At 33.0% G+C, this 72,089-nt stretch overlaps 5 protein-coding genes across 17 annotated transcripts; 2 read left to right on the top strand and 3 right to left on the bottom strand.

Annotated features, from left to right (window-relative positions):
• The first annotated feature begins 21,726 nt into the window (after positions 1-21,726).
• On the top strand, positions 21,727-26,113 carry LOC124535940. Of its 2 annotated transcripts, none has more exons than XM_047112354.1 (3): positions 21,727-22,964; positions 24,663-24,794; positions 25,318-26,113. In XM_047112354.1, the coding sequence occupies exons 1-3, from the start codon at positions 21,906-21,908 to the stop codon at positions 25,393-25,395; spliced, it is 1,269 nt and encodes a 422-aa protein (XP_046968310.1). In that variant the 5' UTR covers positions 21,727-21,905; the 3' UTR covers positions 25,396-26,113. The 2 variants fall into 2 exon arrangements, with proteins under 2 accessions (XP_046968310.1, XP_046968311.1); XM_047112355.1 differs by having other exon boundaries at positions 25,321-26,112.
• A 2,842-nt stretch (positions 26,114-28,955) lies between these two features.
• LOC124535720 (nuclear factor related to kappa-B-binding protein) lies at positions 28,956-50,756 on the bottom strand. Of its 3 annotated transcripts, none has more exons than XM_047112029.1 (23): positions 50,006-50,756; positions 49,585-49,878; positions 49,358-49,474; positions 48,490-48,863; positions 48,062-48,189; positions 47,309-47,563; positions 46,802-46,914; positions 42,475-42,590; positions 42,004-42,120; positions 41,030-41,212; positions 39,881-40,027; positions 39,723-39,807; positions 38,952-39,587; positions 38,132-38,233; positions 37,860-37,952; positions 37,234-37,333; positions 36,753-36,817; positions 35,799-36,680; positions 34,955-35,077; positions 33,728-33,806; positions 33,018-33,073; positions 32,520-32,570; positions 28,956-30,201 (listed from the first exon to the last, which is right to left on the bottom strand). In XM_047112029.1, exons 1-23 carry the CDS (start codon positions 50,438-50,440, stop codon positions 30,070-30,072), a joined length of 4,683 nt encoding a protein of 1,560 aa, XP_046967985.1. In that variant the 5' UTR covers positions 50,441-50,756; the 3' UTR covers positions 28,956-30,069. The 3 variants fall into 3 exon arrangements, with proteins under 3 accessions (XP_046967985.1, XP_046967986.1, XP_046967987.1); XM_047112030.1 differs by having other exon boundaries at positions 33,728-33,803; XM_047112031.1 differs by lacking the exon at positions 32,520-32,570.
• A 694-nt stretch (positions 50,757-51,450) lies between these two features.
• LOC124535721 (serine/threonine-protein phosphatase PP1-beta catalytic subunit) lies at positions 51,451-59,065 on the top strand. Of its 2 annotated transcripts, XM_047112032.1 has the most exons (8): positions 51,531-51,594; positions 52,002-52,067; positions 52,787-52,918; positions 54,542-54,757; positions 55,001-55,192; positions 56,976-57,127; positions 57,215-57,349; positions 57,451-59,065. In XM_047112032.1, the coding sequence occupies exons 1-8, from the start codon at positions 51,546-51,548 to the stop codon at positions 57,547-57,549; spliced, it is 1,041 nt and encodes a 346-aa protein (XP_046967988.1). In that variant the 5' UTR covers positions 51,531-51,545; the 3' UTR covers positions 57,550-59,065. The 2 variants fall into 2 exon arrangements, with proteins under 2 accessions (XP_046967989.1, XP_046967988.1); XM_047112033.1 differs by lacking the exon at positions 52,002-52,067 and having other exon boundaries at positions 51,451-51,594.
• Positions 59,059-60,720, bottom strand: LOC124535722. Its single transcript, XM_047112035.1, has 3 exons — positions 60,459-60,720; positions 60,152-60,361; positions 59,059-59,404 (listed from the first exon to the last, which is right to left on the bottom strand). Exons 1-3 carry the CDS (start codon positions 60,569-60,571, stop codon positions 59,083-59,085), a joined length of 645 nt encoding a protein of 214 aa, XP_046967991.1. The 5' UTR covers positions 60,572-60,720; the 3' UTR covers positions 59,059-59,082.
• Positions 60,721-62,740: 2,020 nt separating this feature from the next.
• LOC124535581 lies at positions 62,741-71,103 on the bottom strand. 9 transcript variants are annotated; one of them, XM_047111831.1, is made up of 8 exons: positions 70,896-71,103; positions 68,460-68,577; positions 68,082-68,318; positions 66,319-66,561; positions 65,028-65,192; positions 63,902-64,132; positions 63,655-63,752; positions 62,747-63,030 (listed from the first exon to the last, which is right to left on the bottom strand). In XM_047111831.1, the coding sequence occupies exons 2-7, from the start codon at positions 68,548-68,550 to the stop codon at positions 63,682-63,684; spliced, it is 1,038 nt and encodes a 345-aa protein (XP_046967787.1). In that variant the 5' UTR covers positions 68,551-68,577; positions 70,896-71,103; the 3' UTR covers positions 62,747-63,030; positions 63,655-63,681. The 9 variants fall into 9 exon arrangements, with proteins under 9 accessions (XP_046967792.1, XP_046967794.1, XP_046967795.1 ...); XM_047111832.1 differs by having other exon boundaries at positions 63,670-63,752; XM_047111833.1 differs by having other exon boundaries at positions 70,680-70,979.
• Positions 71,104-72,089: the final 986 nt, after the last annotated feature.

The following is a 72,089-nucleotide window of genomic DNA, read 5'->3' as shown; positions in this document are numbered from 1 at the left end:
TACAGATACATATTTGTTTAAAATTCGTATTTTTTTAGATGAATTTAATGAATAAATAATGTAATTTATTATTAATTAGAACGTAAACCAATTAAATAATTTCAAAAGATTACAAAACGAACGAAAGATCGAATCAAATAAACACGTAATAATAATGAATGACTCTTATTTTGTTTAACTAAATTTTAATATCGTGTTATAATGATGCAATCTATAAAATGTGGTCAAATATTTGTTGAATACAAATGGCGACAGTCACGCTATGCCCACGTTACATAAGAGACGTATTTAAGACCTATGAGTAACTATGCCACGAATACAACTTACCATTACGAATTAACTTGCGTAACGTAATTCTTTAAAGGTTATATTTAACTTATAACATAACATATAGCCTTAATGCAACGATTGGGAAAGATATGTTTCAAGATTACTTGCAGCTTATCATTTTTTAACTTAATCAGAGCTATTTGCTTAAGTGAGAACTTTCGCTTGATTTTCGTATTATAATACGAAGGTATAACTGTTCAATATATTATGTTTTTGTCTGATAAATAAGGTAAATATTGACTCTTGATTAAGAGCTTAGATTTATTCATATATCACAATAACTATACCTAATAAATTAAATAAAACGCATGCACCTATTTACGAAATGAAACTTCTTAAGTTAGGAACGTTGTAATGAACTTTGAAATCTTATTGTTACAGTGTGTGTGATAACTTAATTGTTTTACATTACTTCGTTCATAACACACTAACAGCTATAAATATAATATTATATCCATAAACTACGTTAATATACATATATAATTAATTATTATATTATATTAATGTTTTTATATATGTATACAAAATTATGAAAATTAAATACACAAAATTTATTTTATATATAGAGAAATAATAATTGTTACACAGCATTGCAATTTTTATATTTTTTTTCCTTATTTAACTTAAATTGCGCAATATTTGATACATGTTAAATACATAGCTATAAAAAGAAATACAATTATCATTGTGTTAATAATAATCTTTGTTCTTGTACTGTTGTCCTTTTTGTTGTTGATCCTAAGAGTAAACAAATAAATATGTAATACAATAATATAAATATTGGACAACATCACATACATTAGTCTGATCCCAATGTAAGTAGCTAAAGCACTTGTGTTGTGGAAAATCAGAAGTAACGACGGTACCACAAACACCCAAACCCAAGACAAGACAACATCCAAATTTAATGATATTTTTCTACATCGAACCCGGGACCTTGGAGGCCATGAAAACCAGTGTGCACACCACTCGACCACGGAGTGTAAGACAGACATCTGTCTGCAAGTATTCGATCGTAAAAAAGTCTAACCGATCCCGAGTTTGTATTACAGATCAAAACATGTGACGTCGAACTATTTTGCGACTATTATACAAATATTTATCTGGTATTTCTGGTGACCGGTACGCATTTAACGAATAAAAACATACGATGGGTTCGTTAAACTCTGTAAACAAACTTTATTACTGAATTCAGTGTCTGATACTATTGGTATTTAAATTGTAGACCATCATAACTCAACTCGTATCGATAAATGTATCATCATAATTATAATATTGGTTTACAACAACAAATAAATAAAAGGTACTAAAGCAAAAGTATAATTTCCAGTGCTGGGCTACGGTCTCCTCTCCCTTTGAGGGGAAGGTTCGGAACATATTCCACCATGCTGTTCCAATGCTGGTATGTGAAACACACGTGTGGCAGCTTCCTACGAAATTAGACACATGCAGGTTTCCTTCTCAATTTAGCCTAAATTAAGCACATGAATATTCAGTTGTGCTTGCCTGAGTTTGAACCCGCAATCATTAGTTAAGATGCACGCGTTCTAACCACTGGGTCAACTCGGATAATTTTGGTTGAATTTATTCATATTTAAAAATATACACTAAGAATATACATAATATTGCACTTAATATGAATCTTCTTCGGCAACTTTATTACCATTTCAAGGCTCAATACAAACGATCAAACACATTGCGACCATGCCCTAATTGAATCTGATTAAAAAACCGAAAGTATAACAATATTTAATTTCATTAAACTATTATAGCAATCTTCATATATTTTCTATTCATTTTAATAAATTATTTCTAAGTCTTCAATACTATATACACCTCTATAAGTTCATTTAAATATAACTTAATTATTAAAACTTCTACTGAATAGAGAACGTAAATAAAATAAAGCAGTTTCGTTCAATGTTGAAGATGTCCTCCCGTCCGTTTTCGGTCATGCCGGACGTATTCAATGGAAAACAGCCAACAACACGGGGAGGTGCTATAATAGTTGCATGTGTGCGTAAACACATGCACACCCATGTACACACATGTACACCCATGTGCGCAAACACATCTATAGCGTTCTTATAAGCCGATGAAAATAATTCAGACCAACGGCATGACGGGCTTTCTGAGTCTCGAGAATGTTTACTCTATTAATTATAAAATTTTGGACTACTATGAGAAAAAAACAAATTGGCCTAACACGGACTTTATACCCTGGAGATAAGTCTCATAAGCTAGCCACTAAACAAAAAAGAATCTCGTTAGAAATACTAGATCAATAGGTGCCGCTTATCCTAGAATATTACCTGCTAATATTTATAATAAGCATGCTTGTTCATCGAACGTGAACAGTTAGCCAATTTTACCCCATACTTACAACATTGTTGCATAGCAAATACAAAAAGCCCTGTCAATTAACGCGGTTTGCATATAATTTGGTCGATTAGTCCTCTAGGGAATCGTAAAAATATCTGCTCGACAGCTCGCCTTAGGCGCTATTATTTAAATTAAAGGCATATTAAAAACTGGTTTTCGCTTGCGGCTTTCTTTGATACGTCTTGGAGAAAAAAATGCGAGAATTGCAGGTACTTAAGACTATAAACATTTACATTTACAATTTGCCATATCCTTGAAAATGTTCGGTATAGTTCTATTTTATTCATCTTTTTCATTGTTATTTTTTATGGTTTATCGAAATACCAGATGAAGACTTTGGACGAACATCTTTTAATTGGATTCTACAGGCTATATATATTTATAGATGCTGTAGTGCATAAAGCTAAAATAATGTACAAAATTTTGATAATTTTGTAATCTTTAATATCTGAAAATTCTCAATTTAAAATACTTTTAATTCATTGGAAAATAAACTTTAATGCTATCTTTTGTAGGGTAAAAAATAAGTAGATAAAGATTATTATTTATTTCAAACATTTCCTCCTAGACATAATAGTACCTAGTGAAGCACTAGTTCTAAAAACTTTTTTATCTGTGTACGTTATAAACAAAAAAACACGTCTTATTTGGAATATGCGACTTAATTTATCTGATTTACGAAAATAGCCAAGACGTGCCAAATTTTCGCCAAAAACAAAGAACCGCTGTTCCGACGTCCCGCTCCTAAAGTTAATTGGTGCCTTGAGATTCCACGAACCGACTTATAAGTAGACACAAAGGACTTTTTCATAATTAATTGACTCAAATGTTATTACTTACACATTAACATGGACGAAACACTTGTCTCGTCCCAGTTCCTTGTTTATTGTCTCGTACCTAAATTATAAACTATAGCATGCTCATCGTGTATACACAGCTGCACGTAATATATAAAAGATGTACTGTAAAGTGTTATTATTAATTTTACATTTAATCGAACAGCGCTACCATTTCCTCGAATAGAACATTAATTCCATTAAGATCACTTCAGTCGAGGAACAAAATGTGTAGGATGGGTACAATGCCGTCTCCACATCTAGGCAGCTACACAAGCACTCTTCCTAAATTGAAAACCATATACGTCTTTAAGCACAAGAGCCCGTACTTTGATGTACGAAACACACAAAGGGGCCTTGTGAAGCACTGAAGGCCGACCGGCTTGCGACAACGAGTCTCTCGTACATGCAGCAGAGTACATCAACTCGCACACTCGTACCGCAGTTCACGGCTACTCTTATTTTTAAGCCAGATAAACTCGGATGAAGAAGGTCAAGGACTCTGTTTTTGGCGGATGTGAGTAGAGCGGCTGCCAACAAACTGATTTTAATATGCTTTCTTTGTTTGAGTTAAGTCAGGTGTTGTAAAAATATAGTAACCGCTCAGTGAATGAATAAAAATATATTTTCAATTCACCTATAGAATATTTGCCCATCGTATTTGTCTATAATAATTTCATGTAACGAAACATACATAGATATACGATACGGTAGTTTTTTTTAGTTCGCATAAGGTATTCACCGTGGCGCATGAATTAGCATTTGGCTGCTGATTTGCCGCCGCCTGTCCTTGGAATAAGGATGTGTCGAATGGGTGCCGCTCTTATCTATCCGTCGACTTTACAATATAACACGCAGAACTAGTGTAATAGTAACAATGAAGATTTCATCTCTTGTTTTATTACGTGAGAACTTCTAGTACGTAACATAAAGCATACATATAAAAAATAACAGCTTGTGTTCGTATGACATTTACTTAATTTTTTTCAGTCTCACTACATTTTAAATGTAATCATTCGTATCCGTATTATATATGTATTATATATTTAGCAAAATAGCGATGTGTTATATTACAAGTAATACTTTAGTTGTTTCATATTCTTAATTTTGTAAGATAAAAGACAAGAAATGATTACATGTTTTTTGCTTTAATAATAATTATAGTTACGATTGAAGTGTATGTTTGAAAATGTCACGGACGATTATTATATATATTTTTTAATATCCGAAAGTCATTTACTGTGTGGGATTTATGTGGGCAAATTAATATTTAAACGCCCGGTTTATGAACCTAAGGACGATAACGAAAAATATCATCTTAAGCAGATTAAGATTTTTTCATAGTAATCCTATTTAAGTTAACCTTACAATATCCGCTTCTGTGAAAAGCAAAGTATCCTCAATTTACGATTGTATTTTCAAATATACTTTATAGTAGGCTCTTGTGCGGACGATTGACACTTGATTTTTCTACATGAAATAATGTATAAAGTTATTTAATGTGAATCAAATGAAGTAAATCTATGTATTAAATACTTTTTTATGGTATAGGTGGACGAGCATATGGGCCACCTGATGGTAAGTGGTCACCATCACCCATAGACAATGACGCTGTAAGAAATATTAACTATTCCTTACTTCGTCAATGTGCCACCAACCTTGGGAACTAAGATCTTATGTTCCTTGTGCCTGTAGTTACACTGGCTCACTCGCCCTTCAAACTGGAACACAACAGTACTGATACTGTTATTTGGCGGTAAAATAACTGATGAGTGAGTGGTACCTACCCAGAGGGACTTGCACAAACCCCTACCACCAAGTAAACAATGTACATACCTCGGACACAAATCACATTCGTGGTAAAAATGGCATATTTATCGATTAATAATAAAAATAAAACATTTTATTTTTATAAATAAAACAATAAACCCTTGTTTCTATGTTATATATGGATTGAGAATAAATATACTTCTACCAAGCAACATTTAAAATAATAGTACAAAAATATTACCTTACAAGCAAAAAATCAAATAATGTTGAACAAGTAATTAAATCAAATTAAAAAATTACAATCTTGTTTCAAGACGATTTGTACCAGATACATAACATTTAAATCACTTATGACCTTTTGATAATTAATATTTTCTCACGGATATATACAATTTAAGATCAATGAGAAATAACGCCCGATTTAAATACAACTTGATGGCTATATAAATGTAATCATCTCTTATTTTAAATGACGTAACCCGGAAGAACCGTGACCTCGTGTCTAAACGCATGAGGAAGGTAAAATTAACTTTAAATAAGTCCGCTCTATAGTTTTCTTTGTTATCATTAACTAGCTTTATCGCACGACATCGTTCGCTTTACTTCCTTGATTCGTTCTTTATTAACACAATTTTAATTTGTGACCATCATATTTTGAAAAAATCGTGTCTTTATTACAACAACATGTTATTAAAAGAGTCGAGATGGCCCAGTGGTTAGAACGCGTGCATCTTAACCGATGATTGCGGGTTCAAACCCAGGCAAGCACCGCTGATTCATGTGCTTAATTTGTCTTTATAATTCATCTTGAGCTCAGCGGTGAAGGAAAACATCGTGAGGAAACCTGCATGTGACAAATTTCATAGAAATTCTGCCACATGTGTATTCCACCAACCATATAATGTATATAATGAATATGTTCCATACTTTCTCCTCAAAAAGGGAGAGGAGGCCTTTAGCCCAGCAGTGGGAATTTACAGGCTACACTTATTAATTTTATGAACAAACACTTCCTCTGTTCGATATACTATATATATATATATAAAAACTACATCGATAAAAAATATTATTTATGATGATTTAATATATTTCACAGATTCTTTTTTTAAACATAATTATTTATAATTTATTGCTAATAAAAAATCAGATGAAAAATTATATCGTAATAAATATTTTCGTCATATTCAAACTTAGGAGCTAATTTACTATAACAAATGACTTTAATAACTCCGCAACATCCGGGTCTCACTAATTAATCATTAATAATAAATATTGTGCTATTTATCTTAAGGGATAAACGCATCATCTTAACTTAAAATTAGTTAGTGACAAATATTAACACATATGTATTAAGTTTAACATTTTTCGTCGTCTGTAAAGTTCTTACTTAATTTTATACATAATTTAGTAAAAATCGCAACGATATTTTCAAGGCTTAATAAATGATATTTGTGTCATTGTACAACGAATATCCTATTGAATTTTGTAGATGTCTTATTGATGGAAAAAGCATAAAAAAATTAATTGATAAATATTATTGTCATTTAAGTCATTTAAGTAATGCGTGTTCTTAGTCGCTTAAGCTCTTCAAAAGAAAGCTTCAAGCCTTAAACACTAAGCGCTCTCGAGACAATGCTACAAGAGGCATTTAGGGAAGTGCGTGACCAGCTTACAACTTGCGGTTGCAGAGTCGTCTGTCTGTCCTAATTTATTCATACATCGATATAAAAATATCGATTTAACGAGTAAGTTTATCGATAACAATCGTAACATAACATAGCTTTATTATTCGGATATTTCTTTCATACAACAATATTGCAATTATATTACTAATACAAAATTTAATAACTATGTTCATTTGTGAATCTGTAATTATGCAGTTTATATTTTTTTACATCTTACTTTTGACGATTTTCACATAGTATATATTTTTACCGGTTTTATCATTGCAATCTATATCAACCTAAGCAAACCTGTCAATCAACATAATTTCGATAACACACATCAATTATTATTTATATCTAAGAAATCTAATTATGAATATGATATGAGTGCTTGTCATTATTTGAATTTTGCACTTCCTTATTTATAAAAACTTAATGAAAAAAATAGATTATTATAGGTTTTGATGCTTACCTTATATTTTGAATTACAAACATTTACATTAGGAAACTTATTTTGAAGAAGACTTGAAGATTTGGCTTGGCTACTTATGTACTATTTTCGATGTTATACGTCAATAACAACTGTAAATATTGTAAATATTTATCGAGCATTTCACTTCACTTTTGCCGTGAGTCCGAAACGTCTGTCGAACTATAAAAGTGCATTGTACACCTCCTGGAAAACGTACGTCATACATTAACATACACGTTGAGTTGGCTATAGTCGTATGTTTATTATAAAACGTGCACCGCCTCTTAATGTGTATTTATGCAGATGTGTTTGTACATCATACAGAAAATCATAAGATACACATGTTGCTGAGACACCGCGTTACCCGAGCTTAGGTGCCCGTCGAAAATAAACATTTGACACAAATAATAGTGAGAGGAGACACCGATAGAATGTAATAAGTTTACAAAGAATCGGAGACAATGAATAGCGAACATTTGTTTTCGGTAAGCGCGATGGTTTTGTCTTTACAAAAACGCGCCAGCGCCCATTTCACATGCCAGACTCGACCTCTGACGCTTCTACGAAATAAAACAAAGGAACACTCGCTGTTTGCTCGTTCTAACAAATGTGAATATAACTAAGAATTTTCTTTAAATATGTAATACATTAAATCACTCTTACATGATACAAAGAAACATTTCGATGTAATGATCTTAAAATATTTTCTTTCTATGTACACAAATGACACTACAATTGGTCTGTGTGTGGACACCTTACTGACAAAAACTAGTTTGTACAGACGGGCGTGGTGCTTTTTATTTTATTTATCTATCTTCATTATTATATGAAAACTCTGTCAATCAAGTACTTCAAATGGTTCATCATAAAAACAATAACGATATTAGTCACCATTTGTGTTTATCAAAAAACGTTTAATGTGACTGTTATTAAATTTATCGAGTAAAATTTATATTGCCTAAATAATTACTTGCTTAAATATGTTTTCGACGTCTTTATTCTAAGGCTAGTATAAGACTAACTACACTAAAAATGGAACTGTTTGGTGTAGATAAACATTAATATTATAGATCAATGAACTATAAATTGTATTTACTAAATTTACGTTACGGATCCTAAAGGTAAAATAATTTGCATTAAATTAAAACATGAACAAAATATGTACACTTCATCTCGAGACAAATCGTTGTAAGATATTTTAATAAGACGGTTTAACATATTATGGTTGTAAAGCTAACGACATCCGTAACTTCAGGTAGATTTACAGAATTTCCATATCCGTTAATATATTTTATTGTCATTGCATCACACGTAGAACGTTGCCAAAGCACTTTATGTTCGTACAATTCATTTGATTCCGATTCGCACAGAAAGCCAGCCCACGTACTGGTATAATCAAAGAGATCCGCTTGCAAATACGTGATCGCATTTCACAAAATAAAGATTTTATTTACTGTCGTTCTTACGAAATATGACTTGATTGGTGATATTATATCAAAATGCTTGGGTAGAGATTTTTATAATTTAATATACGCTAATGTTTGTGACCTTTTTTATTTATTTTTTTTATTTTTAATGTAGACACGTGAATTATATTATTCTTGTGAGACTTTGATGTTTAATTTACATTATGCAAAACTAATATCCTCAGTCAATTGTTCAGCAAGGAAAATCATATCCGTTCAATAAGATCATATATAGTAAAAATCATTATAGTAATAAATTTCTATTTTTCCTCTCAACTATGATTGAAAATTTTAAATATTATGCATACTTGTAGTTAACCTCAAAAGGTTTACGCAAGTTAGATAACTAATAAAGTTCAACGTGGGTTAAAATAAATTAACAGACAATACTACACCAAGGAAAGTTTGTTTGAACAAAAGTTTGTTTGGCGTGGACGAAAAAAAATATACATACTATCTTGGTATGAAGAGTTTTAAGACGTTAATTTTATACTATTCTAATATTATAAATGCAAAAGTAACTCTATCTGTTACCTCTTCACACTTTAAATCACTGAACCGATTTAGATGAAATTCGGTGAGGATAAGTTTGAGTTCTGAGGAAAACATAGTTTTTCCAAGCTAACCCTCGAGTGTAACGGTTTGTCTAATATTGGTAAAGTTTTATAAATCAGACGGGCAAAGCCGCAGATTCAGATAGTTTAAATTATGCAGGCGGATCTTCTTTCACCGTTTCTTGTAAGATCAGAGGTGCTTCTTCCTGAACCGGAGGTAGATTTTATTCTTGAGAATAAAAAGCAAGTGTATACTGATTTTTTTTTATTTGACTGCCGCCTGGCATCGTGTACAACCTTGAAAACTAAGACATTTTTATCCTTCAAATCACACAATACTAAGTAGGGGTTGGTGGTAGACCGTAGAATATACGATGATGGGGTGGTACCCAGACATTGGTGCATTAAAATAATAAACACACTCTTAGCAACGTAAAAAAAAGAAAGATTTAGAATAAAACATCCTTTTATTTTTTTAAGGTTTTTTTGATTTTTCTTAATATGTGTGAGTGAACGCAACGGCGTTGAAATAATTTAAACCATTAAATTGAAATTTTGCAAACACTTTTGGTACTGACAACAAAATAATGTATATAGGTAGGTAGTAGAATAAATTGAATTAGTTTTAGACCTACTGAGATGGAATAAAATATTTTTTGTCATACAAGAAACATTGCTATTTAATTGAATTACTTTATAAGGTTTTAGAAACAACTATTGATTTTTTTACAAATTTACTTTACATTTTTGATATGTTATATAACTTTTATTATTATTTATTGCGAAATATTTCAGTAATAATAGTATTGATGGGATATATAAAATTCAAAGTTTTAAAACGCTAATTAAGCTCTCGAATGAAACAAAAAATAAAAATCCATTACGAAAATATAATAAACACAAATAAAGTTTAATAATTAAGTTTAACAGTCATAGGAAATCACTTTTTGCGGAACAAAGACGAAATGGCCTTAGCAATTTTAACTGTCAATCTGTTATTTATAGTTGGAATCTACGCAAGGTTGTTTATGGCCCATTAAGAGGTTCTTCAAAGGGCGAGAAATTCAATAACGTTAAAATCTGTTCGTAAGGACTTCTAAATTTTTCCGTTGTCACCACGGCCAGGCATACATTTTTTGTTCGACCCGTCAACCCCACTCACTTAAGAAACAAAGCAACTTAGTGATGTGAGCTGGAAGTTATTTCGACTCGATAATATTTTATTGAATTCATTATCATTTAAACTCTTACTTTAGTAAGATTTTATCAATCTTTGATATATTTTATAAGTATAAATATGAAAACGGGAATTTATTTCATCAAGAATATAATAAACCATAAAAAAATATTATTAAACATTTATAGAATACTCTTTTTGTATCTGTTATAGGCAAAGCAATCGAACAAACACGTACGGAATGTATTTTAACGTGGTCTTCGCCATAATTTATTTTGAAAGATATAAGAATAAGAGTTTTCAAGTAACATTTTTAATGGTTTGAATGAGTATATCTTAAGACATACATATATCACATAACTGCACAATTAAATAATCTATCCAAAAGTCATAAACAATTTTCATGATTATTAAATACGCAACAAATAAGTACCTTATTCAACTATAACATTTTTTGAACGTTTTTTAAATTAAAAATTGCAGCACACTTTGCAATTTGTATTGGAACTTTTAGAGATATTACAAGATATATAATTTAACGCATGTAAGGCGTGTGGTGAGATGGCATGATGATTACAGTTCAAGCGGATAAAGCGCTGGATACAATCGTGTATTATATTATTAATTTTATTTTTTATTCAAATCTCATCACATTATTGACCAGTCGAAGTCGGGGTTGGGTAATTTTTCAAAGTAAGCTTGTCGTCCACAAACAAATTTATATAAATTTATTTTACTATCGACAAAACAATTTTGCTGCACAACACTAAACAGAATCACAACAACACAAGTGCAAGTTGGGTTAGGTCAGGTGTCACACTTCACTGCACATGTACTATTTCGGGACCGACTGTACCGAATACAGTCGCATAAACAAAGCAAATGTTCAACCTGTCGCATTTTTTTGAAGCTACCAATATTGGATCTAGTTACTTTGACAGAGAATGACATAGGTAATAAAGTATTCGATACACATACTACGATAATACAACATTAAATTTTAAATCATTCGAATATTAAATCGCAAGGAGCCAATCTAAGTGAATTTTAATGAGGCATTAACTTTATTGCTTTGGTTGTTAATAATTAACTGCTATACTGTTTTACTACGCACACAGTAAAATAAACTTGTTGATTGCTCTATCGTGACAATGATTCATGATAAAAGTACCTTAAGGTTTTTTAAAAACCTGATTCCGAGTTGGCGAAGCCATGAACACTCGATCATTAAAAGTTTATTTGGAATTTAGGTAAAGGAATTTTCAGTGTCTTTAAAGGGAATTTCTATATTTTTATATTTTAATAAAAACGTTAACACGTAAGAAATTAAAAGTGACCTTGAACCTTACTGAGGCCAATTATTGGCATTACTAATTTACCAAAAATACACAATTTTGTTACCATTTTATTTAACCTAAAGTGACGCTGTATACTAAGGTTTATTACAGAATCCATTAGCATGGACTCTACGCAAAGCCTGGTAAAATTCTGGCGTAATTTTAATTGATACTAAGCAAAGGCAATTTTTTTAGACTCACAGAAATTTAATGGTACTTACTAATAGATATATTTCTGACATCATATATTGAGCTTATTTTTTTACTTAATTTCTCATTTTTAATACTTATTGCCTATCTGTCAAACTGATTTCAAGTATTTCTTAGAGCTAGTTCTTATCAATTTGGTAGCTAGTACCAAGATTGTTTCCAGTCTTCACTATATCGTAAATGTATATTTTATTTTAACAAGTCCAAAATATATGAAGAATTATAAGCGTATACATTCGAAAAGCCTTTTCATCTTATTTTCGCAACAATAATATAACTGGAGTATAGCTTAAATCTTTTATAAAATACATTCATTATATAAAAAAAAGAACAAAAAGCCATCGGGCGTTTTTTTTTTTTATAACTGCACTAAAAACTGCGAAAAATGACACGGAACACGAACAGGTAGCGTGCTAAATCTGATCGAAGCCGTACATTACAGTACATTGGGTACCTACGAACTTTTTTGTAGATTCACGTCTGCCATCTGCAAAATCGTCACCCAACGGAGGGATATACGGTTCAATTGTTCGGGAATTTACATTCCATGGGAGTTCAGTGCACGAAATACAAACAAGGGTTTATCTTTTCTTACACTTATCATACATGTGCAGAGTGTAATCTGTCAACGCCATATTGAATCTCGCGTTACACATTTATGGAATACTTTCGCGTACATTTCCATCAGCCCTATACCTTGTTGACTGCTTCACTGACAACTCGCATCGCTCCACAGTAATGCACTGTAAGTATTAATAATTCATTAATCAATTATCCATCTATCAATTAGTGTCAAGCCATCACTCCTGAAGCCCTAGGCGTTAAATGCAATATGAAGACCCGGGAGGTAAAAATGGACCAGAATAAACAGAGCTTCATCGCTCATCGCGTGCAGCTATTATTCTATAACAGGTCATATTGTCGGAGCGTAGAATAGATCTGTATTTAGTGGTCGATGCCACATGGTATTCGCGGGGGTGGGGGCGAGGCATCGTGGGAACGGCTCAGGAGCACATATGGAGCGCAGCTTTATCTTACACCATGCATATTACGCGACGCTTAATAATAATAACATTTAGTTAACACAATCTACACCGTCTCAGTAACGACGGACTCGCTCATTTAGATAATATTATAAAGTTTATGTTAGTGTCTGCGATGTGTTTATATATACCTACTGCTATTTGATAGGTCTCGCCTTGAGTGCCTGCTTTTGTGATCGTGTACTATAGACGACATGAAAGAACATAACTTGTTATTCGTGTTGAATAAATTAATTTCAATAAGTGTTATTAAAATTTCAATACAATATATTACATTCCTATACATTATCTTGCAATGCGGTATTAACATATCGATCATAAATTATTTATTTATGTACGTATAGGTTATAATAAATAACGTTTTTAAATGTCTCATCATGATGATTCATTTGGAAAATTCTACGAAATTCACGCATAATCGTCTAGTCAGCTTTTCATAATGTGACTACTGACTGTGAATCAAAGAGGGAGACGCACGTCAACCCGCGGTGAAACAAAATCAAGTCCAAGGCAGAGTATTTTGAAAGATCACCTGGCGATCGTCCAACACAATTCAAATATTCAACATCATACTACGTGTTACTTTTTTTACGAGTTGTCTATTCGATTAAAAAGTTTACACGAAAACTACAAATATAAAACCTATACCTTTTTACTGACAAACATAGTTAATACTCAATATTTTCTTAAAAATTATGTTTTGTGCCATTGCCATAATCAAAGTATTTTAATTAAAATCCAACCTCTTCAACATTATTTGACGTTGGTAGTTTGTAGTGCGACCTACGCGCCATTAAAATGACCTCCGCCATTCTTTAAAGATGAACAACATTAATTATCATGTCCAGATGTTAAGCCTGATCGTTATCAAAAGTTCATAATAACACAAACCGATTGTTTTACCTTCTCTTTCTTGTGTTAATTACGCCGTATTTCGACATGGCAAGGAAGATTTTGCGTCGAAAGCGAACTTTAATGAACCTCATTGTCACTTTAAAAGTATGCAAAAGGAAGAAAAAAAATAATGAATTAAAAATATTGAATATAACCCCCACATCGTCGCACAAGAGTCATTACCATTTTGACACGGAACTATTTATTTGTACTAGATACTAAAGATAAACGTGTGCACTTGTGAGATACACGCACAAGTGCAGCGCACTGTGGACGCAGTGTACACACGTGTGCGGTTCAACGGCCTGAGCCTATGCCAATGCCAGCAATCCCTCAATTAATTACCCATTATAGCTCAGTGGGTAATGAATTGGAAACTGCCGTTTGAAGTGATTCCTCTGATTCGTTGAACAAACGGAATCATAGTGGCCTATCGATTCGTTTTGTTTGTTACGAAATTGTACGAGAAGCTACCGTAACTGGATTAAGTTTGCACAAATTTGTTGATTGATAGTTTGTGTTTATGAACAGTCATTGTCGGAAATACAGCGTCGTAACAAGAATACTTCGATTAGTGTAAAGACTGCTGTTATCGCAACACAAATATATATTTTAATAATAATTTTAGCAATTAACTGCGGCTGGTTAATTTATTAATCAAATAGTAAAGTCAAAAATAACTGTATGATAGTTGTAAAAAGATAATTTGCGGAACGATGCGGAAGGTTCAGAGTGCTGGCTGGATGCCCAGGCGCAGATATGTGGTGGCATTGGGCCAGACAGGGTCAGGAGCGGACGATGCACCCTCGCCGTCACAGTCGATCACACGCCAATTATAAATAACATCTACGACTTGAAAACAATGGAACACATCTTAAAAGTCATTGACGATCACTGTCAAAACTGAAGTGTCAACGCGTCGGCTTGCGACCGCGTAAGATTCTCACTTGACATTTATATATAAAGTAACCAATAAACATAATTACGAGTATATGAACTGGATGTCTGACACATACAGCTTCAAAATAGGTGCCTTGTGCTGTCTCATTAAATAAGGAAGACGTGGTAGTGATGTAAATTATTTTCATATCAACCATACTTATTAGTCCTTATTTACACCTCACCAAAAATAAATATCACGGTTACAAATTGACTTCACTTTGCGTTAATAAAGCCATATTTGAAAATAAAATTATTACATGCACAATCTTTATTTGGAATACTTAAATAAATAAAGAAAGCGTACAAACATACTCGTAGAATTAAAATGTGCCTTCATTATCTAAGGCCAAGAGTTCTCGGATAAGATAAGTACTTATCTAAACCCCTAGTGGCGTTGATATTTAGAAACACATGATAAAAATCGAGCATAAAAACTTTCTCGTTGCTTACAGAGCCGAGTTGATACGACTTTGATTGTTAAGTAAATGGATGAGGAAATATTATATTGACCACAATTCGATTTCGGCATTCGGCGATTGTTTCGACAAACGTAGAATTATTTAAACAGATCTCGCTAATATTAGTGACCAAACATATGTATGTGCGTGAAAATGTTTGTTTAGGCAAACTCGTTGGTGTCGACGGGATGTGTTCTGAACCTTCAAGGTTGCTGAGGTTATTTTAAACGAACTATGATTTTTGCCAAATAGCATGATTTCGCTAGAAAACGTTAATTATTATTAACACATATAGAAAATCTGTTCTTCATTACATAGTATAAAACAAAGTCGCTTAACGCTGTCTGTCCCTATGTATGCTTATGCTTAGATCTTTAAAATTACGCAACGGATTTTGAAGCGGTTTATTTAATAGATAGATTGATTCAAGAGTATATATGTAAAATACACAATGCACAATATAGTTGAGGATGATTAAAAACCTGAAAACATTTTGACAACCTCCGTGGTCGAGTGGTGTTTACACCGATTTCCATGGGTACGCCACTCCAAGGTCCTGGGTTCGATTCCCGGCTGAGTCGATGTAGATTGTCATTAGATTTCTATGTTGTCTTAGGTCTGGCTGTTTGTGGTACCGTCGTTACTTCTGATTTTCCATAACACAAGTGCTTTAGCTACTTACATTGGGATCAGAGTAATGTATGTGATGTTGTCTCATATTTAATTTAACATTGTAAGAGATTCTGCAGTATATTTAGTATCAACATTGCAATCGTGCGAAGCCGGAGCGGGACGCTAGTTTATTATATCTACATATACAGACATAAACCACGTGGCTATGAATAATAGCCAACAATAAAATTCATAACGAAAATTTATGCGAATAAATGTGTTCCAATCCATATTTATTCGTTAGATAAACATAAATGTATATGATTACAATACTTACAATAAGTATGCTATAATTCCGTTATTGATGTCCAAGACTTAAAAAATACAAACAAACCATTAATTCTCATAAAGTTGGAACTCCATTATGTAACTTCAAATCACATTTTTTACATATGATTTAAGTTAGTTTTTTTTAAAGGGTATATTTATCTGACAGGAAAATTATCAAGAGTAGACATTAGATAACGAGGGTTAAGAATATCTATTCGTCTTTTACGACCCTCATAAGCTTAGCATCATATTTTTTTTATGTAAATATTTTGAGATGTGCGCAAAAACTCCTATACAGATTCAGAATAAACTTTCATGTGACATTTTAGTCTTAGTAATAGTATCGTATTCAATTTACTAATATATATTACTGAAAATTAAAAGTCACTTTAATTTTTAGTTGGTGGTAGGGCTTTGTTCAAGCTCATCTGGGTATGTACCACCCACTCATCGAATATTCTACCTCCACAATGCAAAACTCGGTATTGTTTTGTTATGTTCCGGTTTTAAGGGTGAGTGGGCCAGTGTAACTACAGGCACAAGATACATAACATCTTAGTGGCCAAGGTTGGTGCATGTAAGGAATAGTCGATATTTCTTGCAGCGCATTTGTCTCTGCGCGGGCGTGACCACTTACCGTCAGGTGACCCATTTATTCATCCATCTACATAAAAAAGGGAATTTAAACTTACCTTTTTCAAAAGGTTTAATCTACACATATGCATTGAAGGTAACAAAATCAAATTATTATTTATGCACGTAAACTATACTTTTGAATTATTAGTATACATGATTGTATTCGCGGAGAGCTTTTAGTAGAAAATAACCATCACTTAAAAAGAAAATTATAAAAAGTTATACTAAGACTAAGACCTCCTCTCCTGAGTAGGTGTAGGGCTCACACGTGGCAGATTTTCATCCGCCACAAGCAGATTACCCTCAGCGCCTAGCGAAAGATGAATTATTTAAACACAAGTTAAGCACATGAAGTTTCAATGCCCGGGTTTCAACTCATCTCAAATCAACATCAGTTAATATTCACGTTTCTCTATACTGCGTATCAGAACCCAGAACGTATATACAAATACATATTCGTACGGAACAGAATGAAACATAAATAATGCCAAAAAAAGGTTATGACCAAAATTATTTAGTCATTCATTTCGTGTGAATCTATTAATGAAGTTTATTAATAACTTTATAACGAATATACGTGGTCCAAATAAATTATACACAAGTACGCAGTCCGCAATAAGGAAACATCTTATTAATTTACGCAATAATAAATGTTACGATCATTAATGTGTACTATGCCGTGAAGAGATTATTAAAATAATAATTAAATCTACATCGTTAAAGGAGTTTAAATTTGTAGAATTAATTATTATTTTAATTTATATTTTAGTAGGAACATGAAGTAAAATAAGTTTCCTATTAAGTTTTAAGCGTTCTAACACTTTAAATATATAATGTTTATTTAATGACTCGATCGTTGTTCTAGTAGTTAGATAAAAAGTCAGAAAACTGAAGCTTCTAAGTTCAATTCCCGGGCTGATATAAAATTTTGTTTTTATAAAAAAGTTAGTAGCAAAAAGTTTGTACATTTCTCTACCTCGGAAAACACGTATAGCCGTAGTTCCTGTGCCTGCCTCATTCCGGTCGTATCGAATTTGCTGTCCCATTGGATAATGAGAGTGCGTGCAGTAGTGTTGTGTGTTTGTGCACACAGCTGGTCTTCCTTCAGATTAGCCGCCGTGATGTAATCGGTCAGTACGACATCACAATCGTTTTTGCCAAGACCATATTGAAATAAGTCATTAGCAATAACGGCATACTGTGTTCGTTTTTGTATATTTATTTATACATATTAAATTTCATAATTTTATTGCTTATATAGTTGTTATTTCGCAATACGAGTAATTCGTCAATTACATATTTGAAAAAGTATTTATATTATTAATGAAACTATTTTCAAACTAAATTGATCATTACCGAATAGGCCATTGCCTAAGATTAACGAATAATTATTAACTAAATACAAAAAAAAACAACTATATGAGCAGAGAGATTTGAATGTTTTATAAACATCTTGCATCATAGTTATCGTCGTTTCGATGTTGCTACTTAAAAAACACAGTGCGTTAGCCGCATGCGTTTATTTACGCGACGCCCCGCAACGTTGGCTGTGTTCCAGAAACACACTAAAATAGCAGCTTTGTCCATGTCATTGTACTAAACTAAATCTTTCCTAAAGAAATGCCACTTCATACTAATCACATCATAACACGAGTACTTTAATGTATATTCAATTCCAAAATTTAGATCGATGACTTCTAAATATACTTAATCTTAATTTTTACCATTTAATAAAATCGAAATCTAAACAAACGTTATTCCAGCAGACTAAAAACCAATTGTGGACCGTTATTTTACAAGGATAGATTTAATATCAGCTACTACCACCTAACACGGATTCAGAATGAACCAATGTTCATCAATATACAATTATAGTACATAGTGTAGATTCTACTGAGAACAACCGGTAATAAATTAGTAGTTAATATTTATCATCAATCAAAACCTATACAGGCAAAAATCATACAAAATTAAATATGTAACCGAGTATTATGAATTCAACGAGTAGGTACTAATTCCAAGCTCTTTTATCCCTGAATAATAGTTTTAAGTAAGGTAGTAGTTAAAGTAAATGAGAAAACAATTTAAAACGTTGGCTCCAAGTGTAAGCCTCTCAGCAGTTGACGAGTTTAACATCAACGGTCTCGGGACTATCATCCGTGTCGTATAAACGTTTTTTCTTTCACTCGTTCAATCTAAGAATCTTTGTAAGGATGCGGAACAAACGGGCCCCTTTATCTAACCCGTCGCTTCATCAAAGTAGAAAAGGATGGTCGACCAACAAAAAGTGGGACGATTCGTCCGCCCAACCCTTTTATTTTGTTTCGCTCCACTCTTTTTACTTTTATTCTAAAAATATCGCATTCACGGACCCATTTCGAAAGGAAACGTGACTCTGTTCAAGGTCAAGTGAATTAGTATTCGTATGGTGTGTTCGCAGTTTGACCGGACGCAAAAACTCGTTAATATGCTGCTTGTAGATTTTTTTTCAACAATGATTAGAATTGCCCGCTGCGAAGTTCTGTCTCCTTGTAGTGTTTCATAAGTTATGTAATTAAATTGAATTGAAGATCGCAAAAAAAACAACGACAAAAAACCATCCTTTTAACATTACACTTATTAAGCTCAACAATTGATTAATTGTATAGGAATACAGTTGGAAACGATTTAATAATGAAGATTAATGTTATTGCTTGTAATATAACATGTGCCGCTTTATAAATTTAAAATTTATCAATAAAGTCAATATACAAGGTATTTACAGTTATTTTCCATTGAAAATGTTTGTGGTAGTCTCAAATTTAAAAACAAAAGGCAGTTGGAGATGACCCGGTTGTGCGAAACAACGCTCCTTTTGGGAATACGTCAAAAAAGCATTTTTTTTTAATTAATCACTTATTAACAATTTGTTTATTACTACATGCGCTACCGGGAATTTGCATTTGTTATGAGTTTGTATTCGCTTTCGTTGCTTCACTATCAAGTTTCGAGCATCTGCCCTTTGTTTAATAATGTGAGAAGGTACCAACCATATACCTATATAATTTAAAAAAAACTAAAATTAAACATATACGTTTTAATAACTATGCGAAACAAATGAGTGATTTACTAACAGTGATACTTATATTGTATATAAACAAAGAATCGTAACCTTCCGATTAGCTTCGCTTGTCGGGTGATAAATTCACAGAAATGAGCTTAAAACAGTGAGTTGCATGCCGGTTCCTCTCGACATTCCGAACCGGTAGTAGCTTTGTATCTGAATGGCGTGACAGAAAAGGACGACATAAACTGCTGGTATAAAGTACCTATATATTTATGAAATCAAATGTTATGTATACATGCTCATAATACAATGTACCTTGGTACCAAAAAGTGTTTTAGGCAATTCTATAACCACTTTGACGTGCAGGAATCCTTTCAAGGTCGAATATATATATACTCTAGCAGAACGGTCACATAAGCTTTTTAAAACTTTAGCTAAAATATAGTTACACGATGTGAAAATGCGACCGAGTATTACTTACAAATATTTAGGCACTTATAAATAAAATTAAAATGAATAGAATCACGATTTATTTGTTATGAAATATTCAGTTATGCATTATAACTTTTATACGCACAACGTTATCCTAATTACGGCATTTAAATACAACAGAATAAGACGAGTCTCTATTAAAGTTTCGATTTTTCTCTAAATGGTATCTAACTCAAGAAATTCTAAAGGACAATTGTAAAAAACGTTCCTAGTAGAATTTAATGAGAACAAGTAACAATTGTATTATTTAAAAAACCGACGTGTCTCATCAACTTGCTTATCATAAATAAAGTGTACAAATTAATCAGGCGCCATAAAAATAAGAAGATGTAGAATTGCGGGAAACCTGACTCATACCAAGAAACCTTAAGATGCTACGAGTGAATCATAGTCGTAATCTATTTGCCTTTTCAGAATAAAATACTAATTTCGAGCAAATTCCAGACACACATTTTTTATTAAGCTCCTCGTTGAATTGTGAGTCGTGCTACACTTTATTTGAATAAAAATTGAAATGAAAGTTATAAAATTAAAAAAAAATTCAGAAATAACTCGTACTTATAGGTATTTTGTATCATAGAAATTAAAAGTATTAACGCGCACATATTCAAAACCAGTTATACAAGTATTTTTTCTTTATGTTAAATTAAGACACTATATTATTTTATCATTTCGAGGAATATTAAACAAATTCCTACAAAGTCGACTTAGTTACAACTTACTACAAACTCTTACTACCATTTTGCCATTAGGCAGTTATTCTATGAACATTTTTATTACTAGGAATAATTTTATAATGAGCTGCTGCATTTTATACTTTTTTTTAACGCAATCTAAGCTGCCCGAGGACAGTAGACATAATACCGTCACGTCGCTAATGAGACGAGCCGTCTCTTATGTTATTGTTATTGTCGTGAGTGCTATGTAGAATTGATGGCAGCCGGCATCCAAGTCATAACCTCAAAGCTGAGGCCGTTGAGCCGTCGACAGCGGAAAGACAGAAGGGGAACGCGCAGTCGCTCAATGTTGTCGCGCATGCGTCCCGCACTTGAAAAAAGGAGAGAACCACCAACGCTGCACAAAGTACGAACGGATCCCGTGACTAGGACTGACCGGCCACAACATTAATGAATCGCGATACCCGGATACGTTTCCCAAACGGTGTTTTTTCACATTAGTAACAAAACGAGTATGTGATTAGATTACGCGTTTAATAAATATTTTCCTTAGTGTTTCTTTTTGTGACTTACAAACATGTACAAGACGGTGAGACACGGTGAGAACAGTCTCCAATATACTATACTGCCGCAAACGGAAGAAATACTCAGTAACAGTGGATTGAAAGGCAAAGGCCGTGACTATAGTCCCTCTATTCATATAAGACGTTCGAGGAGAAAGTCTGCTTTAAAATATATTTTGTTAATAATAGTCGGAATAATAATCGCACTAGCTTTTGCATCTGTTCCACTTTATGTTCTGAATGGTGCACTATACGCTCGAAGACTTCACCACGACCACCACGAAATTATGACTTCAGCGCCATTAACACCGGCGGGGCGAGAGATCGTCAAATCACGAAAAAAGGAATTAAAAATTGCAGCTGAAATCTTATCAACCATCACTCCAAAATTAGAATCAAGTGTAGCCCCATCGACATCGACTACTACTACTTCCTCTACAACAATCCCAACTACGATTATTAGTGAAAGAGCTACTACACCACCTTGGACTATGCCTGCTCTAAGATCTTGGAAATTTTCATCCTCCTCTACAACGATACAACCAATACCAACAGAGGATAATGAAGAAATTCCTTTAGTAGGAACACCATCTGGTAGTGTGCGCTTATTGGACCATTACATGTCAATGTCGATGAAACCATGGGAAAAAGATATAATTATAAAACCCACGATAACACCTGAACCAATCACAGTCCAGAATCTTTTTAAATATTATTCCCGTTCCTTCAAGCCGTCAGAAGAATCTGTCACTATGCACCCAAAGTTATTTGACGACGTTTTAATTACTACAAAATCAACGACCACCCAGACGCCTATGACAACAGATTTAGCGAAAACAACTGAGAAGTCAATCATGAAGGACCTGAAAGATACACTTTTATCAGTAGACGACGATGAAGAATTTAAAGAATCTTTGGAAGAAGACGAAGTTTTTTCGCTGCCGCCGTTGAAGCCGGACTCTGTGGCGCCGGGAACAGATTCAGACGAAGTAACAGTTTCGAAAGCGACTGACAGCGGCTGGTACGGTGCGAAGTGGCCATTCGTCGATACGTCATCTTACTTCCAATGGACGGTGAGCACGATTACGAGTTAGCTAACTTATGTAATGTTTATATTTACGTGAGCGTGAATTGCGTGATCGATAAACTCGTAACCAATTCTAAAGACAAGAAACGGGTAATACAAATTATATTTCATAATGCGAAATTACTTCACTACACTTAGACTATAATTGTTTTCATTTATCTAACTGTTAATAAACATGTGTTAAATTACGTGGAAAACGAAAGGTGAGCTTCCTGAATTTATAACTCCTTTCAATTCTTATATATTATCAAAAAATATAAATTTATAATTAGATAAGTTTATATGCAAAAATTTTAAAATCATGCTGCGTAATATCAAAGTACAAAATAAGAAAATTTTATTCGTTCTTGTAATAAAACAACAAGTAATTATATAAACTGTCTTTGGGTTACTCAATGTCCGTCACGCTTTTCCTTCCAAATGAAATCAACAATGGTTTCATTTTCGTGTGCATATTATTAAAATAGTTATTTCATTGATTTATATCTTTATTTCATATAAAATAAAAGGCCTCTTCGTATCAACCACCACTGATTAACAAAATCAATATCACTAATTAGACAACCGTCTTTTCCATGATCATTATTATATCTTTAAATAATAATTAAAACAGTTTATCATAGAATCTAACACATTTATTTTGAATCAGTAAATATCCATGAAGGAAAACACGTAGAATTTAATATCTACGTTTCGCTTTATTCGTTTAGATTCTCATTAAGATTCCGCTAATGAGACCAGGCTTAGGGAATGAAGATAACATTTATTATACTAAAATATTTAACTTAAAACGTTTCGAACAGTTAAAAAAGTTTTCCGTATTCAAGTGTTATCATTTTATAAAGAACATGATAAAAAAAAGGATTTCGGATTTCAATCTGATATCATGATAGTCACGATTAACAGTTCTTTTATTTTAAGTTACTTAACGTTTTTTTGGCCTGCCTCGATCTAGATTTTTTTCTTTATGTTATCTCTTCTTAAATAGATCTGCCTTTCGAAAACTTATCATAAGATATCTATATCAATCTGTGATATCCATACGTAGTAAAGTTAAGAAGATACAAGTATACATATGTATTTCTAAGTAAGTGGTTAATTGGACTTATCGTTTAAAGAAAAAATAGCTTTTCAAAAAAATAACTAAATAAATAACTCAATTTTGTATTAATGTAATTAAATAACTTATTCTTTACGTTTTATGTTTACAATCTAAGTAAATAGATACATATAAATATGTGTATTTAATACTTCTCATTTTACAGAGTCCTATACGCAAGATAATAATTGTTATATTTAGAATGTTATATATGTACATGTGCTACTTTGAATAACGATACCGTAAAGAAGTTAACGAATACTATATCTACTCTAATCTACCCATGATAGATTGTCATCTATTTAATAATAATTGATTGTTAAATATTTTTTAATACAACTAATTTAATGTTGAATGTAAAATTGTCTGTGAGATTTTGTTATAGAATAATCTATTCGAAGGGCTTTGATAGGTGAAAAACTTAATGTTACAAATTAATCTTTACTTCTCGTTCTAAGTAATCGTCACTGTAACCTTGAAAGTGCTTTGACGTAATCCTACGCGAGTCTCAGCCTTCTACAAAAGCAGGACGATAGTTCATAAAATCACTTTTATAATTTCGTAAAAATATTTTTTTCCATACAGGGTTACTCGCCTGGAGATAATCTTCTATTACCGTTACTGGTTGCGGCGTTGTCGTCAGTCGTTTTAGTGCTGCTCCTAGCGCTCGCTGTGCGACGCCGCAAAAGGACTACCACAGCATCAGCACAGATTGGGGTAAGATATATGAAAACTTCATACACAAATATTTAAAAACTATTTTTGTTTTGCTGTAAAAGAGTGTTGTTTAAACGTATCTTTAAAAACATTTCAACAAGATTACATTTACAGATTATTCATAATTTTCTAGGTATAATACTTGGTGGTAGGGCTTTGTGCAAGCCCGCCTGGGTAGGTACCATCCACTCATCAGATATTCTATATATTATATGGTTCCGAATTGAAGGGTGAGTGAGCCAGTGTAACTACAGGCACAAGGGACATAGCGTCTTAGTTCCCAAGGTTGGAGGCGCATTGACGATGTAAGGAATAGTTAATATTTCTTACAGCGTCATTGTCTATGGGTGATGTTGACCACTTACCATCAGGTAGCCCATATGCTCGTCCGCCAAGCTATTCCATAAAAAAAATATAGCTTACTATCTATAAACTTTTAAATAAATAAAATAAGGTTTTAGTACTTTACTAAAAGCATGTCTCAACGTTTTGATAGATATACAATCAAAGACCCTTGTTTCAGAAGTTAACCTCCGACCTTCAAGCAGATGACAACACTAACTTATTGACAGCGGAGAATCCAGAAGAGATCGAAGAGTGAGGTCAATACGTAACGTGTTGCTTGTTTCCAACAGATTGCCTCGTGTATTTACAGAAAGAATAGCCGAATAGAACGGCCCGAAGGTTACTTTTATAGAGATTGGCTTTGAATTTTCGTGCACACATTATGATATTAAAATCTTTGTCAATAATTGTATACTCATCATATCATATCACTAAATGCATTCTCGCTTGTGTTTGATATTAAAAGATATAAAATCTATATTTAAATTATGAAAAAAAAAATCTAAGTTGCGTTTTGCATTTTGGCGCCTTATTTATAATAATAAGGGCAATCAACTGTCTGTGGTTTAAATAACGTTGAATAAAGGAATTGAAAGTAAGGATTAATTGTTTTCAAGAAGCTTTCATTTGCATAGCTTGCCTTTAACCTCGATACATAAGGCATTCGAAGCACCTTGTAATGATTTAGCCGCCATACCGTAGTTTCTCGACAATTAAGCAGACCTCACCTTAAGATCTTACATACCCATCATATTTTTAACTTCCAGTGCCTATTGTTTGTATATAATGGAAGGTTAGCTCGGCTTTGTTCCCGAAAGCCAACATTGCAAGTTCAGAGATACGATGTAATATTGTGTGTTTAGAATGCTTTGTAAACATTTAATTTTTCTGTATGTTATGTGAAAAAAAATACTACAGAATTCTTTATTAGGTACATAATAATCGAAATAGTTTTCTTTAAAATAATTTACTCTGATGCTTTCAAGAAATAACAAATTATTAAAAAAATATATATTGAATTTTATATCAAAATCTTACTTTTCTAATAAATTTAAAAAAATCAAATTAATTCATTATGCTAAGGTTTCTCACTGAGCTAAATTTACATACTAAGTTTATCAATGATATTAGAACAAGTGTTATTTCATATCTCTGAAAGTTTCAAGTGTGACTCGTCAGTATTAACGAATCCCTGTGGTATATCAAAGTAAGCGTATTTAGTTTATGTAGTCAAATAGGTTAAGAGTGAAATTTAATATCGATCTTGGTGTTTCAATTTCAGTGTGACATTATTCATCAAATGTATTTTTCAATCGTTTTAAAATAGAAATAAGACTGATGTAGGATTGCGTTACTCAGTAATTAGTGAAATGATTGTTTCCAACCTATTTTTGTAACGGCACTATTCATTTCAAAATTATTATTGTGTGTTATAAGTATATAAATGTAGTTAGTATGGTCTTGGAATGTGTGTGTATGAAGTTGGCTATAGCTAGTTAGAAAATGATATTATGGAACCGTTTTGAAATTTATGAACCGTACAAGGGCGCTAGATAGCTTAAAGTCTGCTAATAAAAATATTTAACGGCCAATTTTAATAGTATTTATGCTACAATGGCATTGTAATTTATAAATTCTTGGCCTGCACTGACATTTGAAAGAGCGACATCTAGCGGATTTCTAGCTTTGCCCTCATAAATTGCGAATGTGATAGGAAATAATCAGTCTTAAGCGCCTGATGTGCATACAAAACACTATCAAGTCATTATCACGCTAGTAATATTTTATAAGATACAAATGTATATCGCACACTATATACTGATAGATGTTAAGTTAGTTAGCTTTTGTGTCAGAATCGTTTTTGGAGCAATGTGATTATTTTTTAAGCTGGAACACCCACCATGTACATAAATAATAAAATAAATTATGTTTTCCCACCGACATTTGTGCTTTTTATTCATATCAATCATTCATTATATTAGCGTATCTAAAAATAATAGCATTACTTAGTCATTAATCAACATATATCAATGACTGCTTCAAAAGAAGAATCTTCAAGTATTTTTTATTTCCTATGTTTGTTAGTTCATCTTTGTTTGTTAGTTTTAATAGGAAATAAAAATTATAAAATCAAAAGCGGATGCAAAACCTATGTCAACAATTAATAATAAAATTATTGTAGCTTCAGTGTAATATTGGGCGCGCTTCATTTGCCTTTTATTTCGCAGACTGAGCATCCTACAATACAAATTTAAAGATATACTTTTTTAAAGATAATAACTACTTAATTGATTTTTTATACAGATATATATTTTATATAAAGCAATATCAAGTATTTCAATTATCCTATAATATAGGAAATATATTATTTTATAAATTCTAATAATTAATATATTATTATAATTTTTTATAAACAAATCTTCCATTATTAATCTGTTATATTTTTCAAGAATCAATTAAATTTACAATATATGTATTACAAAATATCTGGTGTACCTACTGGAACATACATTCTACTGCCAAACAGATATATTCTGTATTGTTGTGTTCCGGTTTGAAGGGTGAGTGAGCAAGTATAACTACAGTCACAGGGCACGAAACATTTTAGTTCCCAAGATTGGTTAATACGCGTCGTTTAAGAAAAAAGGCGTTTACGATGTATTGGTATTTGAAATTATATATAATTTTTATTGTATAATGTTATAGATTTTTACTGACAGCATAGTTACTAAAAAAATAATATTGTTTAAAAAAATCTTTCTTATGTATCAAGGACGAAATTGAAATGAAAACAAAATATATCCTCATCTTAATTGACTTATATTGAAGTAAAAATCCCAGATATTGCAACCAATTCATTACATTAATGTTAACTAACTTACACTAATAATTACAACCAAAACTTACATTATTTTACAATAAATAAAAAATATATTTAATCCTTTCATTAGTATAAACTAAGATTATAAAATACATTTACACCACCATATATCGTCAAAATATACAAGTAATGATTTGTTTGAAATTATTGAAGATAAATATCATTAAATATTTCCATAGTGTGGCTAGCTTCACACATTTCACTTACAATTTTGACACTAACACTTACATGAACTTTACATGAACTTTTTAAAACAATGTAAGATTCTTAAAGAATAAAAACAAAATTTAAATCTTTGCGTCTCTTCGAAGAAGCATGTAGTATATAAATAAATACATATTAAAATTTACAAGAACGCTAGACGGTATGAGTCCAAATTAAATATTTGAGATTACGTTGATATCATAACTCTTTTTGATCACCAACTACAGAAGGAAAAATATAGATTTTTCTAATTTCCGAAACTAATGGCATTTTCCATTTTTTAGAGTCTTGTTCTGAAAAATACAGTATTAAACATAAGAACCAAAAGATTAAACTACTTGTACATGTGTATAATATTAATTTAGAAACAAAAAATGTCATCAGTACTACATACTAAGTGAGTTCGAAGTATGAATTTTAGGTTATTATAATGTTCTACGTAATCTCTTAACTAAACTAATTTGACTGGTTTGAAAATAACGCTTTCTATATCTAGTAAACATCCATAGCAGGAGTAATGATAAACAAACCTCAAGATTAACATATCCCAAGTGACTTGCTAATAGCTCTGCTAAATTATGCAATTGCAAACAGTTCTTGATACATTTATTCATAATACAACTCTATTCAACTTAAATACTTATACTTTATTTTCCATAGTTCTCATTACAATTTTGCCAACATCCAAAATGCCATAATGATACATGTTTTTTTAAACAACTTTTTTTAAAAAAAGAAAATAAATTATATCAATTGAAGGTCAAACTCGTTTGTTTATCTTTATTCCCGTTTTAATTGGAATTTACTAAAATCTAGAAAAGCAAGAGCTAGTTTTTAAATCCTTTCAAATTTGTTTAGATCGGAGAGTGTTCTCATTAATTTGTGTATTTTATATTAACAAGGTTACACAGTATTTTAAAATGCAATTAAAAAAAAGATATATGTTGAAATCAACTTCACACAAGTGCGTTTAAATAACTATTCAAATTAACCTAATGCAATTAAATTTAAATGATAATTCTTAATAAATGTGTTATTGCTTTTTTATAAGATATATTTAGATTAAAATAAATGTGTATTTAAAATTGTATGATTTAAGAATATGTGAGAACTTAATGTTATATTCAGTGTCGAACATTTTAATTTTAAGAGTAACAAAGTGTTAGTTGTTATATATTAAATACATTTATCATTTATATAAAAACAAATAAACTGTTTAATTTATATTATTACAGAGAAATAAAGAATATGTAACGCTTATCAAGACATCTATCATTACAATCTTTCCATTAACAATTAAATGAAAAAATAGTAGGCCAAACAAATTATAATTTGAATTAAAATTTTAAAAATATTTAACATCTATTTTTATTTTTAGTTTTAATATAACAAATCATTTATTAAAGAATATTGAGATGTTACAAAATTTTATGTAACTTTAATAATTCCAAAAAAGTTACCTTTTTTCTTATCAAGATCATATTTAAATAAAAAAAAATACTGTCAGATAATTTAGTTTCAAGCATCGTTAATCAACATTGTTGAATGAACAATATTTTCACTGATATAATAAATCAAAATAAAGGTTATACACATTAATGTGCTACAAAGAAATGTCATCACATAGAGCCATAGATAATAATCTCACATTTCATTCTTTAGTTTATTACCAACGAGGCCAACTAGGAAATATGTATTACCAACATTCTAAAAAGTAAAAGGTTGTCATTCATTAATTGCTTAAAACTGTTTTACTTGATTTAAAAGAAAAGTTTGCTGTCCGTTGCAGTCATTGTTTTTTTTTTTTATAAATTTTAGCACAAATTACTAAAATATTGGTTATTTCTAGGGTGGAGGGTGAGAGGGCTTTAACAGTCGGGCGAGCACATGTCGGCCGCCCACTAGCTTCAATTGCTGTCCATCCATTAATACACTACGAACTCCACTTGACGTCGCAGCTGATGTATTCGTTACAGCCTAAAAGGAAAAAATAGTTAATAAAACAAATTCTCAGTGTATATTATTAGACTTGTAATAAACACATAATAATTATTATTATTATTACGATGTTAGTATTAAAAAAATATAAATGCTTTTTAGTTTCCTAACATTATATTCTAATTATTATATAAATATCTTGATTTTTGTCTTTGTTTCGATTTGATAAACCAGAATTTTTTATTTTTTATGATAGTTTTTTTTTTATTATTATATTTTAGAGGCAAAAACGAAAATACATATAAAAACGTATATACGTAATACATATAAATAAAAATAAGATATATAAGTAAGTTTAATATAACTAGATCGGAAAGGAAAATTATTTGGAACTTATGACCTTATGTACTCTTACCAACCACTGACCACCAATTAATTTTTAATTATTTAGGAATTAACATATGCAAGTGTTTATGACCTTATGTACTCTTACCAACCACTGACCACCATTTACCGACAAAGATAGGCGGAGTTAACATATGCAAGTGTTAAATTTTTCACGGCAATTACGATCGCTGATAAAATAAACTGTTTATTTTTAAGCGATGTTAAATATTATTCATAAGTTGATTCGATAAGTCTTGTATAATTAAGTACTACTAATACCACCAAAATTTGTCACCAGCAGCCTCCACTGCTGTCGGTATTAAAAATAGTATTTTTCGACAGTCCGAAATCGTAGATTATGTATACGTATGCCTCAATGTTTTCATTTAAATTTTCAATGAGGAATACATTTATTGTAGACTGTTCTTAATCATGGAGTATTCTGAATGTTTTACCATTTGTATACTTAGAGTGACAGAAACGTGATATCATCGGGCAGTTAATAAGTGAAATTACTTTATTGACCCACCATGGAAGGGGACAATATGTAAGGTCACTTCTCCTGTTTTGTTTGTATTTGGCGAAAAATAACACAAGGCTATTCAGCAGAAAATCTTGTATTTCAAATCAGTTCAGAACTGATTGTATAAGTGTTAAATGAGTTGGACCACGGTTTATAAATAACGTAAATAATTACAAAATAATTATTATATTGTTTGAAACGGGATATTTAACATGTTTTTTTATTTTTATTTTATTTGAGATTAAGGAGAGAAAAGCTAATAATAGCAGTACACTATGCATATTTATTTCTATTACTTCTAATAGTCTTTCATGTTTTTTGACGAAGTGGAATTAATGCCGCTTAACATATATTTGTTGTTTTCTTTTTAATTTTGTAATAAAAATTACCGAGAAAAAGGAATTAATTTAAATCAAATGAAACCATTTCACGTACATCCCCGCTTAAAGAGGATACGACGACCTTGTTCTTAAAAAGTAAATAGCCCACGACGTAAATCATGTTTATTTATATTGGCGCGAAAAATAACGCTTTAAATCAGCTAACCTGATGATTGAGAGCTGCATTAAAATTCAATGCCAAAATTTTGCAATTTTACGGTTAGTCACCGTTCAAAAACTATAGGCGTGCCAAAAGTCGAATTAAAAAAAAAGTAATCGCTTGTTTAGACGCTTCCAATACGTAGCGTGGCAGAGAAAATTGCTTGTCAATGAAAATGTTGTCTCGAAAGATCAAAACATCCCAGCGTTTTGCTTGTACAAAGTTTATAATTTTTCGACTATTTTTTATTGAATAAATTATTTTTTTATTTATTCTGCGGGGAACATCCCGGCTAGTATCATCTGCGAATTATTAATGCTTTTTTTGACATGACAAATTAATTACGAAGTTTACGATATATTATTCAGATTCAGAGTAAATTATGTAATGTAATAATAACAAACTTTATACAATATAATTGCAGGCTCATAACATACATATCTCACTGGCAACGTATATCATGCTAGTTTTTAAATATTTTTTTCATATCTAAAAATATTTAAATATTTCATTGCTGAGAATTTAAATCTATGTACATTGTTAATCAAGAAATAGAATAACTTACATGACCTTAATTTATTTGCATACATTTAAAAATGTGCAAAAGTTATTTAGTATCAAATTATCCTTCGTATGTACTTTCACCGTTACTAATATTACAAAACCAGACCGTGCTTACTTCAACCAAACACATTGTACTTGAGTGCAGTCGATTATTTAAACTATTAATTAATTTTGTGAGTTACAATCGTAAACAAGTGGTATTAATATTGATATAGAAAATAAAACCTCAGTACTCCCACAACCTTATATATATACAAGTCCAGTCATGCATATTCTATCAAAACATCATGCACAAATCGTCGAAACTAAATTCAGTCGTATGTTTCAAGGTCATGCATATCACCTGTTGTATTTTAATTCCCTGCGGAAGTTTAACCTGATGTATCGGATTCACCTGCGATAATGATAGTAATACACATACATAATTAGGGACCATTGATTAAAAAAAAAAAAAAAACTTTATAGGAATTATAGTAAGACACAAATTAGATGTAGCATCGGAAAATGCAATGGAATGAAAATAAAACCTATTACTGCCGATTTACACAACCAATAGCTCCCTATCGCGCCATTCGATGCTATTCGTCGCTGTAGATTCACGCGTCAGAGAAAGCAAGTGCATGTAAATCGAAGCGTCAAATTGACGAATATATTAGGTCATATGATATTACAAGTTATTTCATTTGTGCAAAGATCATATTCGCGTGAGAAATAAATATTGATAATTTGGGATAGCGAACTTAATTCGGATGTAATCGGTTTTACGAATTTTGCCGATGCGACATCTAAGTTGTGTCGTACTATAACCAAATCTGACAATACGAATATATTTAACATTTACCTGTTGTAACTTCAACACAGGAGCTGATGATGATGAAGTCGTCACCGTTTGCGCTCCTGAAAAACAAAGATATCGAATGAAATATATTATGTACTTGTTATAGCTCGCGGCTTTGCTCGCGTTTTAGGGGGTTGTCTCAGACAAAAAAGTAGCCCAAGTTTGATGTGAAAAATACTTGAACTTGAACTCAAAGGATCCTTTGAATTCAAGTATTTTTCACACCAAACTTTAGCAAATCCGGTTCAATGGTTTGGTTGTGAAAGAGCGACAGACAGACAGATTTAGTTTCACATTTATAATATATTCGTAGATATATGAATGAAATATTGTATGTAATAGTATGGAGGTGCGCGCACATTACGACGTGACATTTGTGTCTGCATATGTACATATTCACGGACTTGACAAGAGTGACGAAACAGTCACTGTGACAAAAGTTACCAGTGCGCACTAGTTCTAAATCGATGATTTCGGGTTCAAAACCAGGCAAGCACCGCTATATATATGTGCTTAATTTGTATAATTTAATTCATCTCGTGCTCGGCGGTGAAGAAAAACATCGTGAGGAAACCTGCATGTGTCTAGCATGTGTCTAACTTCATCGAAATTCTGCCACATGTGCATTCCATCAACCCGCATTGGAACAGCGTGGTGGAATATGGGAAATTTACAGGCTGTTACTTTACTTTTTACTTTTATATATAACTTACCAATATTACTTAAAACTATAGTTTGTGATGTGGACGTTCCACCTGTCGAAGTCATTCGTATAGCACTTCCATCGCTCTGCTGGAATATAGATATTTGATAAAACATTACATATTATAAAACAAAGTTACCGCTGTCTGTCCCTATGTATGCTTAGATCTCTAGATTACGCAACGGATTTTGATGCGGTTTTTATTTAACGGAGTGATTCGAGAGGAAGGTTTTTGCATAATATAATAATACATGGACAATACACTGATAATTTTAGAAGTTTCTAATGTGATGACGTTAATAAACAAATTCTGAAGTATATTTAGTATCAGCATTGAACCGGTGGGAAGTCGGGGCGGATGGCTAGTTTATTATATAGTTTTTGGAAAACATATAATAAAATCCTACTAAAGTGAGACAGTTGAAATCTTTTATATATTAAAAATGTATTTGTTAGGATATTTTTCCTTCTTTATTGCGGCCAATGCCCTACTTTGTAAAGAGGTCATTATAACAGCCCCCACATATTGATAATGTAAAAAATACTAATCAACATTGTATATACACAACATTCATTATCGTAGTATGATTTTCAGCACACATTTTATCAATCAAATATATATTTTATGAATCGCTCATCTATTAGATTATTAAAGTCACATCAACTGCTTAGGTTTAGGGTAGAAAGACTGGATCAAAACAACAAAGCATAATAGCACATATTGGTTAGGAAATTCTCAGTAGCAGTTTGAAATTTGTACGATTACTTCTTAAAAACTGTATTTTTTTCTTCACATACATAACTTAATCTGAACAAAAAAATTTTTATCAAGTATGTATAATGGTATATACTTTCATTCACACACAGGGCTGTATTTCGGGGTGGGCAACCGGGGCAACTGCCCTGGGGCCTCCACATGAGAGGGGGCCACAGTTTTCAGCAAGTTAACAAATACTGAGATACAGTTGAATTATAATAATGTTACTATTTAATATTTTAAAAGTTACCGATACAAATACGAAACAATTCATAGCTGTTTTACATTAACATTATTAGGATGTTTGTGGCCCCGGGGCCTCCACACCTTTAAATCCGACTCTGTTCACACATATAAGACAATAGTAACATATGTGCCGTAATATAAGTATCCGTCAGCGCAATAGTGGTCTGCCGTAATATAAGTATCCGTCAGCGCAATAGTGGTCTGCCGTAATATAAGTATCCGTTGGGCGGGCACCTGCAGGATGATGTTGTGCAGCGGCTTGCCGGCGGCCAGCAGCAGCGGCCGCGCCACGCGCGCGCCCGGCGACAGCACGCGCACGCCGCGCCCGCGCGCGCCCTCCAGCGACAGCATCTGCGTCTGCGCACACGCACACACACACCACCCGTTATATTCACTCCGTCGAATAGTATAGCCATTTAGATAATCTCACAATTAGGTAATATTTTAAATTAACTATAGCACCTAAATAATATCAAAATCAAAATAAACTTTATTCAAGTAGGCTTTTATAGGCACTTTTGAATCGTCATTTTACAATTAAGTGAAGCTACCACCGGTTCGGAAAGTAGATTCTACCGAGAAGAACCGGCAAGAAACTCAGTAGTTACTCTTTTTTAATATTTAAAAAATACAACGTCATGTTAATTAAATACAATTATTTCAATTAATGTATCCTGCTTGGAAGTCAACAGGTATTAACTCCACGCTTTTTTATCATCTACAAAATCTTGTATCGAATAATATGCTTTTTCTACCAATGTATTTTTTACAAACGATTTGAATTTACTAAACGGCAAAGTTATAAATTTCTGCGGAATTTTATTATATAATATAATATATGAGCATGCATATTCTGAAACATGCCGGCGCATATATTGAGATTTTGTTTGTTTTGACTAAATTAAAAGAGGAATGAAAAAATGGAAAAACCGAATAAGCCGAAAAACTTATTTGATTGGTTTCACTTATAATTAAAGTAATAAAAAACAAGGGAAAATCATAAGTTATTCTTAAACCATTAATCCTCCTTCCATCCTATATATGATAAAATAAAGCACCTGAGCGTAATGGAACTTACTTGTGCATTAGTAAGGAGCTTCGCTACTATGGGTTGTGAGGTCTTGTCCGCGGAATGGCTCCTAACTACTTGCGCTATCGATTTTGGCGTTTGCTGATTCGCTAGTTGTAAAGTTTGTCCACTCGCCAGCTGAAGGGTTTGGCCACTCGTTAGCTGCAAAGTCTGCCCACTGGGTAACTGAACTGTCTGCCCACCGGATAATTGCACAGTTTGACCACCGATTTGAACCGTCTGCGAACCTAATTGTACACTTTGGCCGCTCGGCATTTGCACAGTTTGACCACTTAACTGAACATTCTGACCTAATTGAACAGTTTGCATATTACCACTCGCCAATTGGACCGTCTGTCCGCTCGGCAGCTGTACACTCTGAGATGGAAGAACACTTTGACTAGCGACTTGTACACTCTGTCCACTGGGTAGCTTCACCGTGTGACCCGTCAACTGTACACTTTGACCGGCCAACTGCACGGTTTGGCCGGCGATCTGGACAGTCTGCCCGGCCAATTGAACCGTTGATACCGGTATTTGGACTGATTGGTTGATGGGTTTTATGGTAGGGGACGAAGCTTGTGCCCGTGCGTTCTGATTCTTCACTTGAGCCGTCGAGACCGCTCTGACGGCTTGTACGGTTTGTGGGGAAGCGAGTTGCACGGTCTGCCCGCTTGGCAGTCGGACGCTGTGGGTGGGCAGCTGCAGCGAAGATAATTGCAGGGTGTGTCCGGAGCTCAACTGGACAGCCTGACCACTGGGAAGGTGGACGGTTTGGTTGGCCGCCAGTTGCACCGTCCGCCCGCCGGCCAACTGTACTGTTCTCGTACTCATCGATGACGTCACAACTGTCGGTATACTCGACACCACATTCGTAGTACTCGCGGTACTCTGTAATTTAATATCACTGTGTGAACAAAAAATATATAAAAAAATTAAATGAAAATAGTAATTCAATCGAACCTGTGCTATTGTAGTTACGGATGTAGTTCCAGGTATGGACGGTCGTTTTTTCGTAGATGGTGTACCTGAAATACCAGTGAATGCTTACATTTATTCACATATATTTGTTAAAATTACGGAAATATAGATAAAAGACTATTTCATTTTGTTAAAAATAATGTAAAACAGTTACTGAATTTACATATCGCTCATCCAGAACGACATCGTCACAATTGCAAAAATCTCTAAAATGACTTTTTCATTCCAAACGGTCTCATTTCGTATATACATACGTTCTATTGTAGAATTATTGTTTCAATAATTTTTGATAGATGTCTATCAAAAACTATTGAAACAATAATTCTGACAATATTTCACTAGATAGATACTACGTATGTATGTACGAAATGAAATCGTTTTCAATGAAAAAGTCATTTTACAGATTTTTGCAATTGTGACGTTGTCGTTCTGGATGAGCGATATATTCATTTGTTTTACTTACTTTGCTGCATGAGTGCTCTGGGCGATATAAGAGATTTTCCGGATGACGGCGTCGCTGGACTGAGGACTCTCACGACGCCCCGTCTTGCATTCGGTGTGACCTATACAAAAAAATGTTTTTTTTTTTTTAATAATTATTTCAAAACAATAATATTCACTTATCATTCAAACAATATCAAGATTAGTATGAAATATAATTATTAGTATACAGTTTTACTCGTAAGTTATATAAAGATGTATTCATTTATAAGACCATAATGAAGTATATAATGTTTGGTTCTGTGATGTAAAATAAATAATATGTTTATCTACACTGAAAATTGTTCGTAATAACGAAAATACTTAAGAAATGCTCATTCTTTCAATATAGAAGACGCCAGATCGAATTGAGGCTAATCATTTTACAATACAGCTTAAATGTTAATACCCAACAATATAATGAATAGATTAGCTATTATAATAAGTTGCTATGCATAATGAACAGCATACTATAAACACTGCATTCGCAGGGTACGCACATCAAATACTTTAATTTAAAAAAAATTTAGTTACAAAGGTTTCTTTTTTTTCCTCGTTTTTCTTAAATGCCATTTAAATATTAAGACTTTATTTATTGAACAAACGAACCTGTGTAGTTGGAGGGCAAACGGTGATATTTGGTGTGGATACAGATTGAACCGAAGGAGGCCTTATTAGTAGAGACCGCGTTACTTGCGTTAGCTGAAAAATATTCAAAAATGTTTTATTATACATTTAATAAAATCGCTGTAACAATTACATATAAACAATAAAATTAAAATATTCTTTATTCTCGTAGGATCATAAAATTACCATAAGCGATAACTACTATATTATTATTGTTATATTTGACCCAATAACTTCAAAATAAATTCGTTTACCTTAGCTGATTGATTCATGGCATTTTGGTGAATTGATGGTGTTGCATTTGGTATCACAGTCGTCACTGAAGGAGTTTGTTGAACTGTTATATTCATGGACACCTAAAAGACAAAGCATGATATAATAAGCGCATGTGTAATAAGTTAGTCGAGTCGCAAATGGTCCTTGATGCTAACTACAATGACCATATATTAGCTCTTTAACAAATGTTTATTCTCTGTGCTTGTACATAAGATTACTCTTCAAATTCGAATACAATAAAATTTAGTTTTTCAGTTTGGCATTCGAATGCATTGATGCATTTTACTCGGCTTTTCACTAAACCGTTAAATAATAGGCTATTTGACAATGCGAAAAATAAATTGTGAATTATTGTAATCAGTGTACATGATGAGTTTAAAAATGGTTATTTACTAACGAAAGTTGAAAATAATACTTAAAAACCATAAATAAAAATGCAAATTTTCAAACGTTTGTCACGTGACACAAAACGCTCCTGATTGGCCGGGCTTATGATGAAGTCACTTTCTTGTAAACTTTGCTTTTCTACTATATGTACCACAGATACAAAAAAAATACAGGAAAGTGACGTCACCGACCCTATTGCAGCGCCATATTGTCCAAGTAGCGTTTTTGCGCGCTATTTAAATATGGAATTTTTAATGATATTTTTCAACAAATATGTACTAAAAATAAAAAACACAACTTTTACTGGGTTCCTTAACTTCTACTAAATAATATAAAATGGATTTTGAAAACCATTCAAATAGCCTATTACTCAAAATGGCTAGTCCGAAAATTATATTTTATATTACTTACTGGTGCTTGCGAGGTTTCAACTTTCATGGACTTTTGTTTCATCAGCGGTGATCGTTGCGGGGTGACCACTATCGAAGGCATGGATGTCGACATCTGCGTCAGTATCGAGTCACTATTCTGCTTCGTAAGCGGCGGAACGTTTTGTTTCACAGTTTGTACCACAATGCTTTGTTTGTTCTGTATTTGCTTCGGCGATTGCACACCTTGCTTCACCAATTTCGTTTGGATCACACTCTGCTTCGGTACAGTTTGCTTCGTGAGCGCCGGCATCGATTTCGAAGTTAATAAGCTCGTTTGTTTTTGATTTGTTTGGGCAATCGTCTTTGGCACTGATTTTGGCGTTGCGTTCACTTGGCTGACTTTAGCCTGAGGTTTCGTTTGGATCAATGAGGGCAGTTTCGCTGGCGCAGTATTTTTGGGCGTGACTGGTTTCGATTTCTGAGGTGTCGCTACGAGCTTTCCTTTCGTCTTGCTTACAGGGATTTGTTTGTTGTTGGTGGCTTGCGTTGCTTGCATTAACAGTTGAGCAGACGATAAATGTGGTAGGGCAGGCGGTGCCCCGCTATCGTCGACGTCTACATCACTATCTGAAGCATTTTCTGCTATTTCTTCTGTGTTGCTAACATCTAAATCCATCTGAGTAAACAAGTAAATATGCATATAGTATAATTGTAATAATATACAAACATCAGAGCCATGTTGTTTGTTGCATGTTTAGAAAGAACACACCATATAAACTATAAAATAATACAAAAATAATAAAATTCGCACCTGCATTTGAGGAGAGTTAGCGGAGAGAGCGGCTGCATTGGCCTTATTTCGTCCTCGCGCATTTTTAGCGTAATCTTCTTCACTCCTGAAAATTTTTAAGGTTAATTATAAAAATGTATATTTACTATATCGACATTGTTTTTGCAAACGCTACCTACTTGTGTCTATGCAAGTATGTCCACAGAGCAGTCCTCTGGTCGAACTTCACAATGGGGTCCCGCTTGACTGTCAACAGACGCTCCAGAGCGCTCGCCACGGCACTCGACAGTGCTTGCTCGCTACACGGGACGATCCACTGTGACATTCTGAAAGATATATTCGAAATGGCTACTAAAGCGACGGCCACCACACTAATATATAACTTTAAATTGGATTAAGACAATGGTAGTTTCTTATAACAATAAACAAGTCTCAGCCGAACGTCTCCGAGGCTGAGCTCTTTTAACCAGCTCAAACTCAACTCAAACTCAAACTCAAATCACTTTATTCAATATAGAAGCATTACACTTTCTTATTGATGGTCAATTGAAACACTACCACCGGTTCGGAAAAGAAAATACCCTGACCTGAGATGAACCGGCGAAAGAAACTCAGCGGGTTTTTTTTATTTTTTATTTGTCTCATATATTATTTAAACAATTTAATATGAGATGAAATAGCCAGGAGGCGATCGTTTCATTCCCAAGGTGTGCTATTGATCATAAACTCATTAATTGTATAGTAACTTTTTGCACACAAGCGTTCCTTAATAATTTTTTTAAACTTTTTTAAATATTTTTTTATAATTTTCAGCTATACACACTAGTACACGATTATTCAAAATCAAAATCAAAATAAACTTTATTCAAGTAGGCTTTTATAAGCACTTTTGAATCGTCATTTTACAATTAAGTGAAGCTACCACCGGTTCGGAATGTAGATTCTACCGAGAAGAACCGGCAAGAAACTCAGTAGTTACTCTTTTTTAACATTTAAAAAATAACAACAACGTCATGTTAATTAAATACAATTATTTCAATTAATGTATCCTGCTTGGATTATTTTAACATGTACAGTACATCGGAACAATACCCCACCGATTTCGTCCTGAGCCGAGGTGCGATCTCATAGGAGACACCCTCAGGACGAACTTTAGTTTTAATTTAGTTTTAATTTAGAGCCCCGCGCTCAACCTCAGGGCTGGGGACATTAGTTCTCGCCCGAAAGTCAGGTGACGCTGTGAAGGCCAGTAGGGCCAACAGCAATACACAACACACAAAAAAAAAAAAAATCGGAACAATCACAGTGGTACGAGGCAGCGGGCTCACCTGAGCAGCGTGACGATGTCGCGGCGCGAGCCCTCGCCGTTGGGCAGGCGCGCCAGCGCGTCGCGCAGCAGCGGCAGGAAGGCGGCGGCGCGCGGCCGCTGCGGCGCCAGCAGCGCGCCGCCCGCCGCGCCCGCGCCCGCACCGCCGCGCGGCCCCGTCGCCGGACCCACGCACGCGCGGTACCTGCCGCACGCACGCACTTAGTCCCCACTCACACTACACTCCAACAAGCTCAAAGTCCCCACTCACACTACACTCCAACAAGCTCAAACCGCAGATTTAGTCGCGTGAAATAATAATATTACCTAATATTACCTCCGGAAATAAAAAGTAGCTTTCGTACTTGTCCGGTACTCAAACTATTGACATCATACATTTCATCTAAATCGGTTAATCGGTTTAAGTGTTTCGTACTTGTCCGATACTCAAATTATTGACATGATACATTTTATCTAAATCGGTTAATCGGTTTAAGCGTGAAGGGGTTACAGATTTAGTTACTTTCACATTTAAAATATTAAGTAGGTAATAATTAATTATACTTATAGTAATCTGACTTCCGACAAAAACAATTATACCGTACGAGATATTGAAATCAACTTTTATGCTTCCCACATATGTCATATACATATGTATGAGACGATCATCGATCAACGATCTCTAAACGAAGAGCAACACAAAACCCAAGTCTAGATAATGGTCCCTCCATTTGCCAAGTGTCCGTATCAGCTATAATGCTAAAATGTGACGGGCACTGACATTTAATATAATATTTTTTAGCATTGATTTGCTTGTGTGTTGGTAGAAATGAATAGAAAAATTATGAACCTAAATAAATACAAAACGTTATTGAAATAATTGTGTCACTGTTCAATTAACCAAAAATTTGTCTGAACGATAACATAAATATGGTCTATCCGACATATATATTTTATGGAAACTTTGTAGATTTGTTATAACAAAAAGATGCGAACCCATATTGCACAAAAGTGAATGGCTTTGAAGCGGAAGCGTAGCGACGTCGCTCTTGCGATCGAAACTCGGCTATCTCTGCAGTGGTCGGCTGCCGCACTACCCACGATGTCGGGTATCTAGAAAATAAAAAAACAATATACAAACTATTAATTTATAATTAATTAATTTCAATTTTCTTAAATTATATTATTTGTAAGTAAGTATCAATACGTATTTAAACAAAAATCATAAACAATATAATGCAGTGGAAGTGATGTTTACCTTTTAAAAAATTAAAAGCTTAGTTAACTTAACTTTAGTTTTTAAGTATATTGTTGAAATAAACAAGCAACATCTGTGTCAAGATGGTTATTTGTGTTGTAGAATAAATGTTTTTCTATTGTGGTAGATTGATTGTTATTTTAAATTAAAGATAATTATTTTAGAGGTTAACCTACTTCCTACTTCTGGTTCTAAAATATATATATTACCTTGGCGGTGGGGGTTCAGTGCTAGGTGGGGAGGGAGACGCCGCTCGCAGCCATCGCTCGCACAGACGACCCAATATGGCATCGCAATCTCTTCCCGCACCGATCCATTGATACATCTGTCATTTATTAATTTATTGTTAATAAAAATAAATAGAATAAAAATTATAATTTATATATGTCGGAGACGGTCATGAATTCCTTAGCGTAACGAAGCGCGGCACGAATCCCGCGAGGTGGCAGCACTGTCGTGACGTCACGACGCGACTAACTTCGTGCTACGACGGAGCCCACCCGGTGGAGGCGCTCAGAGACGACTCACTTACGATTCCGCTCTCGTGAAGATCAGTACCTCCATCCTAGGAACTGTCATTCGCTTCGTTGCCTAGTGTGATACTGTGTGATACTGAATTCCAACTAAGTGTATTAAGTACTTTAAACGTAGAATAAACGTGTTCCTGTATTCGCGGTTTCCTCTTTACTCGATCACCCTAGTAATACGCCCCTATGATGTCTGACGATCGTACTGATGTCGCTGTCAATCCGACATCAGAAGTGGGATTCAATCGAGTAAATGAGAAACCAAGTGAAAATAATATTCAAACAAGTCAATGGCAGAAGATGCTCGACATGCAAAATGAGCAAATGCGCGCGCTAATACAAGCACTGAATACGCCGCGATCCAGCAACAACGTGACTCTGCCCGAGTTCAATCCTGACAAGCGAGAAGCAGACCCTCAATCGTGGAGTGCAACCGCAGACCTGTGCCTTTCGGACAACCCACTCGAAGGATCTCAGTTAATAGTCGCGCTCAGCAAAGCTTTAAAAGGAACTGCGTCGACTTGGCTGTCACAAGTTACCTACTCCGGAATCACATGGCCTCAACTCAAAGAGCTTTTTTCAGCGAGGTTTGTTCCGACGGAGACCATCCCAGCTATCCTCATGCAGTTGAACACCAGCAAGCCTAACGAGGGAGAAAGCTACGCCGCCTATGCTAGCCGAGTACTGTCGTCATTGATGAATCGATGGAAGAATGCAGGTACTGAACAAATTGCGGTATCGGTTGTGCTAGCTCATTTGGCACAAATCGATACTAGATTACAGCGACTTGCGTTCACTACCGAGATTTTTACACGTCATAACCTACAGAAAGAATTACAAGCATACTCATATTTGAAACGCAAAGTGTCACAAGACGTAAACAACGCGGCGGACACTGCGCAGCGAGCCCGTATGTCAACGTTCAAATGCAACGTATGCGGGAAACTCGGACACAAGCAAGTCGATTGTCGCTTCAGAGCGAAGGAAGCTAAGAAGCACCCCCTGCCAGTGACTACACAGGCCCGGTCAATGCAGCAGTTAACACCGAAAGGAGCCCTCATCTGCTTCAAGTGCGGTCAACCGGGACACATCGCTTCGCGCTGCGGGAGCGACGCCCCTGCCGCTGCTTCCGTCACGTCAAGCGCCGTGCCCCGAGCTGAACGCTGAATCGACCTGTGCATGGTCAAGCCTCCCTCAGGATTACTAACGCATAACGGTCAGTCAATAATTTTTCACTTTGATTCAGGAGCCGAGTGCTCGTTAGTACAAGAAAGTTGTGCTAAGAATTTGTGTAGTAAACGTGTAAACAATGTTGTTACGTTGTTAAAAGTACTGTACGAATTTTGTGTAGTATAGTGATTAATGAGTATCCGACAGAAATCTTATTTCCTGCCTTGCCTAATGAGTATTTGCGTAGCGATATTATTATGATAGGTCGCGAGATTTTGTTTTCGGGATTTGTGGTTAACATTGGAACGATCGAGCTTACTCTGACAAAAAGAAACTTTATTAATTCGTGTGCTACATAACATGCCCCGACCTGTACAAATAACTTTGACGAGATAAATACTGACATTTCAAACGAACGTAAACAATCACTTGTCGACATGAACACTTATGAGCTAGAAATTCGCTTAACAGATCCGAGTAAAACTATGCAAAGACGACCGTATCGTTGTTTAACGGAGAAACGAAAAGTAATGCAAGAAAGAGTAAATAAGTTATTAGAATCCAAAATTATAAGACCGAGTAATTCACCATTTACAAGCCCCACTCTATTTGTTGAAAAATCGAACGGTACAAAGAGCATGTATATTGATTACTACGAGCTGAACAAAAATACCGTCCCGGATAGGTACCCGTTACCGTTAATGTCTGATCAGATTTCGCGACATACCGACGCAAATATCTTCACAAAATTAAATTGCGCTAGTGGTTTCCATTTAATACCGGTAAATAAAGAATCAATTGAACGAACCGCGTTTGTATCGCCCGATGGGCAGTATGAATTCTTAGCTAGGCTCTTTGGTCTTCATAACGCTATTTCAGTTTTTCAGTGTGCGTTGATGATTGCGTTAGATGAGGTAGCCTATAACTACATTGTAGTGTACGTTAATGACCTGTTGATTATTTCGGAAACTGGAGAACAGGGCTTAGAGAGATTAAAAACTGTAATGGAGGTTTTATCTAAAGCAGGTTTCTCACTTAACCTCAAAAAAAAAATGTTCATTTTTAAAGACGCGAGTAAAGTTCCTAGGTTTTGAAGTAAAGGCAATTGAAATTCGCAACCTAAAAAAAAAAAAAAAAAGAAAAGAAAAAAAGAAAGTCGAAGCTTATCGCGGTTGAATCGAGCGATAAGTCGTGGCAGGATGCATTAAGCGACGTAAAGCTTGCGTTAAATGGTACAGTCAATAGGGTGACGAAAAGCGAGTCCACTCGAATTACTTATCGGTAAAGTCGCACGCCCTCTTAATTTAAAGATTTATGACGGTAATAAGGACGTATATATCGAACGAGTCAGAGAAAACGCAGCTCTGTCGATTTCAAGTGCGGCTCAGTATGACAAAAAACGGTTTGACAGTACAAGGCGAGTTTGAATAAGTTTTCTGTCGATGGCTTTGTGTTACTTCAAAACAAAGAATTCAACCAAAATAAATAAGACCCAAAATTTGAAGGGCCACTTAAAGTTGTTGACGTGTTAGATGGGATACGCCATAAATTATGAGCACTAAACTGTAAACGTATGAAGTACGCGCATGATAGATTAATATGAATGCCCGAGGGCCAAGTACCACTGGAAGTTGAAGAAATTGAATTGAGTGATGACGGTAATGATGGTGCATCTTAGTTCGGCTGGTCGGACCGTACCAGTAGCCATTTCGTAGCCGTAGTCCGTTAGAAATCGGTATCTGCTTTAAGTAGTCCGTGGATACGCGGTGCGCGAGTGGCTCTGGCGGAGGTCGGGTCTTGTAGAGACCATAGACTCTGGGAGAGTCGGCATTGGTAGAATACAAGAGAAAGAACACAGGATGTGTTAGAGGGGCTTATGGAAAAGCCACAGGCCAAGAATAAGATTCATTGTTCAAGATTCATGTATCGTGAATTCAGATCAAGTCTAGTAAATTTTAATTATTTAATGATTGTGGAGAGTGACACTAGCGGTACTTAGCTGCTCTAGCATTTCTGGTTGTCTTAATTGTAATTTCATTAGATGATTTGTTTCTTTCTGTTTTCTTTTGAAACTTAAATGATAATAAATCAAAATTGTTACATAAGCCAGGAATTTTATTTTAGTTTCATTACAATGCCAAGTTAGTTGTAATGTTTAGTGTCAGAGGTGGCCGAACGGTGTATACTGTGCTACGATTTCATTATTTCAGAATAACACACGGGGACGTGTGTAAAGCAGGATGGCCGTGTCGGAGACGGTCATGAATTCCTTAGCGTAACGAAGCGCGGCACGAATCCCGCGAGGTGGCAGCACTGTCGTGACGTCACGACGCGACTAACTTCGTGCTACGACGGAGCCCACCCGGTGGAGGCGCTCAGAGACGACTCACTTACGATTCCGCTCTCGTGAAGATCAGTACCTCCATCCTAGGAACTGTCATTCGCTTCGTTGCCTAGTGTGATACTGTGTGATACTGAATTCCAACTAAGTGTATTAAGTACTTTAAACGTAGAATAAACGTGTTCCTGTATTCGCGGTTTCCTCTTTACTCGATCACCCTAGTAATACGCCCCTATGATGTCTGACGATCGTACTGATGTCGCTGTCAATCCGACATATATATAACAAGCACATTTATTAATAATTGTCATTGATACTTGAAATATAAATTGAGTTCCCAAAAGTGAACAATTTTATTTATAGCCAAATATAAAAAGAAAAATACCATTTTTAACAACTATTAATCAAACAATTAACTATTGCAAATGGGTTAACATGACCACTTATCACATCACTAGTAGATGACCCATTTACAAAAATACAAATAAGAAAAGTGACCTGTGTGTCGGGCATATATTGCAAATATGGGACAAAATCATCTGGATGTGGTCCTCTCTCTCCAGCAAGAAAATCCAACGCAGAATTTAACTCGGCACACCAGTCGTCTGACACTGAAACATTGATTAGGGTGATATTAAACAATAATTATGCTATTTGTTATCTCATAATTATATGAAAGTAAAAAAAAAAAAAGTAAAAACGGTGACTGCAATCATAAACTATGTCATATGTTACTTTCTTTGAGTGATATTTACAATTTATTAATATACAAGCAGAAGATAAAAATTTCAAACAATCAAAAGTCAAAGTCAAAACTGTGTAAAAAAAATCATTACAAAACCTAACCATTGTTATCCCTTCACATATTTTACCAAAATCAGTTATTGACTTACAAACCAAATAAAAACTATGAAACTTACTTCATTCATACAAGTAAGGTGGTCTAGTTCACAAATTGTCATTTCTAATATTTAAAATCACTTTAAAAATGATACTTATACTTACAACTGTACCATGTGTTTAGTGGTGCGATAGGAGATCTCATAACTGCGGAACATCTTGCATGTAACTGTTGTTTGGAAGCTCTGTGTGCAGCGCGAGCGGGGAACAAGGCACGTACGAGTGATAAAAAATTTGCATGTGTTGTTTCCGTCAATGCTTCGTCTGCTTCTAGTAGTGTCTCCTCTGTTTCATTCGATGTATCCGCTTGAAGAACTTCTCCAGAGTCATCAGCTAGTTCTACTGGGAGGGCCATCATGTCTACAAATGTTTTACAATTTGTCATAATAAAATCTACTAATACTATGATAGACACTAGATTTCTCTATACATTGTTAAAAATCAGTTATATGTTTTGTAGTTATATAATCATATCTATTATATTATTAACTGAACAAGTAGTTTCTAAATATTAATTATTTAGAAGGAATTCATCCAAATCCGAAAAGAAAAACTGCGAAGCATTTCATTCTTTTAATAAATTTAATGTTAACTAGCATCATCAGATTTGTGTAGGAACATTCATTGGTTAGCTTTATTTCTCTTTGCTTTATCAAGTGGTTGATACACAGCTAAGAAAGTTATCATTTTTAGTATGCTAATTAATATTATCAAACATTAACCATACTTCAACAATTACGTTTTGTATGATGTTTGAATTTCAACAAATAATTGACCTGTACTGATTTTACAAACTGACATTAAAAATAATTAAATGATTACAGAAATCATTTTCACTAAATACTATTTTAAACTCACCAATCCCATCTAAATCTTCTAACTTAATAGGCACTGGTTGGTTTACTTTAGAAGAATTTTGTAAAGAATTAATATCTTGAGGCTCTTGTTTAATTGTTCTCTCTAAATCATTTTCATGGCTATTTGCACTAAAAATAAAAGAAAGGAATACAGACAACAATATGACATAGCAAATATGTAGAGAACATTTTGTAGGAAAGTACAATAACATGAGATAAATAAACATGTTTGACCTTGAATACATTAATAAACATATTTGTATTATAAATTTAAGTAAAAATTGTGATTGGTTTTTAAAAAAAATAATATATTAGTTAGGAAATATAGTGCAAATGAACCCTCAGATTTATATTGTATATTTGAATGTGTAAATCTGATGTTTGATTATATTTACCCCTAGCCTAGAAATAAAGCTTAGGTAAACATACCTAATATCAGAAACTTCTTGCTTAATGTCAACATGATCTAATAATCTCTTAGCAGGCTTTGGACTTGTTACAGGGTCTAAAAATGATGAGCTCTCAGAGTCTGATTCTTCACGTTCACATTTTATTTTAATATTAGGTAGAAGGGGCTTATTTTCCACAGCATCTTGCTCCTCTTTGAATTTTTTTAAGGCAGCTTTAACATCTTGAGTTTTCTGTTTTTGATATGCTTCTTTTTTAGCTCCTTTTCTTAGTTTTTGAATTGGTGATTCTGTTTTTTGCCCACCAAACATTAGTTTTTTTGTTCCATTCATAAGAGCTACTCTCTGTTTTATATCTTCTAATGTAATACCTGCAGTATTTAGTTCTGGATGATTCTGTAATAAACGGATATATATAAAGTAACTGGACTATATGAACAGAAAAAATTAGGATATTAACATTAACAAATGTGATATGTACATAAATATTTGGATCAATGACATATTTCTCTAGCTCCTGTAGCTTTAGAAATAGTCCAAGTTATTCAAATTTCATTCAATTTAAAGGTGTAAAACTATATAAAAGAATTATTTTCGGCACTAAGCTACAGTTGTCATAATTCTTCCTGTTTTTGTTTGTTGTCAGCATATTAGATTACACTCTTAATTTATGAAACAGTACAATTAAGATATAATTATTTGCAACATTGAACATTACTTTTTGGATTAATCCAGAAAAGGCAAACCAACAACTTACAACTTCATTAATTTTAATCTATATTTCAAGACATAAAAAGCTATTTAAGAGTGTGAGAGAGTCTACTTTACTTTTTACTCCTCCTCTATTTTTTTTAACAGTCCTTATTTAACTAAATGTGTTAGAAACAAACCTCTCTATATTGCCTCCTCGCTCTGTGGGTAGCCAGGACATTTTTTAAGCAGTCTAATGAAGCTGGATGGGATGGATCAGTAATTCCAAGTGTACCAGAAACATTTGTATCTCCAATCTAAAAACAATGTTAAAAATATAAATACAGTTTATCCTTAGATTCTAATAATATTCCAATAAAATGAATCACCTACTTTATATTTTTATATAATTATTATAACAATTTACCTGTCCAGAATGCATTGTTTTTCTTTTCTTAAATGTATTCTCTGGTGGGCCTTCAGGATAATTTTCATCTTCTGATTCTTCCCCTCCGACCTCACTCCAGATAGCTGCTAACTCTTCAAAATATCTTTGTCTTGCTCTGACATACATTGGTTTATAATTATTTCGGGGTGATGGTTTTGGTGGCAGCGTTGGAAGGAATGGTACAGGCCCAGGAGGCAGAGCTTTTGCAGCAGCTAACAATCTTTCACGGGATATTAGCACTTCTGGTAACATTTTGGCATAATATGATTTAGTCTGTAAAGTAATTTAAAACATATAAGCCAACATATCTATTATTTATATGAGTTTTGAGTGGTAAATCATTAATTTTTTATATATATAGTGTATAATAGAAAATAAACAATGTTATCAAATTATGTACCTTGTGTTTTTGTTGTTTAGCTCTTGCTTTCATCAAAAATTTTCTCATCCTGGCAATATCTGGCCTATAATTTCCTTGTCTGAGATTACCAAAGAACTGGTTTAGCGGAGATTTAAAATGAAATGGTTCAAAATTGAACAACATTTTTATAGTTGTCTCCTTCTCCTCTTCATCATTTTCGGGAAAGGTAGGTAGGAACTCTTTTAGATACTCTTTATGTTTATCCTCCAAACTGTCCCAAGTCTTCATTGAGAAGAACTCTTTGAAAATCGAATAATCTTCACAGAGCTCCTGTGGAAGTTCCAAGGTATGCCCCAAGATGCGAACTGGCTCAGTGACTTCTTCATCACATTCGGAACTGCCACTAGAACTATCCGATGAACTACTGCTACTCTCACTACTATAACTGTTTTCACTCTCGACTTTTTCCTCCATCACTTAACAATATAGAGGAAGTAAAAAATCTTACAAGTCTCCGTAATGATCATTTACCGTTTATCACGCGTCGAATAAGTGATTTTCCATCCACTATGTTAATATTTCGCGTTGTTTTGTTCCCGATGTTTACGAAAAACCGAATCCGTAATATACCATTATCCAACAAAGAGCCATGGAGTTTTTTAAATAGCCGTCAAGTCTTGTCTAAAATAAAATACAACGCACACGCCAATCTGTACAGTTTCATACATACTATGCGCCAGAACGGCACATTGCGATGAGAAAATAGCTTGACAACCCAGAACAGCGACATTTTGCCTTTTCAAAATAGAATTTTAAAACAAAACATAAGTTGTCTATGGCTTACTATAGTATAATCTACTACCTTTCGACAGATTATTTTATCAATAAAAATGTTATACATTTAAATCTTTCTGTATAAAAACATTACTTTTTTAAACCAATATCATGGAAATGATTTCATTTCTGTATGATTATGCTATAAACCATTTTTTTTCATATTTTCTTAAATACTGATATGATTATAAGGCATGTAATCCAAATGATATATCGCTAAATAGGATTATGATATGAAACTTTTAGTAAGGTTAAAATGAAATTTTAATTTGATGATTTAGTTTTGCACATATTTGTACGGTTACTGATTTAGTATGTATTTGATTAAAAATAGTTTTTTCTTACTATGTTAGACTTACATTTACTCTAATCGTCCATCTCGTATCGCCTCGTAATCGTGTATAAATTTTAGCAGTTAATTAGCTATCAATGGTCCCGTTGCTTTTATTATATCGCTTTAGTAAAATTATGTACTAATCATCGAACTGTACTTATCCGTTATAATCAATTAATGGTAAAGATCAAATCTGAACTAATACTTTTATTATATTACAATAGATTGCTTACTATTTTCTAATTGAAAATAAGCTGGAATATCATCCCATCATATTTTTGTGTAAAAGTAAAATAGTACTTTTTCATTTTATGTTAGTACGATTAACTAAGCGTGTCGCTTCGATGGTACGGTAGGTTCTGAAGATTTTGACTTTTATTTTGACATTAAATAAATCGTGGTGTAGTAAATATGGCTGACGAACTCAATGTTGACAGTCTAATTCACAGACTTTTAGAAGGTAAAGTACAGTAAATTCCTTTATTTTTACTACATTGTGATTCCGCACCTCTAAAAGTATTGTAGCAACCAATATTTCAATCTACATTTCGCTTATAGTTGCGTAATTATCGTTGAGTGTATAGGTATAGAAACGTCTAACTCATAAATAAATCGATTATCCTCAATTCTTATCTGAATCTAATATTGAAGTCCATGCTCAAAAGCATTGTAGACAGCTATTTTCGTCTTAACAATAAGGTGTGTTGTAAAATCTTTGATGACTCCAGAACGACGTAGTGTGTATTTAAAGATGACAGATTCTGCATCGAAGAATTTCATGGGCTTATTGTTATGCTTTGTTCGCATTGTATGTTACTTTACTTGTTAATTTCACTTTATCATGCTGCTTTTTATGGGTTACATCAGTATACAGGCTGCAACAAGAAACAGCGCGACGAAAAGGGAAATTCAAAGACATCTTTTCAGGAGAATGTATGGTTACCTCCAAAATTCTATTTTCCGTATTGAGCTAGATTTTATAATTTTTTTATTGCTCTTGTTTCTATCTTTCAATTGGAATCCCCTGGTTCGAGTCTCACTTCACTTACATCATGTCATGGGTATTTGGGTTTAATTCCTCGGTCAACATATTATTTCAAATGTCTCGATGTATACCTACCATTTCACTACAAACACCAAAAAAATATTGAATTTGCATATTACAAAATCACAATTACTGTACATATTGGCACATCATATCTCATTTTGTATTTTTAGCAAATAAGAAGATTATTTTTCTATCCTTTTTTTCATTTTATCTTTAAAATAACATTGCATTTGACCTTATATAGTTATTGATTTACTACTAATATGATACTAAAATTTCGAGTCAATTGTACAGCCCTAACTACTAAGCCCCTAAATAATCCTCCAATTTTAATGCCCCTGATTTTGACACCAAATGTAATATAAGTAATGCTATATTTAGCATGCTTCGTCATTTGCTAATTATTAGAAGGTTATGTTGTTCTTAAGTGTTTGTTGTTTATTATAGTTATGTGACATTGTATAATAACTGTATAAAATGTTCTTAAGGCAACAATTGCTTAATATACTGTATCAGACATTGCATAACTTGCATTTTTATGTATTGCTTATTGAAAACTATTAATCCATTTTGAAAATATAGTTTTGTCATATCTTTGTCGCAGTTCGAGGATGCCGTCCTGGAAAGACAGTGCAGATGTCAGAGTCAGAGGTAAAAGGCCTCTGCACCAAGTCTCGGGAGATATTCCTACAGCAGCCGATATTACTGGAGTTAGAGGCACCGCTCAAAATTTGTGGTAATTTTTAAATTAGTACTTTTATACAGTTAAGTAATTTTATAAAACACTTGTAAATCTAGGAAAGACTTAGAATAATACTAATACAAATCATTATATTGACTATTACATTAGTTTTAACATTATACTTACTGTACTATATTACTTTTATTAAGACTTTTACTATAAAAATGAAATCAATATTTTTAGTATAGAGTACAATGCCAAATAATTATTTGCTACAAATTAAACAGTAGTATCTAGTAAGATATTTTATTGGCATATTTATTACATGATTTTGTTATACCAATGTATATAAGTGTATATTATCTTCTTGATGACTAATCAACATTGTATAGAGCTGTCAAGTGACATGGTTCTCGGTCGATTTCCTGCTACTCATAATAATTAGTATTTGTCTCACTGATGCTTATATTGTGTAGTGCTATTTGTTCTAAGCAAAATCAAAATATATTTTATTCAAATAAGCTTTTACAAGCATTTTTGAATTGTCATTTAACAACAGTACTAATCGAAGCTACCTCTACTTCAGATATAGATTTTACCGAATATAACTGGTAAGAAGTTCAGTTGTTACTCTTTTTCAACATTTAAAAATACAAAGTCATGTTAATTAAATACAATTATATATGTATGGTATATATCCTTGCCTCGAAGTCAACAATTATTAATTCCATACATTTTTATCAGCTGTATAATCTTTTATTGAATAACATGCCTTCTTTACCAATGTATCTTTTACAAATGATTCGAATTTATTAATTTGAAGTTTAAAACGTCTGCGGATATTAATATAGAAATAGCCCAAGTATTGAATATTGACTTTGGGGAGTCAGAAACCTTGTATTATCCTTATAATATATGCACATGTAAGGATAAGCTCTTATCCTTACCTCTTGTGCACATACAATGACTATCACTAATATTGGTTAAAGGTTGCAATATTAAATTATACATAAATATATGTAAAAAATAAATTTCTGAAACACTTGAGATGTCTAGACCAATTACAATTATATCAGTAACTCCTTAATTAGGGGTATTGCTGCAATTTTTTTTATTTACAGTATTTTTTTTGTTATTGATATATTTTATGATTGAAAATTTTCTGCTCATTTTATCAATGTAATCTCTATCTATATCTATTCTATCTATATCTATATTAATACTGTCCCGTAGCGTATGGTACAGACTTACGTTTTAATCTAAAAATATTGTGAGATTTAAGTCGCTTTATTTTATATTGTTTATTGAATATTTTGTATTATTTTATTTTTATATTTACTATCCTTTAAAGTTGTTTGCTGCGCAAATTTCCCTAGTACATATTATACCTGATACACAGTATTGTTGTTTAACCTAATCATTATAACGAATCAATGAGATCATTGAAATTATAATATGTTTTCTATTTATGTACATTGATTAATAAATAATACAGATGAATATTTTCGAAGACAAAAATGAATAATGTAATTTATTAACTCGCAATTGTTGAGTCATATTTTATTATAATGTCAGTACACTAATGTATTAATATAAATAAGTATACTAACTATTACTACTAATATTATTTTGTGTATAATGTACTATACTATGTGTAATATCAAATACTACTTTCAGGTGATATACACGGTCAGTACACAGACTTGCTGCGTCTATTCGAATATGGCGGCTTTCCGCCAGAAGCCAACTATCTATTTTTGGGTGATTATGTGGATCGCGGCAAGCAATCTCTCGAAACCATATGCCTCTTGCTTGCTTATAAAATCAAGTATCCCGAAAATTTCTTTCTGTTGCGAGGCAACCACGAATGCGCGAGTATAAATCGTATTTATGGTAAACTATTATTAATTATTTCAACGAATCTAAACGGTTACAAGTAACTAACTGTACATATAGCTAGACTTTTCAGACAACATTTTTAAAGCTATTTTACAACGTGCTTCAAATAACGATCCACATTAAGAAACGACCTTGAGTTTAATGCTAGCAAGTTTTAGTTAGTTACTTGTAGCCTTGGATCTAAAAACAGACGGTTTAAAAATTGTTGATCTTTTAAACTTTAATATATTTCTACAGGATTCTATGATGAATGTAAGCGTCGATACAATATTAAGTTATGGAAGACGTTCACTGATTGCTTTAATTGCCTTCCGATTGCCGCCATTATCGATGAAAAGATATTCTGCTGTCATGGCGGTCTCTCACCAGATTTGCAGGGTATGGAGCAAATAAGACGGATAATGAGACCGACAGATGTTCCTGATACAGGTGAAATATTACGTAACCTTTATTAATAAATTAGGGTATTTTTTCTTTGTATCACCTAACTGAGAAAATATTGAACCAATAATCACAAAGGTTATACCAGAACATGCAGTGCCTTTCCAAAGAGGTTTTAGTATATGTTAATAGATAAGAATCAGCGCAATTTCACCCGCTTTAAATTTAGAACATTGACTTGGAGTTCTTGTGATTAATAAATAGTCTATTGCTCGTTTATATTTGGTCCAGACTAAATCATTTTCTAAAACAGATTTAACATTGCGTTGTGTAGTTATTTTTAGGTAATGAAATCGAACAACCACAGGTGTGGTTTTGCAGATATTTTATATCTCAATTACAAATAAACATATTATATATTTAAACTATATGATAAACAAATTCTATTTTAATTATTTTTCAATGGTCGTTTATACACAAACTACATTATGATTAATATTTAAAAAGGCATCACTATCATAATCGAAAATTAATTAAGAAATTAATAAACGTTGGTTAATCTATGTTCAACTCTGTTCACACTATATATACATTTTAATTTTTCTATTCGATACTAGTCGTCGCCCTCAGCTTCGCTCGTATCTCAGCGGTTTCAGGTGCTAGGCAAAAAAAAAATCTTCAAATGCGGTTTAATTGTTTGGGCGTGAAGGATCAACAGACAAAGTTACTTTCTCACAGATAGTATAAGCAAATAACTTTCTTATTGAATAGGAGATGTACATTTACTTGTTAATTAATTACTAAATTACCAAGTCGTAATTACGTGCCAGCTGGAAAATGATAATCCAGACCTCAGAATAATTGACGAACGAAATTCAGAAATTTCTTAAGACTACTAATACTAAAGCAATAATGTATATTTCTTGAAAAAATTGTGTTACTTAAAAAGGTAACGAAATTCTAGGGTTTTGTCCACCAACAACCCTAGAATTTCGTGAACTACATTATCAATTGCAGTTTAAAGAACATCACAAAATTTTGAAAACAGATCTTTATTCCGCAAATTTATGGTATGGATAATAAAAGCTCCGCCTTTGAACATAAACGTAAAAAATATGTTTTTGCAGTTGTACTCTGTAAATATTTTTAAAACACACAAGTCTTGCATATAGTTTTTTTTTATATTAAATTGTTCGCGTCAAAATTATAAAATTCACTTTGTTATATTTGACTATCTACCGTACCTATGGGATAAGCTATATTAACATATGTAATAGACACAGTCCATATAGTATGTTTATTGTGTTGTCCCAATCTAAAACTGATCTAAAACTATAACCTATCAAAATATTAAGGTTTTGTATCCATCGGAATGCACTTGCATTCATCTAAAAATAAAAACATATAACACACAATCCAATTTCTTCTTCTATAAAAAATAATGCAGTTACTTGGTGGTAGGGCTTTGTACAAGCCCGTCTGGGTAGGTACCACGCTCTCACCAGTTATTCTACCGCCAAATAACAGTACTCAGTATTGTTGTGTTCCGGTTTGGAGGGTGAGTTCGCCAATGTAACTGCAGGCACAAGTGACATTGCATCTTAGTTCCCAAGGCTGGTGGCACATTGACGATGTAAGGAATAGTTCATATTTCTTACAGCGTCATTGTCTATGGGTGATGGTGACCACTTTCCAGCATATGGGCCATATGCTCGTCCGCCAACCTATACCATAAAAAAAGTTGTATTCATTCCCTTATGTTTGTTTTGTTTTATGTATACAACTTAAGATTGATTTTTTGTTCTTTATACCAATAAATGATTATTTTTAGGTTTGCTCTGCGATCTGCTATGGTCAGATCCAGATAAGGATGTGCAAGGATGGGGCGAGAACGATCGTGGTGTATCATTTACTTTTGGTCCTGATGTTGTCAGCAAATTTCTTAATCGCCATGACTTGGATTTGATTTGTAGAGCTCATCAGGTAAAAAAGTAGTTTTTTATTAAGTGCTTATGGACAAAAGGAGGACGATTTGTATAGTAATATTTTTCTAATACAACTTTTATTCAGGTCGTAGAAGATGGATATGAGTTCTTTGCCAAGCGGCAGCTAGTTACGCTGTTCTCTGCACCGAATTATTGCGGAGAGTTCGACAATGCTGGCGGTATGATGTCTGTGGACGAAACACTAATGTGCTCTTTTCAGGTATGGAAATAAGAAAGTCACTTGAATTAATCTTGTTTTGGAAACTATTGTTCCTAATGTATGAATTGTTATACTTAATATTGTGTTATTACTTTAAATAGATACTAAAGCCATCCGAGAAAAAAGCGAAGTACCAATACAATGGTATTAACAGCGGAAGACCAGCCACGCCTCAAAGATCGCCTCCCAAGAAGAAATAACTGACATTTGGAATCCAGTGTGCTGCACAGTGAGAAGGATGCTACAAATAATTTAATTGTATCGAGTATAGTAATAACTATGTTTCATCTGGTCATTGGACAGAGCCGAATGGGATGCTGTGTATTGTTAAAAAATTATTTATCGATTATTGCTTGTGCCTTCTTATTTTTAATTTTACTTTAAATATGAGTGATATTAATTTATGACTTTAGTTTACAGAGGTTTTGTGTGAATTGCTGGTAGATTTATTCGGCGATGTCTCATGACCTGCTTCTTCGATCCCTGACATATGGCAGCCATTCATATCCTTGTTGTTTTTTGACTTATTGATATTATAGAAAATTATTTCGTTAATATAGATGTTAAAGAAGGTGAGCTATCTTAAGATGCGGGCATTGGACATGAGCGTCATAATATTGAATAGTTTGAAGTTGTAGCGGATCGAAAGCACCGTTGCTTTGTTTATTCTGTAACTAATGTGCCTATAATTGTAAATTATATATAGGTCTCGGTATAAGCGACGAAAATTGGTTAAATTGAAAATTATAGTTCTTTTCTTGTAAATTTTTATTAAATTATTAGACGAAAATGTTTTCAAAAAACAAATCGTCCTTTTTTAATTTACCACCTTTTCGTACCAATATATTTTTATTTAGTTATTTTGTGGAGCTGGCCTAAGAAATATTAACCGTTGCCGTGTAGCTAATAAGAGTTCTTTTCAGTCTAAGAACTCAATTGCAAGTTACACTTAAGTTTTTGGAGTTAGCTGAAGTCCCAGTGAAATTTTCGTTTATTTTCCACACAGTATTATTCTAACAGATAAGTAGATGTTTCAAAATTATTGGCAGATTGGCGTGATCTCCCTACTGAGGCTTTAACTTCAAATATTATATTAAGTCTCGAAATCAATTGAAATGACGGTAGAAGCGGTAGTCCTCGCAACAATAGTGCAATTGCTATATTATTATAATTATATGAAATATTAAAAATTATATGCAGGTTTTGCATTGTACAATTTTATTTTTTAGCTATGTTAACAATGTCAAATAATATTCATTAATAAATATTACTATTTAAAGTAAGAGCTTTATTTTTGTTTCATTTTTTTTTAAAAACAAATTATTGTAAAATTTTTATGGTAATAACGTAAAAATTCTGTATATTGCAAAGATTGTTATTTAATTAAATTCTTTCATGATTCTTCACTTTCAAACATTTTCCACAACTTCTAGTGTGTAGAGTTCGTATTGCTTTTCCATGATTAGAATCTTCACTTTACTCATTTGTGAAAATTAAAATAATGCTACTAGCTAATTCAAAATTATATGTTGCAAATTAGATTTTGTGATTTTCTGTCTGTCACACTTACATGATAATCTCTATTTTCACCTGTACTGTAAACTGTAAAAGATAGTTTCAGAGTAAATTCAGTTTGAATTATCTAGATAATATGAGGTTTTGTTGTACTTTCTCTGTGTACAATTTTCTGAAATATAAATTTTAATCAATAATCTACTGTATTCTGTTTCATTCTATTCATCTTCCAACTCTTTTTGAGACCAACTTATGTCATGAACATCAACCATGTTAGGTACGAGTAATTCCGCTAGTTTCCCATGATTTTTCATTTTTTCATGTATGTTAGTGATTATTTCTTCATTTTTCTTTTGGTACTTTTGAATGTCCATCTGCAATGCTTTTAAGTAACCCCTTTTTGCAGTGACGGTTTTTTTGAGTCTGCCAGCTCTTGCTTCATATTCCTTTGCTAATGACTCCAGTAATATCTTCTGTTTACGTAAATTAGCAACATCCGAAGCTCTAAGTTGACTTTTGACATCATTGTATTTTGGTCTCCTAAAACCAATATAGGAAAAAATGTTAATATAACTGCCTACTAATATGGTGTCTAAAATAGGTAGAAATACCGATAAACATGCTATCTGATGGTATCACCAAACAGAAACGGAGAAAGAGGAATAATGATAAACAAACAGATTTACATATACTGCAAAATATACTAAGAGATCAGCTACCTTACACACACCTACTATTCTTGACTAAAATATCCCTAATTATAATACAATATTATACCAAAACACATATATTAATTTTACTTCCAAAGCCCAATAAATGTTGTCAATGTTCAAAATGGCTATTTTTAAAAGATTATATTCTAGTTTGACCAATAATAGGGTGTTAATTTATAAACAAATGCTGTTTATTTCGCTTTTGTCCTCTCGTAATTGAAACAAATTAGAGAAATAGACACTGTTATAGACATTAACCACCCCTATATACACAACCAACTTCGGGAACTAAGATGTTTTTTCATGTTCCTATAATACACGGCTCACTCACTTGTTTAAACTGCAACACAATATTGCTCAGTATTGAGGTGTGGCAATAGAATATTAAAAGGTATTAAAATGAGTATGTGATAAAGCCAACATGCCAACAGTAAAGAAGAAAAAGATAAACAATATATGCATAAACAAAGACTTATTTATGGCAAGTATACTAAACCATAGTTTATTTGTATTTTTACTGCAGTCAGTTAAAATAATTGGCTTTATGTTTAAAAATTTACGAAAGCTTATTCACCAAACAGTTTTCTCTGGATTGATTTCTGCAAACTTTTCCTTTTGTTTTTCTAAGATTTCAAGTTTCTCCGGCATATTTTCAAATTCCCACATAGAGCTAAGTTCCTGCACCATTTCATCGAAAATGCCTTGTTTCAAGCAGTTAAACATTGGGACCCATTTTACTCTTTTTAATTTAGCTTTTGGTACTGTGTCCAGAAAATCCTCATTTCTGGAATAAGAAGTTAATAAAGTGATGTTTACAATACATATTATCAAAAACATTCATCTGAATAAAATAATACAAACATAACTTTAATAAAACTTACCTGACAAGGTTAGCGATGTTACTAAATTCTTTTAATATAGTTAAATTATCAAAAGTCACTTCAGCACCACTTATATTTGTATCATCCATTTGGTTATCATTGTTTTCTCCCATGTTGTAAAGAATTAAACATTAAAACACAGACAACTTTTCAATAAGTATAATAGAACCACATATTTCTGTTTATAAAATGTATGTTGTTGATACTTTATGCTTTTTACAACGAACGTTATTTTAAAATTCAAATCACAAACGTCAATTATCAAAGCTTCTTTGCTTTGACATTTGTCTAATTTTTTAATTTCGCTTGAAATTCAGTTTCAATTATTGACTTGGATTACAATATTTTAAGTCATTTTATTATTTATGGTTAACATTTGTTGAAAAAATATATTAATTAGTCTATCTGGACTATATAATTTATTTATCGAGTAGGGTACTTTCAGTGGTGAAATATAAATTATGAAAGTTGATAAAATTTAAAGATTATATAGAAATATACTTAAACTTTCTGATTTTGAGTCATAAAAACACATTATTACTTTATTATACTAAATTAAAGTCGTAATTTTTAATCTACATGTCACGTGACCTAAAACACGAGCCGCCATAGTGTGATGTAAGTACGGCAAATACAGTCAGTTCAGTGCTAAGTTATTAACAGCTAAACTATATCTCAACTTTAACTTCAAGGATTTACTTTAACATTAAATTTTAAAAAATCAAAGTAAATTTTATTTATACGTGTTAATTTATTAAAATGCAAACCGGATTTGTAAAAGCAGAATGCCGGTCGTATCTATGAATATGGACTGCTATTTATACAAGTGTGACGTCACCAAAATGACTGACAGCGTTTTTTGCGGGATTTTGTTTTTTAAATTTTTAATTTCATTTTCGGGCAATAAAAGGTGTTTATTTTGTCATCATATATTTTTTGTGGCCTCTTATGAGGATATACTACATTTTGAAGTACTATTTTAAACACCGTAGAATACTCTATTCAACGGTTTCTTAATTTTTTTAAAGCTCAATTATTTTTAAATTAAATAACTGAACGTATACTGAAATTATAACTTAATTTTATATATTGTATTGACATTTAGATATTATTTGGACATTTACACACATTATTTAGGCAATGGCGCTGTAAGAAAATTAACCATTCCTTAAATCGCCAATGCGCCACTAACCTTGAGCACTAAAATGTTTTATCCCGTGTTCCTGTGAACGTGAACGTGGCGGAAAAATAGCTCATGAGTGATGGTATGGTACCTACCCAGACGAGCTTGCACAAAGCCCTACCAACAAGCAACTCAAAATTCGTATTATGTTGTGTTATTGTGCCACTACCACCATGTCATGATAACATTGTGTAGTCAATCAAAAGCATTTCGAGTTTATAGAAAAAAAATTATATTATATAAATTTATCACGCCTGCCACTACTGCCTGTGTTCGGAATCCTTTTGAAAATGACGAATATCAGAGACATGTATCAAACTCTCTGATATTTAAACACTGTTGGCAGTCCTGAATTGTTCGAAGAATAAAATAGAAAATTCGCTATAAAATAGAAAATTCGCTACATTAAGAGTGTCTGCGTAAAAAGAGGCACACGAACTTAAGTGATTGACAAGATTTATAATCAACGGGAAATATGCTCTACATTCCCAATTTTAAATAATGACGTGTATTTGATTTACAGTATTCCGTAATATTTATTTTAGGATATTTATTTTTTAAATAAAAATGTTTTTCTTTACAATTTAATTCGAATACGCAAGGCGGCAGGCAGGAGCTGGATGCGAGTAGCCGGAGAACGACCACAGTGGCGTGCACTTGGAGAGGCCTTTATCCAGCAGTGGACAAAAACGGGCTGATGATGATGATGATAATGATGCAAGTCTTATGATCAATTAAAATTATATTTGAGATAGCTATTTATACAATTCATTATAGTCGGTAAAATTTTAGACGTCCTAGCTATTTTAAACTTATTGAGGTAAGTGTCAAATTATTTAATAATATTTTAAAAAATCTGAACATTTATGAAAATTTTTATAACTATTTATTATACTATGAAGGCCAGATGATAAAATGAAAGTCGTGTAACTGTGCTTTAAATTTAGACTATTCAAGCATAAATTATATATTCTTGTATTATCTTGTCTACAAATTCATCGACTGACTATTCTTATTAGATCTTTTATAATTAAGAGAACATTTTCTAAAAGGTCTTCTCTACATAGACACTTTATCGAGAAATAAAACAAAATTTAGGCTTTTTGTTTTTTATTGATTTTTTCTTGTTTTGTTTGAAATACATAAAAATAATATTAATAATAAAAACAAATTATTTTAACAAAGTTCATTTCCATGGCAGTAACTATGTTATTGCAGTCTTTGAGTTCTTGAAGAAATGTATACCGGATATTTATTTGCGTTTAACATTTTATGTAACATAGTCATTATTGATACAGGAGAACAATTATAAAATAAATTTAATAATAGGCTTTGTAAAGTTTAACTTAAGAAGTAGGGTTCGATGGCAGGCCCTTTAGAAAGCAGCAGCTGAAAATAAAACCGATTATCAATAATTTGTTATAACAATAGTATAAATAGGTACACATTATTGATAAAATTGTGTAATTAGTTGACGTGATTTTTAATTAAAAATACTGGTATGTATTATTTAGTGTATGTGTGGTGTTCTTTCTTTTCATATTTTTTTATATATTCTAGTTAGGTACGTAAGGGTGCTAAAAGTTCACAAAATGTTCGTGCTGATGCAAAATAATTTAACCCTCTAAAGTTTATGATGAATTTCTTTACGAGACAATAAAATGTATAAGAAACGAATCATGCGGACGAAGGAGATATTTTTAAACATTTATCGATTGCGTAATACATAAACCGCCTGCGATAATATTATAAGACAATGCATGGATTGGGATAATATAAACATTCTCCTTGGCATTGACATAGGCTACATTGTTATAGTACTTGTAAAGAGGCGTTAGTTTAAATATATACTTCATAATCAAATGACGTTATATGGTAATTATGGCTTCTGGAAATAATTCTACTCATGGCGTGAAATATACGGTCTACAGAATTGAACATAGCATAATGGGTACACACAATATAAACGTTCTAACAACTTCAACAAATTCAGGTTACATAAATCGTTTTTACCCATTGAAGAGATACCTGATGCTTGTATTACAGACTATGAATGAAGGGTAAAGTCTTGCTCAAATCGTCCACTGTGAACCTGTCGTAGACCATTAGATCTGTTTTGACCAGAGATTTATAATTAAGATTCGTCGTTAAACTTGTTAAAAAATGAACAATGATCAGAGCTGCCGAATCGATGAGAAAACAGACCAAATTTTACAAGTCGATAATAAAGCTTCTTTCATATATACAGCAACTCACTAACCTAAAGGTCTGATCGGATGTTTGTCCCAGAGGAAGGTGCGTTTGACGGGCGAAAGGTACGAGTCGCGGATGTAGGATGGGCTACGATCCCATCGTGCCATGGGTCTCAGCTCCGGCCAGTCGTACCAGAAGGGGTCTCTCGTGATCGCCGAGATTGGCAAGGATGGGCTCGGGTTGAAAATGTCGGCCCAAGGCCTGCGCCGCAGTCCTCCGGCGTTGTATAGCGGTGCACCTATAGGTCACAATTATTATTGCCGGGACAACAGACAATTTCATTACGTCATCGCTCCTGCACCAGATACAAGCACTAAAGCAACACCTACGTTGTTATTAATGAAGCAGCATTAAATTTATAACTAAAACTAACATCCAAGTAAGACATACAGAACTGTAAGAAAGTATGATCAAACTAAGTAAATACACGTTTGATGCTTAAACGTTTTGTTTAAGTATTCCTGCGTGTTAGATTATTAAAAATGAAAGCTATGTTCATTAACCAAGAATAAGGCTATTTTTTTTGTAAAAAAATAGTTGACCATTAGTTCAATAATATACTTGAATCTTCTAGGCATGGCAATTGTATCAGATTTTAATAAAATTAACTTATTTTAAATATCGCAACTCATAATAGGCTTTAGTTGTAATTTATAGATATAATACTTAAATATAGAGATATATTACATATGTACAATTGCACACGCTTTGAACATGAGTTAAAATCAGAAATACCTGGTTAAATCACAAAATGGTGGGTATTAATCATAATGGTTATTAATTTTATCTGTGATACGTAATAAATGATCCCTTCATGCAACCAAATGTTTATACAAAGAAACGTAATAAATGATCCCTTCATGCAACCAAATGTTTATACAAAGAACACATACACTCAAGATCAACTCTACAAAGATTGTTTTACTGTGAATAAGAACGTCCTGATTACTTATTCAACGGATACATTTAATAATATACGCTCGATCAGAACATCCAATTACTCAATAATTAATATGACTTAAGTGCTGGAGTGAAGACGGTGATCAATTCCAAGAGGATTTAAATAGTACAGAATTATTAAATAGTTACATAAAGAAGGGTTTTCACGGAAAATGATCGTCTGTTGCCCTTACCGTCGGCATCGTATGCGACCTCACAGTCTCGCGGTGGACTAATCCTCGGCTTCACAGGCGTGGGAGATTTCCCTCGGAGCGAACGGTCAAAATCGGCCCATTTTTCAGCATCAGCAAAAAAAGGGTCCTTTTTGAATACGTCCGAAATCCTCGATGGCCACGCTCCTTCACGGTAAGGCTCACAGTGAATACCACGCAAACAAATCCATGACTTAAAGCGTGGTATTTTTATTTTATTAATCCATTTTAAATTCGTAACGAGTGCAGTGTTCACTGATATGATTATCGCACTTAGTAAAGTGAACATTCCGGTGAGTGTTTCGCTATATACAATGCAGTACATGCACATGTTGAATGAAAGCTTATGTATGCCAGATTATTACACATTTGTAGTAAGTAAAATCTTAAATTAAAAATTTCTAAATTTTTCGACGATAATGAAAGGGAGGTACTAAACTACAAATCAAAACACGTATTGGTCTTTTAAATTTTAATAAAAAAAATATGAATGGGTTAGTTGATGTAATTAATTTGTACTATTTATAAAGTACGGTGTAACAGTAAAAGAGTATTTATATATAATAATATTCAAAGCCTATTCTAGCTGAGGGTCTTGATTAACAATGATTTATTTAAAACCAATTCATACTGAATATGATGTCGATATAGCGTAAACAATATAACAGGTTTGTATGTACAGAATTTTGAAACAAATTTCAACAATAGTGTAAATTTTAATAAGATGAAATCGTTAACAAACATGATGTATCAAAATCTTAGTTCCTAAGATAACTGTTTGTAAATTTTAAATTTGTGTAAAAAGGAATGTACACTCTTTTCACAAATTTAAAATATTCTTTTAATTAACGCTAGCACTCTCTCGCTAATCAGTTTCAATTCATATTGAATCTAACAGTGAGTGATGGTTCGTTTACAATTTTCTGAATTCACGTGATCCACATAGGCATGTATGTCCCAATAAGATATGTATCAAAGTTTTTAATAAACTATCTATGAAACTATTGGAGTCATCCATTGCCAAGTTTATAACGTGAACCAGCTCACACACCGAGTATCGTCCATTCGTAATTCTAACAATAACCAGCTTTTACGAGACACATAAAAAGACGAAAAACGTATAACATAATGCAAAGTCAACAAACATGTTGACATGAATATTCTATACGTAACATAATCAAGATTATCTATAGTAAAAATCGAATGGACAAATCTTGGCCTTTGCGGCATAGTCTAGCTTAATGTACCGTGCAAATAGTTATTTAGTATTTACCTGTTCCCCAGTGAGGTTTGGAGTCGGGTTCATATTCGATGCCTTTAAGGCTCCTAGGCGAGAGATTGTCGACGACGGGAGCGTTAAAGTCGGTGATGGGGTATGCACGGTCCTTTAGGTAAAGACCGTAGCGAGAGGGGTACAAGCGATCGATGGCGGCCAGTCTGTCGAGGTGGTCCTGCCACGCCTTGTGGGCATCGAAGGGGTCGACACCTCGTCGCACACGTCTCGGCACGTGGTAAACTGTTGAAATAAATACATTTTAACAAATCACCAATAAAAATATGTATTTGATTCACTGGCAAATTAAATCATACAAGAATAATTAAAGGGAAAACAATAGGCAGACTTGACGTTTGCCAATCCGATGAAATGGACTTTTTTAAGAATTCACAGAAAGGTTTAATACAGATAAAAGAATATTCAAAGTTCACTCAATTTCAGCTATATATTATATATATTATATATACATGCATCATCATCATACTTATAAGAAGACATTATATTAGTAATTGTTAGATAAATATTGACGAAAGCATAAATATATAATGAAAATTAACACGGAGAGGTAGATATTAATAATCATAGCACCTACGTATAACTTACCTCTTTTTGTGTTGAACGGATTTTAGAGCCGAAGTATTTGATTTAGGCCTTAACTTGGGTGGGTACAATTGAAATAAAAATATTGTGACCTGGGAAATGCTTGAAGATTTAACAATGACGTCGAATACAGGCTTATGGTATTTATAAGTGTGAGTAAATGTTATGTGTAAGAGATGATTTCTATTAAATTATTACATGCAATGATGAATTATGACGCAAGCAGACATCAAATGCTGAATAAAATACATAAGCAACAACTAAACATAACAATGTACAAGAATATATAATCGAATAATGATGATTTTCACTGTTTGCTTATTTGATACGAACATTCTATAAAGTAACCTTTAAAAGATATGTAACATATTGACACAGTTACACGATTTAACACGTACAACATAAATATGAACAGAAACAATTTTAATATCGTAACTAAAATGTCTGTGGTTGTGTAAAATAAATGTAATGGCTATCGATTCATCATGAATTAAATCTCCGAGCTTTCAACAGGATCCACGTCAAGATTTAAATGCATAAGTTTTATTTAACAAAATTATACAAATTGCTGTAATATTTTAACAATACAAAGATTTAATACAACTAACAAAACGATGATTACGAATGATGTTCATTTCGTTTTTCTCGTTACATATCAAAAATTGAATCTATTGATTTTTTGAAGATGTTTCTCCGTTGACTGAATAAATCATGAACTTAAATATTCATGGTAACTAAACATGCTTAAAAACTATTTTAAGCAGCTCCGGTTTTTGCTGAAACAATTAAAATAATAATGCCAATATTTACATCGACCAAATTTGTTAACAGTATGGTTCCTTGATAACGTTAATGATAATTAAAATTGCTATATGTAATATACAGAGAACGTAATTTGTTGAAAAGTTAAATAAAATATGAGATATATACAAAGATGTATTATAATAATTAAATAAATGTTAACAAGCAACAGTACAATTTATAATATAATAAAAATATTAAATAAAATTAAACTTGTGTTCGAAAAATCTTAGGTGTGTTATATGTGCGAATTATTTTATCAATGCTCGAATATTAATACAAGCTTTGAAGTCTTTAAATAATCTAAGCAGTAGCGTCAATCGTAGACGTGGAAAATATTGTTATTATGTGATACTAACTTGGCCTGTACTGTTCCAGGGAGCGAGGGTAGTTGTGTGCGTAGATGGGGCGTGGGGAGTATCCGTATACTTCACGGTGCACTGGGAGGTAGCGGTATCCGGGTACGGTGATCCTTTCAGCGGCGCCAACGGGGTCGTCGTAGATGGATTTGCTGTAGGGGTAGGTTGACAACAGCTCTGGGAAAACGCTGCGGCGCGTTGGCCTGTACCTTTCCTCGGCTCTGATATCTTCCGATCCTAGTTACAAAATTCGTAATGTGAATTACAATTACAACATACAATAAACAAAATACTTTGAAATATAATTTATATTCTTGATATTATAGTATTCGTCTTAAGTTTTTATTTATTTCTAAGACAAATATGTGATAATTTTACCTTTTAGAGAACGCACGAAGGATTGCCAAAATCTGGCTTTCTTCGATGGCGTCTCATTTCTGCCAATCATTTCTAAATGACTTTTAAACATTTTGGCGATTTATGTCGTGCTCGTGTTCTGTAAAGAATATAAAGGTTAATCTTCATTCTATAAAGATATAAAAAACATATAACATCTTAAAAATACTTTATTTCCACTTGAAATCTTCCACCAGATGCTCTACAAGTTGCAATAAGGGCTATAGAATTCAAAAGGTTATCTTCAACCTCTGTATAGACAATTTTAAGTTAATTGAGTGATATTATTATATAATATCCTTAAATGTTATTTAGGAGCAACATAAATATATCACTTAATTGTAGTTGTTCACTTGGAAATAAATATATTTTGTATCTCTTGTCGTTCAGGTGACATAATAAATACAATAGCGCTAGCGTTCATCGTAAATAGAGCAATGACGTATGCAACGTTAGCATCTGGGCCACAAATAGCCATCTCCGTAGCTGCGTTGCTTCGAATGGCCCATGGACTTGGCTGACCGCCAATCTCACTGATGTAGAGAATTACTCGAGAACGACCGTTTTTACTAATGCTTGATCATCGTTCAGCTATTTTCATGTTTGTCGCGACCTTGTTGCCAGTTTCAACGTGGATAAGTAACCGGCCAGGTCGCTAAATAATTTTAATTATGTAAGCCCGCTGTCAAATTTTACGATCTATAAAATCGACAAAGTTACATACATATTTTATTACAATTACTTTTCAGCATTTGCAGAAACGAAAGTATAGACGATTTACGAAATACGATTGACTGAGTTAATCCGCATAATTTTAGGTTGGTTATGGCCTATCGCGTATTTAACATGAAACACTCATGTAAATGTAAAGCAAACACTCCCGAGCTATTAATTTAAAATAGTCTAAACTTTCCACCTACATAGACTTTTCTCGATTAATTTACAGTCTTCTTAGAATTTCCTATGAAATGCTTAAAGCATTTGCGTCATTGATCTATATTTAGAAAAGCAGAATCGCCATTCATCAACCTTCGATTGAACGGGGATAGACTTTCTGAAAGATATGTGCACTTAAGAATTCCGAATCGAATTTCAGGAGTGTTTGGTTCAAAACATTCATGTAAAAACATAAATAATACTGAAAAAAAAATTATCTTAATTGCTTTTTACTAATGGCCGAATTATAAAATTATCATCTCATATTACCGTCCAATTTCCATAATATTAGAATTTAAGAAATCCGTATAATGTGGAAAAAGATTGTTTAAGCTATTTTAAAATTTGAGCTTGAACTTATAATCACTACTTTTTTAAAACAATAAAAAATATTTTGAAAATATACATAGTTCTTATAAGTGAAAGTATCCGATACACTTCCATAAATACACGTATTTAATTATTATAGGCCAACTAAAAGAAAATCTAATTTATATGTTAAAATTTTTAAACTAAAAACAGAAATATTATTGAGGCCAAGAACGAAGGCCAATGTCGGATATATTTTGCTGTTTTGATGATCTCTATCGCTTACAGCTGTAAATTGTTTTTTAACGTTAACAGATTGTTTTTCTGTGAGATTCATATATTACAATGTCAACGAGACCTACTTTATAAACTAGGTAAGTGCTGAGAGATGCAAACGAAAAAAATAGTATTGTGAAACGAATACAAAAATACTCGAAGGCGCGTCGATTAGTACAGGTTGCAAATTTGGCTCGGATAGCAGCCGCCCAAAATAGTCGAGGCGCGCTCTCGTATCGGATTCACAGCATTCCCGATGCTGCGTAACGTCGCCGATGAGACAGGTGGCCCTACGCCGCACGAGCGAAACCTTTAGCCTTAAGTTAAGACATTATTAATTAAAGCTATAAAGACATATTATACAAACGAATGTACTTCGAATGATAAAAGTGAATGATATTTATCCTAGAACCTGCGTAAAGATTTTGGGAGAAAATTAAAAGATTAAACACTCTTTTATAAAGATAACGTATGAAAAAAATTACATAAAATACTTGAGAGAATAATCGAAATCGAAATAACAAATAAAAAACCGATAAAAAAAAAACACATAAGCATTAACTATTCACCATAACGAGCCTTACTACCATATTTTTATATTATGGTAAAGTAAGTTCAACACTATATTTTTTTAAATTAGGCCGATTACATAAACACTTTTAATCATTTTAGGTAACTTACGTGCTGAAGAGACAATGTTACCCTGTCAAGATGTCGCAGTGGTAGACTAATCTCCCTCGAAAACGTAAGTCGGGGTAGGGGGAGGCTATAGAAAGAGAACAATTGTGCAACTAGATAGAGACGGCTATATACACTCCGAGATCACAAGAGAAACGTTGGACAATACGTTGCATACACTTTCGCGAGTTTTAGAATGAGAAGCACTTAATATCTTACCGATTAATATAATGATCGTTTAATGTTAGCTGTGTTGTATCGCTGACGAGCCGACGTCGAGTGTCGGACCGGGGCGGGCGAGCACTGCCGAGCCGCGCGTCGGCGCCCAGGCGTTCCGCCCGCCCCCGCCACGCTACGCCGCCCAGTAAACATTTCGTTTTTCTGTTTAACTGCCTAATTTGCTCTAAAGCTGCGATGTATTTAATATCAAACATGTTCTGTTGTGTGAAAGTTTTATTTCATAAAAATATATGTTTTTTAACTAAATAATCTATTTGGATACATGGATTAGTAAAATACGCTTACATTTTTAAATTTAATTCGCAAGCATCGTTTGTTGTTTGGAGATTGATTTAAATATTCAGGATGTTTAAATAATTAAAATGACAACCGAAACAAAAATTGTATGCTTTTACCAATATCATTATTTAAAATATATTCGTTACTATTTCAATACTTTTACTTAGCAACAACAGGCAGACATACAAGTATTTTTATACACAATTTTCACGCAGAGTAAATCTTGACTGAAATTTATTCCCGATGGTTTAAAATTCTACTCTTTTTTAATTAAAAAAGTATGCATTGAAAAATATTTAATTTTTTGAGGCAATAATTCTTTATGACTAACATAATTGACTTCTACTGACTATTTAAGTTCATTAAGTACATACTAATTAGTACTTGTAATTATATTTGTTTTTATACAATTAAATAAAATAAAGGTGTACTAGCCGTGATGGATTTCTATGAATACTTTCATCCCCAGTTTGACTCTCTTAAGAGATGAATTTAATGTCCGTGTATATTGTTGTAAGTGTGTTGACTTTTTAAAACGTTATTGTGGTATATATTATTTATACTAACGCTTATGTTGTAGAAAAGATGCAGAATCAGAAGTATAATTCAAATTACGAGTTACATTTAATTGGTATTGAGATTTTCTTTTACAAAATTCTTATTAGAAATCAACAAGCATTTGGCATTTTACAGTCCTACATATCAGAGAGCATATAAGCCTTCAGCCCTGCATCCGACCTTTCTCTCGTCACTTCGGTTTGTCATCCCGGTGGACTATGATGTCTTATGACTATGGATGTCCCATATCGCGGTAAATAGGTTTGCTACAGCGGTCAGGGTGCATTTTATTCATAGTTTTCTAGTGTTTCCATTTGATTCTTGATGCAAGCCAGT

Source organism: Vanessa cardui, chromosome 15 (genome assembly GCF_905220365.1).
Source record: "Vanessa cardui chromosome 15, ilVanCard2.1, whole genome shotgun sequence".
Taxonomy (NCBI): Eukaryota; Metazoa; Arthropoda; class Insecta; order Lepidoptera; family Nymphalidae; genus Vanessa; species Vanessa cardui.
This window is presented reverse-complemented; position numbering and strand designations above follow the sequence as displayed.

What these genes read in the sequence shown, in the direction of transcription:
- LOC124535940 (XM_047112354.1), top strand. Translation starts at nt 21,906, where the DNA reads ATGTACAAGACGGTGAGACACGGTGAGAACAGTCTCCAATATACTATA. An exon ending in CATCTTACTTCCAATGGACG is followed by an intron (nt 22,965 to 24,662) that starts GTGAGCACGATT and finishes TTTTCCATACAG; the next exon opens with GGTTACTCGCCTGGAGATAA. An exon ending in CAGCATCAGCACAGATTGGG is followed by an intron (nt 24,795 to 25,317) that starts GTAAGATATATG and finishes CCCTTGTTTCAG; the next exon opens with AAGTTAACCTCCGACCTTCA.
- LOC124535581 (XM_047111831.1), bottom strand. Translation starts at nt 68,550, where the DNA reads ATGTTTAAAAGTCATTTAGAAATGATTGGCAGAAATGAGACGCCATCG. An exon ending in CTTCGTGCGTTCTCTAAAAG is followed by an intron (nt 68,319 to 68,459) that starts GTAAAATTATCA and finishes TTTTGTAACTAG; the next exon opens with GATCGGAAGATATCAGAGCC. An exon ending in GGTCGCATACGATGCCGACG is followed by an intron (nt 64,133 to 65,027) that starts GTAAGGGCAACA and finishes TGTGACCTATAG; the next exon opens with GTGCACCGCTATACAACGCC.
- LOC124535720 (XM_047112029.1), bottom strand. Translation starts at nt 50,440, where the DNA reads ATGGAGGAAAAAGTCGAGAGTGAAAACAGTTATAGTAGTGAGAGTAGC. An exon ending in AATATATGCCCGACACACAG is followed by an intron (nt 42,591 to 46,801) that starts GTCACTTTTCTT and finishes AATAAATGACAG; the next exon opens with ATGTATCAATGGATCGGTGC. An exon ending in CAGAGCACTCATGCAGCAAA is followed by an intron (nt 36,818 to 37,233) that starts GTAAGTAAAACA and finishes CTGGTATTTCAG; the next exon opens with GTACACCATCTACGAAAAAA.
- LOC124535721 (XM_047112032.1), top strand. Translation starts at nt 51,546, where the DNA reads ATGGCTGACGAACTCAATGTTGACAGTCTAATTCACAGACTTTTAGAA. An exon ending in TGATTTGTAGAGCTCATCAG is followed by an intron (nt 57,128 to 57,214) that starts GTAAAAAAGTAG and finishes ACTTTTATTCAG; the next exon opens with GTCGTAGAAGATGGATATGA. An exon ending in CACTAATGTGCTCTTTTCAG is followed by an intron (nt 57,350 to 57,450) that starts GTATGGAAATAA and finishes TACTTTAAATAG; the next exon opens with ATACTAAAGCCATCCGAGAA.
- LOC124535722 (XM_047112035.1), bottom strand. Translation starts at nt 60,571, where the DNA reads ATGGGAGAAAACAATGATAACCAAATGGATGATACAAATATAAGTGGT. An exon ending in AACATCGCTAACCTTGTCAG is followed by an intron (nt 60,362 to 60,458) that starts GTAAGTTTTATT and finishes TTCTTATTCCAG; the next exon opens with AAATGAGGATTTTCTGGACA. An exon ending in AATCCAGAGAAAACTGTTTG is followed by an intron (nt 59,405 to 60,151) that starts GTGAATAAGCTT and finishes TATTGGTTTTAG; the next exon opens with GAGACCAAAATACAATGATG.